We start from the raw sequence: 69148 nt of genomic DNA, 5'->3' as shown, positions 1-69148 counted from the left end.
ACAAAGCCACTGAAATATTACTCCTGTAGTGCTCTTAAATTAGTGACTTGTGTTTTGAGCTATAGAGCTCAGCATGGTCTCGAACTCACAGTAGCCTTCCTGCCAGGCATGGAAATTACAGGTCACCATACCTGGTTTATAGAAGGAGGAGAAGAAGGAGAAGAAGAGGAGGAGAGGAGGAGGGAGAAGGAGGAGAAAAAGAGGAAGAGAAGGAGGAAAAGGAGAAGAAAAAGAAAAAAAGAAGGAGGAAAAGGAGGAGGAAGAGAAGAGAAGGAGGAGGAGAAGAGGAGGAGGAGGGAGAGGAGGGAGAGGAGGAGAAAGAGAAGAAGAAGAGGAGGAGGAGAAGAAGAGGAAGAAGAGAAGGAGGAGGAGCAGGAGGAGGATGGGAGGAGAAGAAAAAGGAGGAGGAAAAGAAAAGGAGGAGGAGGAAGAAGAAAGCAGCACAAATTCAGAAAGCACAAGGAGATAAAAGCAAGGCAGTCCTATCTGAGGCTTGGCTTGAGGCCCAGGCCCCACCTGCTTGGCTCCAGCTAGCCCCACAGCCAACTAGGCCACAAGCATCTTCAAAGAACCACTTGGACCCCAGAACAGCTTGAAAATCCCTGTAGAAGGCTATTTAGAGTAGAAACAACCCTTGTCTTTTGAGATTTCTCTGTGTTTGTAAGCCAGTTTAGCTTAAATGAGAAGGTCGGGGTCAGGGCAAGCCAGTCGAGGCTAAGGCTGAGAGAATGTACCACAAGGAGGCTGTTCCTGGAAGATCAGGCAAACACTAAAATGTAAACCTCGAGGTAAAGTTGAATCAGTTAGTTTGAATTAAAGCTCACCTTAGGTTCACTTGAGAATCAGGGAGATCCTTAACTATGCCTTTATGTCCAAGCCAGGCTAGATGTACTAAAAGGGGAGGTGGGGGTGGGTGAGATGCAGAGGCAGGTGAGTCTCTGAGGGTTCCAGGCTAGCCTGGTCTACAAAGAGGATGTAAACCAGGTCTACACAGTGAGACCCTGTCTCTCTCTCACACAATCAATGAACAAACAAATAACCACCAGTGACCAATTCCAAGAGATAGCTAGAGAGCTAAAGTAGGAAGTCTAAAGAGAGGACAGAACTTGTTTGGAATATATGCCATGATTGAATACAAAGAGGGAAAAAGATGCCGAAACAATATATAAACTCCAAAACTTCAGGTGTGGTGGCAGGCCTTTCATTCCCTGGGATTAGGGGGTGGTAAACAGGAGGCTGGAGAAGTCAAATCGTCATCTTTCACTAGTTAGAAGCCTGTCTGAGGCTGTCTTAAAAACAAAAGCAAGACCAAACAAAATACTCCCTTCCCAAACTAAAACCTCCCAAGCACCAGAGTGGATATAGCTTGCTGGGAATGCCAGCACAGTAGACAAGAGGACCGCCCACAGCTTCAGGCCAGCCATGGCTACGAATCGAGATCCTGTTCAAACAAAAGTCACATTATAAATACCTTATGTAGATTACTTACAAAAAATATTTGTATAGACACTGTAAAAGACAATGTACATACTTATAAATTTAGATCAATATTTACTGATGGGAAATAGAATGTTTCTATTAGGGCTAAAGAAATCTAGTTGTTAGCAACAGTATTCCCATAATCCAGACAATGAAAGAAAACATTCTTCAATTAGTCACCAAATGGACCTGCTCAGCACAAGTAAAGGCAGCTCATATCTAATTGTGGCTTATTTAGAAACCTCCCAGATATCATTGACAGGTCAGAAACTCTGTGTTTGAATCTTCTTTTCAGGGTTGCCTCAATAAATTTCCACACACTGTCTTCCAGCGAATGAGAGAGTCAGGAAATTATTACTTTCTTAGAAATCTTGGGAAAGCCTTCATCCCTGAGCTACAGGATTCTTAAACATGTGCTACGTATTAACCCCTGGGAGAAATACCTGAAATTACTAATGATAAGCCCCAGTTAAACTGTAGGTTACTTTTTAGTTTCAATTGCTTTAATTTCTTTCTTCAATAGAATGTTAAGCTTTGCTCCCTGTACTTATGGTTAAAAAAACAAAACCAATGGTCTTGTTTGGGTATCTAAAATGCCAGATGCTGGGGCTAGAGAGATGGCTCAGCAGGTAAGATTATGGGCAGCCAAGAGATAGCTTGCTGCTCTTCTAAAGGACTTGGATTTATTTGGTTTTCAGCACCCACGTGACAGCTCACAACTATGTGTAACTCCTGTCCCAGGGCATCTGACTTTCTCTGCTGGTCTCTGAAGGATATACATAGGCATGCATACAGACAAACCCCCATAAGATAAAAATTAAATCTCAAAAAAGGTTTTTGAATGCTGGATACTGACACCATGATGTTGCTCAAACATCCCCACCAAAAAAAAAATTGCCAATAAAGACAGGAAGAAATATACATTTTAAAAAATGGTATTATTGTAAGGAACAGGAGCCAGGCAGGTATGATGGTGAAACTTGGGAGGCAGAGGCAGACAGATCTCTGAGTTCAAAGCCAGCCTAGTCTATAGAGCCAAGACAGCCAGGACTATAAAGAGAAAGCCTGTCTCAAAAAACCAATACCACACCAAACCACCCCTTCCCCCAATAATAATAAGGACCAACCAGGTGTTGGAGGGATAGCTCAGACCCAAAACATCCAGTGTAAGCAAGCTCATCCTCAGCATGGAGAGAACTGTGGGTCCTCCCAAGGGACTCATGATTGATTTCAGAATCCGTGACAAACAGGGTGACCCAAGAAAGTTCCCCAGCCAAAGCCTTTTATCAATGTATGTGATTCCAACATGAAGCACAGGACATAGGACCCAGACATTTTGTCCACAAAAATGGGGACAGCAACTGGGCACTGTGACCCAACCCTGTTAATCACATACTCATGAGACTAAGGCAAGACTTCTGTGAGTCTGAGTACATCCTGGGCTAGTACTGAGTTCCAGGCCAGCTTACAAAGGCTTTCTTAAAAGGCACAGCATTACTAAGTGGCAATATGTATTAATATATTGTATACTTGAAACATCAAACCTGATTTTCAATATGTATGTAGGAAACAGACTTTTTCAGTGATAAGTCAACTTCATGCATATTTATTTATTTTCTGCTTCCCTACATATGTTGTGCTCATTTCCCACCAATGGCCATTTTGAGGTGTACAGTCATGATTCTCGTCCAAGGCTCTGTCTACACTGCCTGCGGGACACGCTGAAGCATAGGCTGAATCCGTCTCACGGCCATAAAAGAAAGCAAACAAAAAGCGACCATATTCTGAAGAAATGGCTTACGTAGCACTTGAAAACAGGGAGTGCCGGGAACTGGAGAAAAGCACACAGAACCTTAAACTCCACTGCTGTCTCCGTGAGTCGTAAAGGCTCGGGTACTACAGTCCTGCTCCTCTTGAGTCATAAACCACTGAAAACGGCACGACAGCCAGACCCGCTCAGCCACGTGGCCCCACAGCTGCTCTGCATCGCCTCGGGCTTTCTCCTAGTCTTCCATTCCTCAGCAAGAGAAAGATGAAGTCTGTGGTGGTCTCTTTCAAATGGTGCGCAATGAACCCTGGGAAGTATATGTGGGCAAAGTATTACCATGGGATTTCCTTATCTGTCTGTCTGTCCATCTGTCCGTCTGTCCTTCCGTCCGTCCATCCATCCATCTATCTATCTAGGTTCTCCCATGTAACCAAGTCTGGCCTTGGACTTAAGGTTCTCCTGCCTCGGGATTCCCAAGTGCTGGAGTCTCAGATATGTAACACCAAGCTCAACTTGTCTCATATATTTGAAAATTGAAATTTAGAAATATGCTATTGATCACTGAATGTCAGGACGGGCTATAGAAACAGGCCTGCTGCCATTCTCCCACCAGACAGACATGAATGGTCTATACTGACATCTTTTTTCAGAATAAGTATAAAATTAATAGTTCCTCAGCAACATAGCAAGTTGAAGGCAAACCTTAGCTCTATGAGACCTCGAAAACCAAAACAAGGCTGGGGACATGCCACCTGGATGAATTCTTGCTGTACAAACAAACAAAGGTCCTATGTTTGAAACCTCAACACTCATATAAAAGGCCAGGCATGGGTCTTTGTTCCTGTAATCCCAGCAGTGCTGGGTGTGGGGACAGGATCGCTGCCTGGCAGCCTTGGTCTAGGTTTGGGGAGAGACCCTGTCTCAAGAGAATAGGCTGGAAAGTGACAGAACAGGACACGGATGCCACATGCAACAGTTGCTTACAGGCATTATGTCACACACATGTGTGCCTCACATGCACACTCGTGCACACATGCACACACATGCACACACATGTGCATGCACCGTATAAAAGGAGAAAAAGCAGCAGGCTGAGACCCAGGCTTGGCGGCCTTAAGCCCGGTGCTTGGAAGGCAGTGGTAGGCAGATCTCTGAGTTTGAGGTTAGCTTGGTCTACATAGTGAGAGGTCCAGGTCAGCCAGGAACAGCGACATAGGACAGCCTGTCTCAAAAAGAAACAAACAGAACAAACAAAAAAACCAAAAGAAAAGAAAGAGAAAAAGAACTAAAAAAAAAGGGTTGAGACTTTGACATTTGGTTTCATAAGAATTTAATAAGAAAACTGAAAATACTTCTCATTTCTTTTAGCAACTGATCTAAAATGCAATTAAAGAAGAGAGCCTCTCATTTTTCTGCAGTATATCTTCTGGAAGGAATTTAGTGATTGGATATGTATTAAACCTATGCATTAAACCAAATTATGAAATTCTTAAAGCACACATGCATTCTGATTGCAAGTTGCAAGTGTAACGTGAGGCTAAGCTGGATAGCCAAGTACAAAGTTAACGCACTGCTTCACAGGAGTCCACTGTGGGCGCTGTCCAATCACAACACACTGCTTCACACCAGTCCACTGTGGGCGCTGTCCAGTCACCTCTCTCGGTTGCACTCGTTTTTCATAGTAACTGTTCAGTTCCTAGGCTCAAAGTGAAGCCTAAATCATTACAAGAACAGGCAAGCTTGGGGTTCTCTGTCAGAAAGAGGACCCTTTCCTGGGTTCGATGAGCTGCTAAGGCACTAAGCATGCCTCAAAATCACCATTCCTCCCTCCCTTCTTCCTGATTCCACTGTTTTATGTTTTAAATATTTTTTATTGCATATTTTCTTTACTTACATTTCAAATGTTATCCCCTTTCCCGATTTCCCCTCTGGAATCTCCCTATCACATCCACTCTCTCCCTCCCTGTGAGAGTGTTCCCATCCACCCACTCCCTCCCATCTTCCCACCCTGGCATTCTCTTACACTGGGGTCTTGAGCCTTCACAGGGCCAAGGACCCTTCCTCTCACTGATGCCAGACAAGGCCATCCTCTGCTACATATGCAGCTGGAACCATGGGTCCCTCCATGTGTACTCTTTGGTTGGTGGTTTAGTCTCTGGGAGCTCTTGGGGGTCTGGTTGGCTGATATTGTTGTTCTTTCTGTGGGGTTGCAAACCCCTTCAGCTCCTTCAGTTCTTTTTCTAACTCTTCCACTGGGGACCCTGTTCTCAGTCCAATGGTTGGTTGAGAGCATCCGACTGTGTTTCTCAGGCTCTGGCAGAGCCTCTCAGGTGACAGCTATGTCAGGCACCTGTCAGCAAGTACTTCTTGGCATCCACAATATTGTCTGTGTTTGGTGGCATTATATATGATAGATCCTCACAGTCTCTGGATGGCCTTTTCTTCAGTCTCTGCTCCAAACTTTGTCTCTGTATTTTCTTCTGTCAATATCTTGTTCCCCCCTTTTAAGGACTGAAGCATCCACTCTTTGGTCATCCATCTTCTTGAGCTTCATGTGGTCTATGAATTGTATCTTGAGTAATCTGAACTTTTGGACTAATATCCACATATCAGTGAATGCATACCATGTATGTTCTTTTATGATTGAGTTACCTTACTCAAGGTGATATTTTCTAGTTCCATGTATTTGCCTTTATTTCATAAAGTTGTTGTTTTTAATAGCTGAGTAGTACTCCATTGTGTAAATGTACCACAATTTCTGTATCCATTTCTCTGTTGAAGGACATCAGGGTTCTTTCCAGCTTCTGGCTATTATAAATAAGGTTTCTATGAACATAGTGGAACATGTGTCTCTGTTATATGTTGGAGCATTTTTGGGTATATGCCCAGTAGTGGTATAACTGGGTCCTCAGGTAGTACTTTGTCCAATTTTCTGAGGAACTTCCAGACTGATTTCCAGAGTGGTTGTACCAGCCTGCAATCCCACCAACAGTGGGGGAGTGTTCCTCTTTCTCCACATCCTTGCCAGCATCTGCTGTCACCTGAGTTTTTTATCTTAGCCATTCTGACTGATGTGAGGTGGAATCTCAGGGTTGTTTTGATGTGCATTTCCCTGCTGGCTAAGGATGTTGAACATTTCTTTAGGTGTTGTTCAGTCACTCGATATTCTTCAGATGAGAATTCTTTGTCTAGATCTGTACCCCATTTTTAATAGGGTTATTTGATTTTCTTGGGTCTAATTTCTAGAGTATATATTGGATATTAGCACTCTATCAAATGTAAGATCTTTCCCCAATCTGTTGGTTGCCATTTTGTCCTATTGACAAGGGTCTTTTGCCTTGCAGAAGCATTGCAATTTTATGATTTGTTGATGCTTGATCTTAGAGCATAAGACATTGGTGTTCTGTTCAGGAAATTTTCTCCTGTGCTTATGTGTTCTAAGCTCTTCCCCACTTTCTCTTCTATTAGTTTCAGTGTATCAGGTTTTATGCGGAGGTCCTTGATTCACCTGGACTTGAGCTTTGTACAGGTGATGAAAATGGATTGATTTGCGTTCTTCTACATGCTAACCTCCAATTGAATCAGCACCATTTGTAGAAAATGCTATCATTTTTCTACTGGATGGTTTTAGCTCCTTTGTCAAAGATTAAGTGGCGATAGGTGTGTGGGTTCATTTCTGGGTCCTCTATTCTATTCCATTGGTTTATCTGCCAATCTCTGCATCAATACCTTAGTTTTTTATCACTATTGCTACAGCTTGAGGTCATGGATGGTGATTCTCCTGGGAGTTCTTTTATTGTTGGGAGTAGTTTTCACTATCCTGGGTTGTTATTCCAAATAAATTTACAAATTGCTTTTTCTAACTGTGTGAAGAATTGAGTTGGAATTTTGATAGGGATTGCATTGAATCTGTAGATTGCTTTTGGCAAGATGGCCATTTTTACAACCTCAGTTCTGCCAATCCATGAGCATGGGAGATCTTTCTATCTGAGATCTTCTTCAATTTCTTTCTTCAGAGACTTGAAGTTCTTGTCATACAGATCTTTCACTTCCTTGCTTAGAGTCACACCAAGGTATTATATTGTTTATGACTATTATGAAGGGTGTCATGTATAGGGTGTCATTTTCCTAATTTCTTTCTCAGCCTGTTTATCCTTTGAGTAGATGAAGGCTACTGATTTGTTTGAGTTAATTTTATATCCAGCCACTTTACTGAAGTTGTTTATCAAGTTTTGGATTCCTTTGTGGAATTTTTGGGGTCACTTAAGTATACTATCATATCATCTGAAAATAGTGATATTTTGACTTTTTCCTTTCCAATTTTTATCCCTTCGATCTCTTTTTGTTGTCTAATTGCTCTGGCCAGGACTTGGAGTACTATATTGAATAGGTAGGGAAAGAGTGGGCAGCCTTGTCTACTTCCTGATTTTAGTGGGATTGCTTCAAGTTTCTCCCCATTTAGTTTGATTTTGGCGACTGGTTTGCTGTATATTGATTTTACTATGTATAGGTATGGGCCTTGAATTCATGATCTTTCCAAGACCTTTAACATGAAGAGATGTTGAATTTTGTCAAGTGCTTTCTCAGCATCTAATGAGATAATTATGTGTTTTTTTTCCTTTGAGTTTGTTTATATAGTGGGGTATGTTGGTGGATTTTCATGTATTAAACCATCCCTGCATCCCTGGGATGAAGCCTACTTGATCATGATAGATGATTGTTTTGATGTGTTCTTGTATTCAGTTTACAAGAATTTTGTTGAGTATTTTTGCATCAATGTTCATAAGGGAGATTGGTCTGAAGTTCTCTTTCTTTGTTGAGTCTTTGTGTGGTTTAGGTGTGAGCGTAATTGTGGCTTTATAGAGGGAATTGTGTATTGTTCCTTTTGTTTCTATTTTGTGAAATAATTAGAAGAGTATGGTACCTGGTATTTGTCTAGAAAATTGTCTATTTCATCCAGATTTTCCAGTTTTGTTGAGTATAGGCTTTTGCAGTAGGATTTGATGATTTTTGAAATTTCCTCTGTATTTGTTGTTATATTTCCCTTTTAATTTCTGATTTTGCTAATTTGTTCCTGTTATGTTTGGTTAGTCTGGATAGGGGTTTATCTATCTTGTTGATTTTTCAAAGAACCAGCTCCTTGTTTTGTTGATTCTTTTTGTTTTCACTTGGTTGATTTCAGCCCTAAGTTTGATTATTTCCTGCCTTCTACTCCTTTTGGGTGTATTTGCTTCTTTTTGTTTTAGAGCTTTCAGGTGTGCTGTCTAGCTGCTAGTGTGTGCTCTGTCCAGTTTCTTTTTGGAGGCCCTCAGAGCTATGAGTTTTCGTCTTAGCACTGCTGTCATTGTGTCCCATAAGTTTGGGTATGTTGTACCTTCATTTTCATTAAATTTAAAAAGTCTTCAATTTCTTTATTTGACTTATCTGTTAGTCTATGTCTTTTTATTGGGGTGCTGAGTCCATTGTTATGAGATATTAAGGAATAGTGATTGTTGTTTCCTGTTATTTTTGTTGTTAGAGGTGGAATTATGCTTTTGTGGATATCTTCTTTTGAGTTTGTTGCAAGAAGATTGTTTTCTTGCATTTCCTAGGGTGTAGTTTCTCTCCTTGTGTTGGAGATTTTCATCTATTATTTTTTGTAGGGTTTGTGGAAAGATATTGTGTAAATTTATTTTTGTCATGGAATATCTTGGTTTCTCCATCAATGGTAATTGATAGTTTTGTGGGTTATAGTAACCTGAGCTGGCATTTGTGTTCTCTTAGGGTCTGAATGACATCTGCCCAGGATCTTGTAGCTTTCATGGTCTCTGTTGAGAAGTCTGGTGTAGTTCTGATAGGTCTGCCTTTGTATGTTTCTTAACCTTTCCCCCTTACTGCTTTTAATATCCTTTCTTTGTTTTGTGCATTTGGTGTTTTTACTATTCTGTGACAGGAAAAATATTTTTTTCTGGTCTATTCTATTTAGAGTTTTGTAGGCTTCTTGTATGTTCATGTTCATCTCTTTCTTTAGGTTAGAGAAGTTTTTCTTCCAGAATTTTGTAGATATTTACTGGTCCTTTAAGTTGGAAATATTCACTCTCTTCTATTCCTATTATTCTTAGGTTTGGTTGTCTCATTGTGCCCTAGATTTCCTGGTGTTTTGGCTTAGGAGCTTTTTGCATTTTCTTTGACTGTTGTATCAATGTTCTCTATGGTATCTTCTGCCTCTGAGATTCTCTCTTCTATCTCCTGTATTCTGTTTGTGATGCTTACATCTATGCTTCCTGATCTCTTTTCTTGGGTTTTTTTTTTTTTATCTCTATGGTTATTTCCCTTTGTGATTTCTTTATGGTTTCTATTTCCATTTTTAGATCCTTGATGGGTTTTTCCACTTCCTTCTCCTGTTTGGTAGTGTTCTCCTGTACTTCTTTAAAGGAGTTATTCATGTCCTTCCTCGATCCTCTATCATCATCATGAGAAATGATTTTAAGTTCAAATCTTGCTTTTCAGATGTGATGGGGTATCCAGGAATAGCTGTAGTGAGAGAACTGGGTTCTGATGATGCCATGTTGCCTTGGCTTCTGTTTCTTATGTTCTTGGTCTTGCCTATTGCCATCTGGTTGTCTCTAGTGCTACTTGCACTAGCTGTCTCTGACTGGAGCCTGTCCTTCTTGAGATCCTGATTGTGTCCTCAGAGTCCAGGTGTCTCTATGATCCTGTGATTCTGGAATCCTCTGATCCTGGGATCCTGAGTGTGTCAGAGCTCCTGGGAATCAAGCTGCCTCTGAGATACTGGAGTCTTAGTGTGATCAAGCTCCTAATGTCCTTTAGTGTGTCAGAGCTCCAGTGCTCTTAGGTGTGTCCATTCTCTTTGGAGTCTACCTTCCTCTGTGATCCTAGGCCTGTTAGCACACCTGTGTTCCTGTGATTTTGGGCTTGTTAGGGTACCTGGGTGACGAACCTCCTCTGGGTGTCGTGGGAATGAGTGTAGTGCCAACGCCCAAGGTCTTCTCAGGGCTCAGGTTCAGACTGGAAGGGCCTGATTCCACTGTTAAACAGGAGAAAACACCAGGTCCAACAGAGACTTCTGGAGATGGGAGGAAGGGTTACTGGGTGGGAGTTCCAGAAGACAGATTTCTACTTGACTTGGTTCGAGGAAGAATTACTGAGGATTCTCAGCTATAATGACATGGTGTGAGGCACTCATGAAATGTTCTTCCCATTATAGTTGTAAGAGACACACCAATTCAGCTGGGCACTGGTTGGCTTCTACCTTTCGACACAGCCCTCTGAATGCTGTAGGCCTTCCTGCCTTCAGTTTCATACTGTGCACTGATTACAATTGTGCACAATCATGCTTGGGTTTCTGGTGTTAGAAATCAAACTCAGAGCTCTGTGCAGGCTAGCCAAACATTCCAGCCTCTGAGATAGTCCCCAGACAGAAGTTGGTTTTTCTGAATGGCTTTGCCATGAAAATCATCAGTTCACTGTAATGGAGTCAAATACAAAGCTTTAAGAATGCCCAATAGAAACTAAGGAACTATTACCTAATTGAGGATTATGCCTCAGGATCCTGTGTGCACAAAATGACATTATGTCTTGTCATCTAAATATGTATGAGCTCTTTAAGAGAGGTCAGGGAGAAGTCAAAGATTAAACATCGTGGTCAATAGAACTGATAAAGAATGGTAGGAATCTGCATCTTTTATTCTTCTTTGTATTGGGTCTATGTAGCCCAGGCTGGCTTCAAACTCCTCACACTAGGTCCTTCTGCCTCAGCCTTGGACGTAGCTGGAATTCCAGGCATGTACCATTTGAACCAAGCTGGGATGACCAATTCTACGGGGCCAAATAAAGCAGTGTTAATGGATGCAGCTATTCCTAATGCTCAGTAATGCAAACTGGATGGATTAGCTTCTAGAAGCCTTTTCAAGGACAATTTCACTTAACTGATGACACCAGAATATAGGCTGTGATGTGTTGAACAGCATGTGATACCCAAAACAGCCTCTGTCATTATCCAGTGACCATGTTCCTAGCAGGATTCTAAGTCTTTTCTGATTACAGACACTCCTGCTAGAAGTCTCATCAGATGGAAGAGCACCAAAACTTTTTTTTAAAAATGTACATTAGTGTCTGGCCTGCATGTATGTCAGTGTGTCGCATGCCCTGAGATAGGGCATGTGAGCTGCCATGATGCTGGTCACTGAACCCGGCTCCTGTGGAAGAACTCAAGGTGCTAAGCAATCTCTCTAGCTCCAGCAACAGAACTGTGTGTCTTTTAGAACCAACCTCATGCAAATTTGGGGGGTGGGTTGAACCCAGGGCCTGCACATGCTAGGCAAGTAATCCTTACTGAGCTACATCCGTATCCCCTAAATTTCAAGGAGCAAAAGACCCAATCTGGAAAGAAACCAGAGTGTAGTCCTTAAGTTTAATATTAATATGAAGAGAAATCTGTGAGACAATTTGTTTAGTGTTAGTGTTCTCCCAGCAGGGTCTTGTATAACCTCATTGTATAACTCTTGTATAACTCATTACGGGTTAAATACTTGGAACTCCTGATCCTTCGGCCTCTACCCACTTGTGCCGGTTTACTGGCATGCCCCATCACAATTTTAAAACGTTTTAAATGAACATGTGGCAAGATCCTGTCTCAGCTTTAAAATATCAGCATGTATTTATTGACACCTCAACAGAATATGGGAGTCCTTGGTGTGGCCTTACAACAGGAGCAGTACATCTGGAAAGAGATTTCTGATTCATTTTGGTAATCATAAAGTAAATATCACTTCATGAGTGGATATTAAGGAGAGCCTCATATGAGTGTCAGCATACAGTACTCAATCACAGCTGGACCTTAACAAAAAGAAGAAAGGCTGCTGGCAAAGTGTTTCCAAATCCAGACCCCTAACATGCAGAGTAGCCACGTTTAGCAAGAGATGGTGTCTCAAAAGGAAAGGCCCATTTGGGGGAGGAAGGTACTTCTGGGTTCCACACCCCCCTCCCAGGTGTATTGGTTTACATTTGCAATTCTAGCATTCAGGAGGCTGAGGCAGAGGGATTGCATCCAGTTCTGAGACAGTCTGGGTATATTAGAAAGATCCCTGTCAGCAAGTAAAGATCTCGAGTTCTAAATTTATTTCTGAACTGGACACATTTGTGATTTCTTTCTTGGGAACCAGGATGTCAAGACAGGGAAACATACTGGACGTCAGGTCACAGAACCATCAGTTCCCTATTAAGGTCCCATTGCTCAGTTAATGCTGTGATAGTGAAGGTTTTATGCTTGTTAGCTGATGGTGCCGCCCTTTCCCACACAGATTTCCAGCCCTACAAAGGAGAGGAAGGGGTTACAGAGATATGGCATTTTCAGTATACAACTGTGACCCAATGGTTGGGCTGGTCAGCATTAGACTGCATCTCATGTTCACTCGTTTATTTATTTCTTTAGTCTGCTAGTTTCTACACTGATCAGAATCCCGAGTAAAAAGGAAAACACTGACTTCTAAGGATGCACACGTCAAGATAATTAGAAGTGATCGGATATTTGATGATTAAGGGTGTGAGAGTAGAGTGTGGTGGTGCACCCATGTATTCCTAGCATTATGGGAGCTATGAACTCCAGCCCAGCCTGAGCTTCACAGCCATTCTGGGCTAGCTGCAGCTGAAGACCCTGTCTCAAGAACTTCAAACAATGGCCGGAGTTGACCCAGTGAATAAAGATCTTTTTAACCCCTGGGACCTACATAAAAGCAGGAAGTTAGTCTTTCATGGCTAACTTTCATATGGACCACTGCCATCTGTGCTTGTACACACACAATTTAAAGAACATGGGGCTGACCTAACGGGTTAACTCTCACATGACAAAATATGACAAGATTTAATACCTGGTCAAATAGTTTTGCAGCAAATGGTTAATCCTTTGAAGTGTTCTAAATGTTAACAATGTGTACATGGAAATGACAAATGCTGTTTGCCGCAGGTTGTTTGGTCATTTCATCTTGAAGTATGGCTGGTCACCCGTGTTCTAGTCTTGATAGAAAAAGGAACCTCCAGGGCTCAAGTGACCACCTTTCACAGCCGGCAGCACTTCCGGCAGCACTTCCACCGTGAAGAGATATACCGAATTGAGGCTTCGGGAGTCCTGGGCCCTGAAACTGTCATGTCACTGCACTAAGCTCTCGGGTCCTGCTTGGCTCAGTTTTCTACTCTCTTCAGACTGCTTTATCCTCTCAGTAACTGCTGTGATATGTGTGCCAAGAAATCAGACTTCTGTCCCCCACTGAGATCTAGCAGATACCTAATTAAACTGAAAGTTAGTACCTTTTTTATTGCCAAATTTTAAGACTGACCATATTGTGAAGAGACAGACAGGTGGTAAGGAAGATGTAGTGTAAGGAAGACAGCTTGCTGTTAGGAGCCACTGTTGCTCTGAGAAAAACTGCCAAAGACTCAGGCATGCCTCACCTTCTGCACTATGGTTAGGGGAGGACTCCACAGAGCTAGCCTGGAGCCTCCTAGTTTGCTTTAGATTGTCTCCAGTTTGATTTAATAACTCTAGAACTTACTTTTATAGCGATGATCACACCAAAGACTAAACTCTGAAACTAAAGAATTCTCTATGCTGTGTAGTCTTGGCTGCCCTAAAGCCTAGTATTTAGACCAGGCTGGCCTCATACAGAGATCTTGTGGTTTCTGCCTCCAGGGAGGCTGGAGTTAATGTGAGCCACCATGCCTAGCTCAGTTCTAAAACCATTTTGTCATAAATCCAATAATTTTGTTGTCAGCTCCTACTATGACAGTAATTTGTAGTGAGCTTACACAGCATTTTCCTATGGCGGCCTTGATGTTTCCTGTTAGCTTTCTTAAAACATTTGCACACACAGTACACAATTTTATCAATTTTACTTCATGTACTAAGCAAGTTGGCAACTTATCATGGTCCTACTCGCTAAAAAGTATTAAGACTCAGTGAAGCAATGAGTTTTATCTGGCCAATACTGCTTTAGCAGGGTGGTTGTCAACTAGTCTTTTATTCACCTACAACAGCCAGTAGTGGAACTGCCCCCAACCCATTTCATCTTTCATCAACTTCAAAACTGCTTTTTAATCTTAAATGCTCCTAAATCATTCCCTCTTGAAACCACACTGAACACATCTTAATCCCATACCTGATGGTTCACCGTGACATATGTAACATGCCTCCCTCACCCCAACCCCATCTTTCTTTGCCCATCACTGACTTCTGTCCTACTAGTAACTAAAAAAGCTGGGAGTTGTGGATGAAATCGGTAATCCTGGAATTCAGAGGTTGAGACACAGGACCTTGAGTCTGAGTTTGGCTTATGTGCATAGCAAGTGAGGTTTATCCAAAGAGAAGTAGGCAACATAAACTGCTGTGCGCAGCACTGTAAGCAAATCTTCAGACTTTAAATTTATAATCTTAGATATTTACTTATTTACAAGTTATTTGTCTAATACACAGTATATGTGATAGTGCTTCTTCACCTGAATTCCAACCCCATTTCCAAGAGAACCCATGAATGTTATTACAAGAACTTTTGGATGTTTTTTAAATCCTATAAAACTCCTAAAAAGTATAATGAATACAAGTCACTGCTATCTATTAGTAAAGATTCCTGCAAAGAGGACTGAGAAGTAGTTTTACTCATTCTTGTACTTCCATACCAAAGACAAAACCCAAACAGAAAATCCTCATCAGAATTCAATCCAAACTTGTAAACTTCAAGTACAAAGGTATTTGGATGTCCAAGTTTACCCAATGAGTCTAAACTAGCATACCTGCAAATAAATCAGAATTAAATTCCAATAAAATTCACAAAGCCAGAAGCAGTTTAGTGCTCACAAGTTTATATTTTAAGTTTGATAAAGATTCTTGTGTATTTTCTAAATACACAGACAAACAGGTTTTGGAAGTTTACATACATGTCTCAGGACATTTAAATATTAGGTAGGTAAATTACATTTAAAAAAGAAAATTGGTCTTTGTAAAAGATCCTGGCAGAGAGCTTTCACAACAGCAGGCAGAAGAGTTCTGTTTACAGTGTTTCAGATGCTGTTTCTCCCATATCACGATGGCCTCAATCATGCCTTTCTAAAAGGCCCATTTTGTTCAACAGCTATTGTATTCCAAATCTGGTGCCCTAAGATTCAGGGCGAGAAAACATCTTTCAACGTGTGCTTATCCTTCACATGTTTTAAACTACCTTGTTCAATGTCCCTTGAAGTCTGGGATATAACGGATAGGGAAGAGACAAAATAAATACTTCTACTTTAAATCCTAAACGGACGAAGAAAACACCTGTTCTAACTGCGTAGATTAGGTACCATAGTTAAGCTTAAGGATCCGGGTGGCTGAACAGCACAAGCTGGGGCTTATATCTAGTTTTTCATATTAAAAAAACCATCCTTTTTAAAAGTGAAAATATCACAGCCCACTCACAAAAGACTAAAGTGAGGTGTGTTTAAGTCAAAGTGACAAAAGCAACTCCCAGAAGAAAACAAAATTCCTAACAGCCATTTCATAGGGAGAATAGAAATTTACCAAAAAAAAAATTGTTTTATGAGGCATCAAGAGAGCCTCCTGAAGAGCCAGGGCTTCAGAACCAGACTGATTGATCCCTGCTCTAGAAAGCTGCAGTGATTTAGGCAAGTGTCTGAGTTTCTCTGAGCCTTTCCGTATTTGTAAAAGAGAATAGCACCTACCTTATAGGTTAGATAAAATAAGGCAGACGACAAAGTGTGGGCATACCAAAAAGTGGGTGTTTCAGAGTCATAAACCAAAGAGCGAATCTCCATCTCATGTTCAGAGAATGCTCCAACCACAAAGCGCATGTGCCGAGTCCCAGAGCCTCCTGTCATGGCACCATGCACACACCCCATCCTCAGACCCTTCTCCCTGATCTCTCCCTTTCTACCAGCTCTTACCTTTTCCTCTTGGTTCATATTTATTATTAAACAACTAATACGCTCTGTGTACTCACTGTGCTTGGGTATTCTGTAAACTGCAATCAATAAACTCAATCTTAGTCAAATCTTAGGATGGCTCTACTTAAGCCAAATAGTATTTTTGCCCCAAATCCAGAGCTACTTGTTATTGTCCAGTTTCCTCTTCCAGTACTACACACACACACACACACACACACACACACACACACACACACAAAATTTAGCAACCTGTCTAACAAAAAAAAATGAGAGTCAAGAACCTTGACAAATGAGAGACCATATGTAAGAAACTGTCTGGGAGAATAGCACATGATCTGAATTTATGACAGTATCACCACTGTGGAGTATGAAAGTGTATGTTCTTCCCCTTCATTAAAATTAAAAACTCTAAAAATATTTTATTTAAAATATAAATTACATGAAAAACTTCACCAAATGTACAACATAACTCTGCCAGACTTTCAGATAAAATTCTGAGTATTCAATCCATTACCATTCTGAGACCAATCAAAAGCTCTTAGAGATTTTATCAACTTCCTGAAGTTGTATTGTCAGAAAAGGAATATACTTAAAAAAATAGAAACGTCCAGTAGTATACCTTAGTACTAAACTATCTTTAAAAAAAAGTCTAGAAGGGAAAAGGCCACCCCTCAAGACTGAAACAAAATAACTTAGGCAGTCGGCAAGTAGAAAAATCTGTCAACTCTGTTTCTGGTGAAGTGTCTTTACTTCAAAGAAACTTTTATATAGGCTGAGGCAAATATATATTCAAGAGTATAAACATTTTTTTTCCTTTGGATTACCTAAAAACAAACTTTTAAAGTATATTTCAGATGACTAAAAATATAGCCAAATCTGTCACAACACGACATAAAAGGCAATGGACATTTATAGAATATTTTAAATTAACAGTAACAAGTTATCTACATCAAACCTGTTTCCAACTAAAACCAAACAAAAGCACAACAATCCCGTAGTGTACCAAATGTGTATTTCAATTCACTGTATGCAATCTAACAAAAATTTGGTCATAATTTACCAGATATACATAAATGATTTAATAAAGGAAATTCTGTTTCAAGATAAGGTCATATCTCGAGTAAAATAAAGTACATTAAAAATGTAAAGCCAAGTCCAGTTTCTATGCAATAAGTGAACCACTGTCTAATAAAGCAGATTTAGGTGATCTTTTTTAAATATATATATTTGCTCTTTAATATATATTTATATATAGACAGATCTAGCAATTGTAAACTATGGTTTATTTTAGAGGAAGGGGACAGATGGGATGAAAGAAATCTTTATACTACACTTACATATTCACAGAGCAGAACATTTTACATTTAAAATATTTTTTCATTCATAATATCTCTGCCCAACTATGCCTACTTTGGACTTTACTAGAGTTACATTTCACTCATTTGTTTCAAACACAGAGAATAAGGTGTACTCTTCATGTCAAACAAAAATCCAATGAAACTCCCCGCCTGCCATCCCCCGAGGGAGGCAGAGTACCATACAGTTCAGAGTATTTCATCTGATCTATCCACACAGAAAGCCACTGTCCACTATCAAACCGTTATTCTGTTGAAATCAGAGGCAATGATGAGGTTTGTCTCTTTAAAAAGGAAATCAACTTTTCAACTTTGACCAGATGGAGCACCAAAAGATTTTATCTGTCAAAGCAGCTCTGTGGTCTCTTCCACACAACTGTCTTAATTTAGTTACTTGATATAAAATAGCAAAATATACTCAATTTGTATTTAAAAGAAAGCTGAAAATATGACGTCTCTCCATTTTTATATATATATAATATGCTCCTGATACATGTCACGTTAGCATGTCAAAAGCTGCTGTGCGTGCCACTGTCTGCTCAGTCCTTGGTCACCTGGCTACACAAACTAAACAATTTCAACTGCATGAATAACTCTGACTCCTGAAGAATTTAGATAATGCAACAATAAAGGCTCTCAACATTTTACTTGTATTTTGTGGACTGCTGAATCATGGAGACTATAAAGATTTCATCAAGGTGTGGTGACTTTAAGGAATGGAAAACTATATTATCAGCCACAATTTAAAACACTCAACATCCCAGTAAGTATGAAACAAAAGAGAATGCACATTTTGTGTTCATTTTAATGATAAAAAAGGGCACAGGAGAAAAAACCTGATATTTCACTTATATTGCATAACACGCTAACCAAACTGGACATGGAGGATGAATTATCAAACAAATCATTTTACGTATTTTTCTATGACTATTCATCAATTAGATTTTTGTATTTCAAATAAGGCTGAGGTATAGTACACTGGCAAAAATATAAGAGGCAAACAAGAATGGTGCCAAAGTAACCAATACCCAAAACCAAAACCCATGTCAGAAAACATCATATAGTAACCATTTATCAGATCAAAGCAGCAGGAGAAAGTTACTTCTAAGTCATAATCATTTTAGTGGTATTTGTCAGCTTCACCATGGTAACTTTGTAACATCATTCTTCATTTGTGAATGTAGTAAAATTCATGTCAAAAAAGGGAGGGGGGACGGGGAGTCAGTTAGTTTATTCCAATAAATTACCTCTCCAGTTCTTATAAACATGCCTATCAGCACGAAATTAAGAAATAATATCTAGAAGAGACTTCATAACTTAAGTCATGAAGCATAAAAATGAAAAAAAAAAAAAAAACAAAATAGAACCAATGGGGTTGAAAAAGCCCCTCACTGAAAATCTGTATTAAAAAAAAATAAAATTAATAAAATAAAAATAGAAACGTAACTCTACTAGTACAAACTAGCCTGAGTGGTTTGACTGACAGAGACTGGGTCAGCTGTCACTGCTCTTCCATAAATGGGTTTTCTTCATTTCTGTTAAAGTGGCACATAAATGTACACAAGCTCTGTAAAGGACAAGTACTCTATTTTCATACAACCCAAACAGTTAACTGTATATCCTATAAATAAAAATATTTTACTTTGATAACTGACTGAAATATGTGAGGACTCCATGTATCCAACCACATGGTTGTTTGCTGTATAGTCCTGTGCAAATATAAAAATTTTTTTTTGCTATAAGGCTTTAACCCTACAGTTTTCACAGCAACGTAACTACCATCCAGCATGTACCATATTTTGCAAGCCTTCAAGTTCAACAATCCGAATTGTCGATTCATAGTATGTCCAATGCAGCATTCTTGAGGAATATAGTAGGTCAACTAATCATCCAGAGACATATACGCCTCCTGGCTCATCCCATCGAGGTGCGTCGTTCTGATCTTGCATGTCTTCAACCAGCTCTTCATCGGGCTCACCTCCTTCATTTTCCTCATACTCTTCATCCCGAGGGAACTCTGTATCTTGTCCCTGATCTATAGCTTCTTGCCCTGCTGGCTGTGATTTATCTACACAGTCCATACATACTCCATAGCGTCGAGATCCATGTTTTATTCCAACACTGGCTGCTAACATGAAGATCTTCTTACACACCATGCATTTGTATTTCTTATCCTTTTTATGCACCTAATTCAAAGAAGAAAAATTCAATATAAGAATAGTACAGATAAAGAATGCATTTGAGCCATTCAAATTAAGCCATACAACTAGTAATGAATGGACAGTTAATTAACATTTCCAAATGAAGTACAATATCAGCTCAAGAATAAGTCTGTTTAAAGCAGCTTAGTGTTGGTCTTTAAATTTGCAAGTAAAATGCCTTAAAATGCCCTTTGCATCAGCAGGGTTTCAAGTCACTCACCAGGGAATGTCTTTTTACATGCTCTCTTCTAGTAAACATCTTTCCACAAATTTCACACTTGAATGATCTTACTCCAGAATGAATGAGCAAGTGCCTCTTTAGTGTTCGTCTGTACTTGGCTACATAGCTACAATGAGGGCATTTTAACTTGTTCATGATTAGAGATGAGTCACCTGAAAGGGAAAAAAAGGTACTGATTAAAGATAAACCACCAATCAATACTATGGCTAGCCATGAAGGAATAGCAATTATTAACACAGCTTGGAAGTGGTTAGTCATGGAACTTTAAAATTTTGTAGTTGTTTAGTTGACCAATACTTGCCATTTTCCCACGTTTCTTGTGTGGGCCAAGATTCTGGCAATAATCCATACTTGAAATCATTTGAAGCACCCGATAGCAATCTGTATTTGAAGTCATTTGAAGTACTTGGTAGCAACTCATACTTGAAATCACTTGAAGGACCAGGCATCAGACCATACTTGAAATCATGTGATGCTCCTAGTGCAATTGAAAAGTGATTTAAAAGTAATGTTGGGAAAATCTCTTAATTAGAGCCAGAGAAAATAAAATACAATTGTAAGAACAATGACAGGCTATCTTAACATATAACTAAATAAAGCTACATGTGTGCCGGCTCAACACCTGTATCCTAGCACTTGAAGGGTTGAATTAAGAGTCAGCTATGGGCCCAGTCTCAAAAAACTACCCAATTCCTTTCCACTCTCTTTCCTCCAAAACCTGAACCAAAACACGAGGCCCTAGATTCAGTTCCCATACTCAGCCACAGCAATTCCATTTTTTTCTCTGATTTGAGACATGGCCTTAAGCAGTCCAGGCTGGCTTTGAACTTGCTTTGTGGTGAAGAATGACATCACCCACCTGTACCCCATATCTCCCATAAAACAGTACGACCTCAATGCTGGGAGGCTGAGACAAAGTCAGAGTAAGAAGAGACCCTGTTTCAAAACTGGTACAAACCAAAACCAAGCTAATTAAGTCAAAGCCTGTCAGGCTGTGAGGAACAAGAGCTACCAACCTAGCAGTGACAAGTTTACACTCTAACAGACCCGATGAAACCCTTCTTTCCAACCACCCCTTTGGGCTACTCTGTTCCAATAATGACTTCTGTTTTTCCTGGTAGTAATAGTAAATAAACTCCCACTGCAAGGCACTTTAAAAGCTAACTTGCCTGCAATATAGGCATTCACAGACCTTATTCATATAGTAATACAGGTAGAATATCTCTAAAAATCCACAATCCCAAATGCTCACAGGTCAATTTTTTTTTTTTTTTAAAGAATATCATGTTGCTGCTCAAAAACTTGATGTGGGTGCATTTTAAGTTTTTAGATGAGAGATGCCAACCTCTATTGCTGCTTCTTGCTTCTATCACAAAGGCCACGCACAGTACTGTGACCTGACTCTACCCTTTATAACCCATCTAGTCCCAAGTCCTTCTGAGAAAGGGTGCTATCTGTATTTTCTTTTAAGATTTTCTTTGGTAAAAGAATATATAGAAGAAAGTTTTGAAAGAATCTTTGGGTGCTGGTATATACCTTTAACCCTACAATTCCATAGGTGGAGGCATTGTGCCCTTGAGTTCAAGGCCAGACTGGTTATCTGTAGTGAGTTCCAGAAGAGGCAGGGCTACACAGAAAAACTGTCTCAAAACAAATTTGACATTTTTTTTATTTGTAATGCACTACATTACGGAATGGGGATGGCAGCCTGTCAGTTTCCACTTTCATACTTCTTACCTAAGCTGGGGCTTTATGATTCATATTTAGCTAAGTAAAGTAACAGATCCGTTACTAGCAGGGCATTAGACAGCAGAACTTTGTGCTTCTAATGACCAAAACACACATGCCCTTTACTTATTTGTTAAATAAATTTATTTAAGAAGATAGCATGTACCTGATATTTTTGATTTGTTCAAAATACTTCAAAAATTGACCTTAGGAACCATATTAAACCTATCAATACACTCAAATGGTACTCACAACATATAGATATATTTAAAACCATGAGTAAACTGACAATGCAAGAATTATACTTAAAAAAAAAATTTAAATTCCATGCTTTTCTGCATACACCATTAATATACAAGAAGCCCGTGGGATGGCTCAATGTAAAGCCACTTGCTGCTAAGCCATATCATCTGACTGGGGTTGCTGGTACCCACAGAGTAGAGAAAACCAACTTCCAGATGTATTCTGATCAGTACTAGTATTCTCAGTACCAGAACATGTACAGACAAAATAAATAGTATTTCTTTTTTTAATCTTAAAGGTAGATACTCTTTCTTCTTGGTAAGGCAGGCATGTACACACACACACACACATGTAGTAATAAAGAACCTTTAGGGAGATTTATTTTTATAGGGTTACAAAATAGATTTCTGTTCAATTCTATCAATTTATTTATTTACAATAGTCATGTAATTTTTGACTTTATATTCAATGTTTCCCCAAAGTAAAACTGCTTTAAATATCACTATTTAAAATTTATCAACATTTTTCTTTACTTTTATGGGTTTTTTAATTTTATTTTTATGATGAACTGTACGTGTGTGCACGCATGTGTGGCATGAATGCAGGTTCTCCTAAAGGCCATGTGTCAGACACCACCCTCAAACAAAACCAAAAATACCAATTAACATTTACCAAGTCTCTAAAGTCACCTCAGACTGGTCTCTAACTGGAAGCATTCAAACTAGCCAAGAATCTATAGTAGAGTAACCTCTCAGATATATTCTTGCCAAAATATCTTTCTGTACCTACCAGCATCTCCTGCATCTTGACCAGTGCAGGCTTCAGGCAATAAATTTGTATTCAAGGTCCTATCACCATCAGGCCCTGAGAGTAGTGCACCATTCAGATCTGAAAAGGACACATTGAGTTTATTTACAAGCTGCACCAGAACCATCCACCCAAGAACAGTGCTTTCTTCCTGGATCTTCTTTCTTTATGATGCAGGCCAAATAAGAGGCCTCCTAGTATGTGTATCCACTGCACGCTGAGCATACAAACTCCAGGTGAAGTGACAATAACATATTTTACTTTGGTTTTCCTATGGTCTATAAAATCAATGCCCTAAATCTAACTATGTGCTACACAAATGTAACAATGCACACGCCCCATGTATGCAAGAGTACGAGCTTGCAGAATCCAGTCTGCCCTTCCAGTATGGGTTCTAGAACTTCAACTCAGGATGCCAGGCCTGTATAGCAGACCCTTTTGCAAGTCATCTCACCAGCCATGATATTTCTGACTTGGTGATGATTATAAAAACTGTGCTAATGTGAAAATACCTTTAATTAAAAGCTTTTATTTTAAATGTTGTGTTATCCTGTGGACTGAACCCAGAGCTTTGCATATCCTAAGCATCCTAGGTAAGTTCTAACACTGCCTATATCATTATGAGACAGTCACACAGACCTAAACAGTGAAGATTTACTTATTTTGTGTATCAGTGTCTTACCAGAATGCACGTATGTGACTTGTGGATGGTTGTGAGCAACTATGTGGGTGCTAGGAATCAACCCTGGGTCCTCTGAGGAGCCAGAGCTCTTAACTAAGCCACCTTTTTAGCAATTTGATTTTTTAATCCAAAATGCAAACAGCTTTCCACCACAAAAACATGTACAACTGGTAAGGAATGGTCTTTGAGGAATCAAGGTGTCTCAGGTACTAACCTTTGTTAACTGGCTATGTTACTGCACACCTTGCTAGCTCATTTATATTCATCATATTAAAGATCTGATATAGGAACTTTAGTTGAATAACAAATGTCATAATCATGTGCCTGACTGAGATCAACTGTTAGTGTGTGTCATAGGAACTAAAAGTGCTAAAAGCAGATTGGAGCTGTCCTCTGATTAGTTCAAAAGTAGACCTAGTTAAAATTCCAGGTGGAGATTTAATAAAAGTAGTTATTGTTGTTGTTGGCTATGTGTTGGCCCATTGGCAGTAACCTGTATTGCTATATGCCAACTAAGCCAACTAAATGATTCTAATTAAAGGTTGAAAACTGACTTTCTGTGAGGACTTTTTTTTTTGTAAAAATGTTCAAATTCAATAAATGCCACTTAATGCAAGTAATTTTATTATTCCCCTTGTTTCCAAATACAGAAATAAATAAGACTATAGATCTGGTGCTTGGGCTGAAAATAAAAATGGTCTCAGTTACCAGATGATAATACCAGGGGAGCAAAGAATAAAACCTCTTGAAAATGCCAAATATATGAAAAGACCCTAGAATTATTTATCCCATTCGCAAAGTATCTAGAATGCTGTTAGGATGATACTTGGAAGGTTAACACAGCAAGTAGAAAGAAGCTTGGCTTGTTTGTGGAATAAAATAATGGAAGAATGATGCCAGGAATCCTAACACTTGGGGAATCGAGAGTTTGTGAAGTCCCAGCACTTATGAAATGAGGAGTGTGTCCATCAATGATCCTGTAATTCTGTACTGTTCAAGAATGGAGAGAAGACCACCTGGGGTTGCTAGCCAAGGTTCAGTGACAGATCCTGTATCTCAGGGGACTAAGGTGGCACATGGTAGAGCAGCATATACAATATCCTCCTCAGGCATATGAACGTGCGCCCCACACTACAGAGATATGAAACCAGAGCTTAGGCACATTTTAAGGATGTTAATATCTGTTTTCTCTATAGGATAGTGGAACACAAGACAACTAGCTGGAGTAACAGGAAATTCAAGTATCTCACTCTTCACAAACTCCGAGAGCAGGGTCTGTAATATTTTCCCAATATTTATTATATAATGCATAACAAGTAAAAGGCTTTTAAAGTATTATTAAACACTAGGTAGAATACTTTGACCTTTACAACCCAATGGCAACATTTCTAATTAATTACATTAAAACATCCACAAACTAAAAATATTTACCCAGAATTTAGTGGTTTTAATACTTAAATTTTACTAATCATAAAAATAAATACAATTTTAAATGATACTCAAACTACAATTTTTCTTAATGTCTAGAGAAAGAAGGCTATTATCCAATTCTTCTCGTTTTGAGACATGGTCTCTTGGTGTTGCCTTGGCTGGCACGGAACACACGGCTGCCACATCAATTGCTAGGATTAAAAGCTGTACCACCATGCTCTGCTGGAAGTCATTATTCTTAAAGGTTCAGTCAACCTTTTATCATAATTCTGTCAAGATGGTTTGTAATACATGCTTGATCTGGTCCTGAATTATTCTACTACAGTGATTTGCTACATACATTCCTCAACCAGCTGGTTGTTTGGTTCTTTTTGGGGTTCCTGACTAGGCTGGCCTCCTTCATGATATAGGTATCAACTACATCTTTAAATGAGGCATTTCTACCTCCTATCCTAAAGTATTGTATATTTTATTTTGTGAGGCTGGGGATCAGTGGAGAACACCTCGCCACCATGTATGAGCATCTGGATTCAACTCCCATCACTGCAGAAAAATGAGTATCCAACTGTGACATTAAGCCTACAGATCCTAGGTACAAAATTCCTCACCCAAAATCAAATGTGTGTTTCCTTTCAATACTGTGGTATAGTTACTAAGCGATAACTCTCAAAGAAACCAAGTACTTCATTTGTTCTTCATTCCAAAACCCAATCTCACTAGGTGCGTTTTCTAGCTGGTAATAGGCTTTCACAAGTATGTTGACTTACTTAGGAATCAGTCTTGTTAGTGGGGTAACAGTAACTCTTGGGCTGGAAAGTTAAGAACATTGGCTGCTCTACCTACTAAAGGACCTACACTTGATTCCCAGCATCCACATGGTAGCTCAATACTGTCTGAACTCCAATTCTAGGGGATCTGGCATCCAAGCTTGAAGATACACCAGGCAAGCAAGTTACACAGAAATGCAAGCAGGTCACACAGGCACATGTGGAGGCAAAACACTCATATGCACTTAAAAAGCAAAAACTACCACGAACAACAAAAAGTTAACTCTAGGTCATCATTTCCTCTAAAATTAAGAGTAGAAAATAAACTCTTAACATACTTGATATTCATTCTGGATAGTCAACATAATGCTATAAATCCCCCATCCCTGGTAAAAAATTCTTTTCAATTTGGCAAAAACAAAACCAAAAATAACCTTAGCAAGACTATTTTGAAAGCCCTATTAATATTCTTTTCAGCAGGAATGGTAAGTCCATATTTATGCTTCAAATCGTTCGAGGGCTGGGGTGTTGTTTTGACAACATCTTGATTGATTTTACCAATGAAGACTCAGGAGCCAGGTGCTGGGGTGAAAGCCTGCTAGATCAGGGAGGCAGAGAAAGCACCCAGCGACATTCTTCCCAGCCACCTTGCTTTATCAGGAATGTCCCTCAAAAAAAAAAAAAAAAAAAAAAAAATCACCTCAAACTGAATGTCCTTCCCTCCACTTCCTATGGCTGTCTCCTGCTATTATGGGTTCTGTTGTTGTTAATAATCCTACGTTCACTTCCTGCCAAATGGCTCTTGATCTATGGCTGACCTTATCTACACTATTCAAGCAGAAAGCTCTTGGATTAAAGGTATGTGTAATAAGGCTGAGGCACACTACAACTAAAGACAGGCTTTTCCAGTAAATAACACAATCTCAAGGTTCACAGTGTCTAAGAATCAAGTTGAGACCAACTAAGCTACATAAGTTGCTGTCTCCTCCTTCACTGACCCCCGTCCCCAAAAGGTGGTAAAGGGGTATCCTGTAAGACAGCTTAGCAGGTAAGAGCATCTGCCTGGCACAAGTTCATAATTTCAGTTATTCAGGAAACTTGGGAAGATGGCCAAGTCCATGGCCAGTCTGGGCATTTTAGTGAAACTGTCTTAAAAATATTTACCACAAAACTGCAGTGTGAAACTGTAAGTGAAATGATATAATTAAAGGAAGTACTCAGTTATAAAACACCATGAAACAAGGTGCTGCCATCAAATCAGGGTTAATCTTAGTATCAATGTCACAGCACAAATGCCTTGGACTGGAAGAAAAGAGGCTAGGAATCATCCTGGAGCTGAGGCAAGCAGAACACTTGCCTTTGTGTGACACCCTGTATCTGCAGGAGGAAGGTCCCCCTGACATTTGCTTGGGGTCCTCAGCATTCACTATTTCTAAGTGCAGTGCAGGTCAACCCAGCATTTCTAGGATCCCAATACTCTTGAAAAGAATAAGATATGAGCTGATGGCAGAAAAAAAAAATTAAATAGCTGAAACTCTGTCATACAAAACTCTAGAGACACATGATCTACACAAATCTCATTTTCATATAAACACATCATTCGTAATTTATCATAGCATATAGAAATGTCTGCAGATAGTTGCAGAAATAAAAGCAAGTCCCCCTTCTTTATAAACAGGCACATGTATCTGTTTCTCTTTCCCACTCAGTAATTTCATTTACTACACACAAATGTAAATGCTAGTTCCTGTAGCACCCTAGAAACTTGTTTCCTTTACTCAAACTCACTGACTCAAGTGACAGACTGCAACTGCCCTGTCTTGCTTTATACTAGACTTCAGTTTCTTTTCCTCACCATTCAGAGACATTTCTGCCAACAAATAGTCCTTAACTAGTTTCCTCAGTACACTCTATAACTCAAATCTAATTAAAGAGATCAAGCCTCTACTAGAAAAAACCCTGTTATCCAAGTCATAAAATAAAGATGGCAACTTAGCCTTTGACATACAAAGACAATTACATCTAAGCCTGAGCACACCTCAGTTCTTCCACCCCTCACTCCAGTCTTTTTGCTCTGTGTCATGGCTGTTGTCCTCCTGACAAACTCTTACAACAGCACAGCAACCCGCACTGCCTTCTCTCCCAAGCTTCCTCTCCCTCTTCTAAGCAGTAAGTCTATCCCCCACTCTGTAAACTTTCTCATAATCCCTATGCACCCACTGTATCAAGTACTACTTGGGCATTAGTTTCAGGTAAGAGACCCTTAATCTTAACATCTACAAAATGTGCTTCTTGAGAGTTACAATTTTTGTTTCTAGATTTCTTATGATGTGAAAAAAAATTCCTCAGAAAAATATCATTTGTCATACTATAACTGTTTTCAAAGAGTTCAGCTCTGAGAATAAAAAATTTCAAGCTACTGTGGTTAGAGAGTGATTAACTCAGTTACCAAAGTATTTGCCTTGTAAGTACAGGATCATGATTTTGATCCCAAGAACCCAGTATTTTTGTTTTGTTTTGTTTTTTTTTTTTTTAAGCCAAACACTTATAAACCAATGCTGGGTAGAAACAGGCAGATCTCTGCTACTTCCTGGCCAGCCAGTGAAGCACACTTGGCAAAGCAAGAACCAAGCAAGTAAGACCCACCTTATTAAAAAACAAAACAAAAAGATCAATGGGCACATTGTCTAAACACTCCCATAGATATTCACAACAGGAGAGCTGGCTCAGTGGCTCAGCTCTCTGGTACTGTCTAGGAACTGAATTCAATTCCCAGTACCCTCCAGGTGGGCTCACAATCTTTCACTTCCACTCTCTTCTAGCTCCCATGGACACCAACCATGCACATAAAGAACCATAAATGCAGGCAAAACAAACAAAACAAAAATTTAAAGAGAGAAATTTAAAACAATCTGGTCAACTAACTATATTGCTGCCAGAAACAAATATTCAGTAGTATATACACTTAGGGAAGACTCAAAGGCCCCCAGTTCATGGCTAGCATTACCAAAATAGAACAAACTATCTCTTCTCCAAACTTAGAGGGCCACATTAATAGTGTTCAGACAACTTAATGCCCTCATGAACTGATCCACTTAAGGTCTTTCAGCTACTACACAGGCACCAGTACAGCTAAATAAAGCAGAAAAGAAGGAAATAAAATGTGAGCATGTGGCAAAGACTCATAGCCCAAGCTTGCACTTGGGAGGCAGAGGCAAGAACATCGGTTCAAACCCAGTTTCAACTGAGATAATTTCCAAAAATAAAAACAAACAAATAACAAATCAAGAGTAAAGGAATGAAGAAAAAAAGATGGCAGACAACTTATAAAAGTATTTAAAAATGTGTGTTCAGGTAAGATTTCCTAGCCCATTTTTGAAAGTCAGAAGTAAACCTTGCTTGTAATTAAAATGATTTAAGAAATAATAATCTGGCTTACGTTTCACAACATACTCTACAATAAATGTGTCTGGGAGGTTTACCTAAGTATCTGGAATTGAATCCAAGCCTCATAAATGGAGACTGTGCAGAGATATACCTAAAACTCACACCTCAACCAAAGTAAATTCCATGGTTCTACTTTCAACAGTACATATGCAAACTTATAAAGTCAAGTCGGTTCTCTATATTTAACAATAGAAGAAATGGCACTTAAATTAGAAAAACATGGGTTCAGACGTATTTACATTTCTAATCCAGATAGAAGAATTAAAACTATGTCCAATTCTACTATAAAATGGGAGAAGAGTTTGTGATGCAAAATGAAGGTAATTTCTAACAATGGTCACTGCATGCTCAGACTTAAGGTCATCTTTGTATCTATCATTTGGCAGAAAGTACATAGCATGGGAAAATTGTTACAAATAACCTTAATAGTCTTTTCTAACTTTAAGGGCACCAGACATAACCCTGTAACCAGTAGTAAAAAGAACAGCAGCTGATGCATGCCTTTTAGTCCCAGCACTTTGGAGACAGATGCAGGCAGATCTCTGTCTATGAGTTCCAGGACAGCTAGACAGATACATAATGAGACTGTGTCCAACCCCCCCCCCCCAAAAAAAAAAAACAAACAACCCAATAAGTTGTAGTACATGTTTCCTCATTTCCATGTACTATTTCTTTCTACTGGTGAAAACTAACTCAAAAAGTCAAAAAGCAAAAACTGTTCCCAAGGCCTGCCTTGCAGGATGGCTCAGTGGGGAAAGGTACTTTGCAACCTAACTTTTATTCCTGGAACCTTCATAAAGTGAGAACTCCACAAAGTCCTTTGACTTTTGTATGTGTCTACTATGGTTTACACACACACACACACACACACACACACACACACACACACACACACACACACACACACGGGGGGGAGGATAAATAAAAGAATTATTTAACATAAAATACTCCATCATTATTATCATCATATAGATATACAGGTATGGTTGTTTGCTACTGACAGCCTTGGTTGTAATGGAACATGCTATGTAGACCAGGCTGACCATTAAGTTACTGAGATCTACCTGCCTCTGTGTTGAAAATGTTGAAGTGTACCCAACTCAAGCATGTTGAGGTAAACAGGCATTAAATCACAAAACTAATAGAGCACTAACCGAAAATATGGACAGGAAATGTCAAACCCCTGAGATATTTCCAAGTTAGAAAAACCAGTTTAAAATAAGGTAAAGGAAAATGTCTACTCTTTAGCAGTACTCCACCCATTTACACAAAGGTCTTCACCACCAATGACAGGTTAAAATTCTTGCACACAGTATAGACACTGTCTTAGGAATGTACTGAAAATAAAGGTTTCCGTAACCTGGAGAAAAAAACTGCAATTCCACAGAAACAACCCCATCCAGAAACCAGTCCTCCCCGGCCCCAAGCTGCTCAAAGGATAATTAATGTCAGGTGACAATAAGAAAAGCATTCCTGCTTCTAGAGATATGTGATAGGCACAGTCACACCAAACAGAGCCATCTTGGAATTAGCAAAATTTTGTAGTAATAAATGTTTAAATAAAAAAGTTTATTAACTAGACCCTACAACTGAATTTCAAAAGACAAAGTGATTAACTACACACTAAAGCTAAGTGTTGTCATAAAACATAAAAAAAAGATTTTGTTTGTTGAAATGCCAAACTGTGATGTTCAATGGACTAAGTATATATTAAGAACATTTCTGACTTAAAGACAGCTTGATCTTATGGTATTTACAGAGAGATAGTCCTTCATTTACTACCCAATCTAAAACTTAAACTCACACATATACACCAAAGACCCAAAATTCAAGTATCCCTAGTTCTAGTACTTCAGCAAGTACAATTAGAATGAAAAGCTTTGAATATTTACCTGGCTCTTCCTTGATGAGTAGGGCCTTGTTTTCTTCTGGATAGGCAACAGGTGGCTGCATCACTGAGCAGTCTTCTACATTTGTCTCACTATTAGGTGGTATGTTATAAACAAATCTCTTTGCAGTTTGGTTTTTCCTCCTTGCTTTGCCAGTCTCTTGAGAGGTCATATTATTCCAAATAAACACTTTTGCTTTACCTTGAGATTCATTTTCAGCCAATTCAGGAGAACCATCCTGGACCCAGTTACTGTCATTCATCTGGTAGTTTTCTACTTGGCCCTCGTCGACATTACAAACATCATTTTCAATTTTTATATTACTTGCCAAATTGGTAAGATTCCGTGTTGCCCAGAAGCTGGCAATTTTTTGATCCCGTGACGAAGTTGGGCCATCTCTACTAACTGGTTTCCTATTATTATAGTCCACAACTACAGACTCTGGAGCTTCTGATTTAATGCTTATATTTAAGGCATCTTTGATGAAATTCCTGCAAGTTTGAACAACTTCACTCATTTGAAGGTAGCTGGCCACTGTCATCACTTCAATGGCATTTTGGCTTGTGAGCACCAGGTTCCCAGAATACAGGAAGTCCAAGATGACTGAAAAACCTTGAACTGCAGCAATATCTAAGTGGGTAGTATTGTTTTGGTTAGGGCTTTCTTTGTTTGAAACACAATATAAAGTCTTAAAGAAACGGCTGCCTGCAACCAGGATGTTCTTATGAGCTTTAAAGATTTTCCCGCTCACCACAATGCTGACATCACAAAGAATATCTTTCTTTCTCTGTTCATCTAGTTGTCGAAGAAGTTGATAGCAATAAGAGTTCTCATTTGGCCTACTATTAAAATCACAGTACCCCTCCTCTGATGGAATTTCTGACTCCTGTAATTGGAGGAAAACATTAACATTAAATTTTATTTATATTTAATGTCCACGGAAAACAAATGTAACTGTCAAAATAAATCATTAAAGACTACTCAAGTACTCTACAATTCATGAATAGTTACACATTTTGAGAAATATCCACCATGTTAAATAAATACCAAAAGAAATGAACCAAGTCTGGTGCAACTCACTATTACAGAAGGAAGCAAGGAAAAAAGTGGGAGGGACGGAGGGAGGGAAGGAAAGAGAGACACTATATATATATATATATATATATATATATATATATATATATAGGCTAAGAATATGAATTTTAAAATATAAAATAAAAATAAAATTATTCTTAGGGAATTCTCATTTATTTGAAATCAAATCAGTCTGCTCTATCAGCCAGGAAAGCAGATGCCTCTTCTCACTACGTTTAAATACCATAGTAAGTAGGTATATCACCTTATCTAACACTATTAGAAAGGTGAATTTAAGTCCAGGCAAACACTGTAACAGAACAGTTTAAATCAATAATTAAATCTAAACTGGTGGAAACTTCTTTCTACTATGAGCATATCTAGTTATTTTTCTAGTCAACTTTCAAAATGCCTTCTCTTTATTTTATGGTCACAAATACTATCAAAAGGTCCTGAATTCAAGAGGCTTTAATGTATCTAAATTTTGCTTTTCATTGGGTATTATAATTCTATTTAGCACAGCTTTAGAGAAAGTTTCTATACACCAATTAAGCTAAGCATGTGGCTCACTCACACCTGTAATCATACTACCGGTGAAGCTGAGAGAAGAGAGTCCAAGGCCATCCTCAACTACAGTGTTTGAGGCCAGCCTAAAAAGTGTGTGTGTGGGGGTTGCTGTCTGGGTTCAATCCCCCAACACTGCAAGAAAAAAATATATAACACAGGGTTCAGTTCAATTCCCAGCAGGACAGGTTTGGCTCACAACCATCAGTTAATTTTATTTCCAGGGATCTAGTACCATCTTCTGGTTGCAAAGCAACTATTCTTCCACCCCAAATAATAAAAGTTACATGCTATAAATAAGAGTATGATCTAATTTCAGAATGTGTCCTTTGGCAACTCACTCCCCCGAGGCCTTAAATGGTAGTACTATTATTAAAATTAGTTCTAATTAATAACTCATCTTCATTCAGGAACTAGACAGGCAAACCCTCTAGGCAGAGCTTTCTTTCTATTCCACCACCTTCAATACTGCTCTGCAGTATTCCTGCATTCCTTCCCCTGTTAACAGTCAAGTAAGAACAGCAACAAAACAATTAGTATTCTATCATTCATGGTGCTTTCACAGGACTAGGGCACAGCATGAGTGCCTGCAAACCTGAGGTATAAATACTCTAGACTGAAGAATGTGAAATATACAAGTCCAACTGCAGTTAGACCTTTGGCAGCCTATCTCCCACTAATCTTAGTTCCTGAGCTTCATGAAGCCATTCTACTGTAGCAAACCTCCCAGCCCATCCTATTATACCAGAATGCTTCATGCTCTTCAGCAGCCATTTTTCCTCTACTAAAATACTCAAATGATCTTCAAAAACTCTAGTAGTCAAGAATAAAATAGGTGAAACAAGCCTAAACAACATTAATGTTAACTCTTAACTTTTTGCATGGTAGAATGAAGCCTTTAATCCCAGCACTCCTAAGGCAGAGGTAACTCAGTAATACAGTGTGAAGGGAGGGAAATAAATGCTTTTGCTTCACTGTGTCTCTCCCTTCTCTCTCTCTCCCTGATAAAGAATATGCATGAGAACCACCCCAGTTCTAAGGGGCTACTTTTTGAAACAGATCTGATTGAAAATAAGCCATGTTACAAAATTTCAAAGTGTTAGGCAAATGCAGAATAGGACAACTCTAAAGTTATAACCTAACTTTCTATGAAAAGAACCAATCACACTGACCTGATAAAACCTGGCCCCATTAAAAACAAGCAGTCTGAGTAAAATTCACTTCCTAGCTAAGACTCTTCACAGACACAAACACAAAAGAGAAGTTTTCTCTGGTATAGACCCAGCTCTAAACTTTGTTGTGCATGCTGTATACCTGGCTAACAAGCAGGTTCATTTGTCTGGTTCTGAGTTCTACCTAGTAGATATTGCAGGAAAAAAAGGCACAGGCCCTTGGAAGAACATCTAACAAAATATGGCAGCACTTCTGTGAAGGGTCTGTGGAAGCAGTGAATTAGCATTTAAAAATAAACAGCTACCTAAAGTTTAAACAACAAACAGTGTGATAGAGACCTGTAATCACAGACTTTGGAAAGCCAAGGCAGGAAGTTAATTTGAGGCCAGTCTGGAATACACAACTGAGCCAATGTTAAGTGCTGGGAAGGTGAGCCCCCACCCCTGTAAGAGCAGCAAATGTTCCTAGCCATATTGAGCCATCTCTCCAGCTTGGTAAAGGACTTTCTAATAGCTATTTTACACACTTTAATCCTTCAGTAAGTTGTGAGAAAGGAATATACTGGTGGTTTTATAAAAGCAGATATTGGTGTTATTCTATAGTTGTAATAAGAAAAGCATGGCGGTTACATAGTGTTTGTTTTGTGGATAGTATGGGTTTGTTGTGGGTAGGCTTTTGACTAAGTAATTTTTAAAAATAAAAACATCTTCTGTGACAAATGCAACATTATTACATAATTTGGTAGAACCACTTCAAAAAATGTAGAACCCAGTGATGTAGCTTTAAGATGGCTGTAATAGATATAACAACCTCCAAATGGAGATTTTTATTTTCCCTTTTTTGATGGGGGTCTCACTATGTATTCCTGTCCTGGGTATTCAACATGTTATTCACATGCATACATGCAGACAAAACATGCATAGACATAAGATAAATATTTTTAAAGAAAAAAAGTCCTTCAAAATAATGTTATGAAATATATGCACTCTCTATAGAGATTTGAAGATTTTTTTTTTTTTGCAAAACAACAAGACAGCAAATAAAAAGACATTGTTTGCTGAATCAAGTAAATTAAGAAATCTCTTTTAACAAATCTTTGTATTAGAGACAAAATGTTAAATGATTCAGGTCTATGTTATCTAATAGCTGGTGTCCACTCCAATTTCCATGTGGGGACAGAGATGCTTTGAAAACAAGAGATTAATAGGTAGGAGGCTGAACATTCTAAACAAAAGATACCATTTTTAAAAAGATAACTAAGATGGTCAGTCGCATCCTTAAAAGTCTCTCGATTCATGAAAGAACTGCAAGGTGTACCCCAGTGTCCATAAAGCCAAATAAATACTTAACACATTTCCCACAAGTAAACACCCTTACTATCACATCAGATTTATAAACAAGTGGCACTTTCACACAAGCCTGTAATCCTAACAGCTAGGACATGAACAGGAGAATAACAAGGTCAAGGCCATTCTGAGCTATATATAGAAGGACCACAATAAATTCAATAAATGGAGCTGAGTGGGACGACAAAAGCTTATACTGGTGGCGGTGACTGGGGAAGCTAAGGCAGGAGAATTTCAAGTTCAAGCCCTGTCAGTTTTGGTTTCTCTGTGCAGCTCTGGCTGTCCTAGAACTCACAAAAATAAGCCTGCCTCTGCCTAAGTGCTGGGACTAAAGGCATGTGTCACTATGCCTGACAAGACCCTGCCTTTTTAAATGAAAAGGTAATTAAAAGAGCTGGGATATTTGCCTGTGATAACCCTAGGCTCAATCCCTAGTGCTACACAAATAAAAGCCTTTATCTCAAAAAGGGCAAGAGCCACTGTTATGGATGCCTTCTAGAACTTAATTTTAAGTGTGAAGGGACAAATAGAGAGACACTGTGTGTGTGTGTGTGTGTGTGTGTGTGTGTGTGTCTGTGTCTGTGTGTGTAGATTCAGGCTTAAAAGGTACAGTACACTGGGCTGGCTGACAGACTAAAGAGAATTATGGCAGCAATGTGAAGATGAATCAGTACCAGAGAATGAAGAAAAATGCTGTGGCCAACTGGAAACCTATTGTTTGTAGTGTTAGCTTAGTAGTGTTAGCACTGATACACACCTGCAACCCAATCACTAGGCTGGTAGAGAAAGAAAGAGCATTAGTTTAATGTCATCAGTGACAAGAAATTTGAGTTCAGGGGCTGGAGAGATAGCTCAGATGTGAAGAGCATTTGCTGTTCTTGCAGAGAACTAGGTTGAGTTCCTGGCATCCATATCATGTCTCACAATGGTCTCTAACTCCAGTTCCAGGACAACAAACACCCTCTTATGGACTCAGCTTATATGAAGTATAACAATGGTAATTTGATGATAGTAGCCTCATCTTTCATACTAACTTTCCTTCTTAGAAGACTTAATTTTAAGGGCTAAGGATGTACATAGGTCATTTCCTTAGCATACACCAGGCCCAGGGTTCAATTCTCTGTGAAGAATACAGCTAATGCAGTTGTGGTATTCTAAGTCTGTAAGGAGGTGGAGACAGGAGTCATCCAACCTCAGCTACACAGAACCTGACATGAGCTTGAGATACATAAGACCCTTAGGACTTTCAGGACCTGGAAGGTGCTTCAGAAGCTAAGATGACGAGCTTGGAGGAGAAAACTGTCTTCTGACCTCCATACTCATGCTGCATGACAACAGTATAGCACACCTATTCCTGCACCCATACAGACCACATATGTACACACAGAAAACAAAAAGGACTTTCAGGATTCTCTCTAAGGTGTTAAAAACTAGCCAATCAAGCAAAAGTAAACAAACACTAGCTAACCTTTGGGACTTCCTGTTTCCAAAGCAAGGGCTGGCAGGCCTGCCTCACCTTTCTCTTCTCCACCTGACATTAACGTATTCCAACTAGTAATTTCAATCACATCACTGAGTTGAATCCATGTTTAATTTCTGTAAAGGTTAACTAAACTTACAATAATAATAATTTGGGCACATGGTGTAGGCTTAGACTGCAGAGAGCTGACAGAATGAGGGATTTGGGCTGAGAATTTCACAATTGGGTAGAAAGTGGTCTGAACCAAGCTACAGTGGTAATCACTATAATTAAAGCAATTTAAAAATCTTTCTGGGCCAAATGGCCAAATTCTGAATGAGATAATTCTTGAAATTGACTCTGAGAATACTTAAAACCATAACAGGTCTCCAGTACCAAACAAGTCAATGCCTTACTTTGCCTCTTACAAGGACTCAGACTCCCCTAGAGGTGAAGAGACAGATGCAGGTCAGTAGCACTTGATTAGCTAGCATGCACAGAGCCCTAGGACTAAAAAAAGCCTCCCCAGGCACAGTGATATATGTCTATAGTCCCCACAATAGAGGGACGGTTTGAAGTAAAAGCCCCAGAGATCACCAAGCTGGTTTAGAGTACTTATCACATAAACCTGACAGCTAGTGGTGCACCTTGGAAGCCCACAACTTAAGAGAGTTACATCCACCAAGCTGCTCTCCAGCCTCCATGTGTATGTACACACACACACACACACACACACACACACACACACACACACCTTAAAATCAGAGTTTGAGGTCATGAGAAAACGTGCCTCAAACACAAAACCCAAACCCCACCATAGCACTATTTCTCCTTGGGAGCAGTCCTTAACAACTAAGGTCTAATTAAAAAGACAAGCACTGAATCCAAGTGCACTGACACACTCTGACTTCCAATTACTAGAGAGCAGAGGTAGATGACCAGAGGCTTGGGCTCTAACGAGCCTGGGAAACCTTGCAAAAACCTTTCTCCAAAAACGAAAACCAAAGTTAAGAATGTACTCATGTTTGTTGTTTGACCGAAAGGTCACCCCCAAAATGAAGAAGAGGATGAGGAGGAAAGCAAGAAAGGACTCTTATATAAAGCATAAGAAACAGGTCCTGGACAAGGAACATGTCAGGAGACTGAACCAGGACACTCACAAGTGTTAAGGCCTACTAGGGCTTGGAGGGTAGGAGTTTCAGATCAGCCTAGGCAATACCTGATAAGATCCTGTCTTAAAAGGTGGGAGTGGGGAGGAGAGGTAGCCAGGTGATGGTGGTACACAACCTTTAATTCCAGCACCAGGAGGCAGAGGAAGACCAGCCTGGGCTACATAGAGAAACTGTGCCTCTGTAAAAAGGGGGTGGGGAGCACTAAAGATACAGTTCAATAGTAAAGCTCTCACCAGCTTGCAAGAAACTTTAGCTTTTCAATTCTGGTACCTGATCTCCCATGAAAATGAGAAATGTAATGTACTAATAATAAACTAATAATTAACACCTGCTTAGACTCTCAAAAAACCAGTACATGCCTTTAATCCCCGAAACTCCTCAGGCAGAGAGGCAAGTAGATCTCTGGAAGTTCAAGGCCAGGCTCATCTACAAAGTGAGTTTCATTAGCCAGGGCTACAGAAAGAGACACTGTCTCAGAACACTAATGAACAAATAACACCCAGCATTGCTCAAGCTGGAAGTCCCATCACTTACAAGACCAGGGTACTGGGTCTTCTGTTGGATACTAATCCAGACTATAAAGCACAGTAAAATACTTCTTTAAAAGCAACACAACAGAGACTAAATAGATGGCTCAGCACTTGCTGCTCTTTCCCTAGGGTTGGCATTTCATTCTGACTGCCCACATCAAGTGACTGATTCACAAGCCCCAGGAACTAAGTTTCAGGCAAATCCCATGCCTCTGGCTTCCTCAGGCACCTGAAACTCGAGGATATAGACCCACTATATACAACACACACCTACATATAATAAAAAGGGAAATTAAAAATTTATGACGAAACAAAAAGTCTTCTAATAGAAAAAGGAGGCTTTTAGGTACAAATCAGAGTGATTGCCTAGCATAAATGAGATCTTGGATTTGATCCTTATCTCTGCGGAAAAACTAAAATGTGAGCTGGATGTGTTGACACACACCTTTAATCCCAGCATTAGGAGGCAGATCTGAGGTCAGCCTGGTGTACAGAATTCCAGGACAGCCAGGGTTACTTACATAGAGAGGCTGTGGGCGGTAGGGATAGGGAGGGAGGGGGGATATTGATAGTCTTAGAGAACTCTGAATGTAGAGTCAGGGGATCATGAATTCAAAGCCAGTCTGAGTCAAAGTGAGACCCTGTCTCAAAGGACAGGAAAGAGTGAGAAAAGGAGTAGTAAACCCTTCTAGCCTGGCTGGCTGCAACTGGTGTATGCTGTCTGAGCTCCTGCTGCCTTTACAGCATAGGGATTAAGAGAATGGGACACAATGCCTGAGTTCGATCAGGAATTCACATACAGTATTTTACTTTGACACTGTCTCAGGTTTGTGTCTGAAGATGACCTTGAACTACTGCTCTCATGTTTCCACTTTCCAGTACTGAGACCACAGGCATAAGCTAAAATGCTTTAGATGTACGAACATACACACGTGCATCACATTTGTGCTTCCGGATGCCTTGGCAATTGGAATTATGGATAACTGTGAGCTACCACGTGGTGACTGAGAATCAAGCCTCACTTTCTGAAAAGCAACAAGCGCTCTTAACCAACGAGTCATCTCTTCAGCTTCCACCTCACTTTTAAAATGAGGAAGCTAATACAGGTCACTCTATGAAATTGAATTACATTTATAGTGAGAAAAACTCAAAATGCCTAGGCTTATAAGCCTCAGTCTTGCAAAGTATATAAAAGGGAAAATAGTCAGCTCTCCATTCAAGAGGAATACCGATTACAATGTGGCTTCAAAATTGATGACACAGACACTTTCAGGTCAACCCAAGATCCTGATTCAGTAAGATAAAAAATGTAAACACTGTCATTGATGAACGAGGGGCCAGGAAATAAACAAAGCTTGGGTGTGGGGAGTGACCTTAGCACTAGCCTGTCTAGTGAAACCCCAGATCAAGCTACCCAACACTCTCCTTGCACCTTCAGCCTGGTCTGATGGGAATGCCTCTAGTCCAAACATCTGAGGAACAGGTAAGAGGACCAAAGTCATGTTTGAGGCCAACCAGGACTACAAGACACTATCTTAATTTTTTTTCTAAGAGTAATCTATCATAAAATAAGCACGATTAAAAAAAATGGTTGGAGGATTAGGACCCAAGAATGTTCTTCCAGAATGTGTTACACTGCCTCCTTTAGGAGGTAACCAAAGGTTACAGGGCAACAACCACAACACCCCCCACACCCCATCAAATCTGCTAGAAACCTGTCACTATTAACAAGGGAGATGCTTCAGGTGTTTCTTAGAAAGACAAGCCATTCCTCACACAATGAAGGTTAGTCACAAATGAAGAGAATCGGTGAGAAGTGGTAACACTTAAAACTCAAGAAAACCAATTCAAAAAACCCCTCAAGGTTAAGGATTTAACAAGTCTCTAAGTGAAGTGGGATGGCTCCTACATCACGTGAAAGACAACGTCATCAAGAATTGGGAAAGGGTAGTTGTAGAAAGTTTAGAAAATGTTTTTTACCTAGGATTGAATTCTGGAGACACAGGTACATGCCTGCAGGATACACCTATGTGAGGTGGATCACAAGACTATCTAACTAATCCCGAGTTATTTTTTAGTCCAATTTGTGTTTGCCTAAATTGTAACAACTCATTCCTATTTAAAAAAAAAAAAAAAAAAAAAAAAAAAAAAAAAAAAAAAAAAAAATACTTACATACCAATACTTAGGAAGTCAGCTTCCATTTTCTATCATTTCACTAAATACTTTCAGGTATCTATTACTTAACTCTTATTAATGACTGAAATGCCAAAAGGCCACTTCTATAAAAGGAAAACAAGTTTACTTTCTAAAATAATGTAAATGAATCTGATACACCTCAAACAAAACAACAAAATATGTCAGGCCTATCAAATCTCCAGGACAAACTCCAAAGATAGTGATGTAGAAAGCTGGGATCTGGACCTGGGTTTGCTCAAAGCTCACTTTTTCCCATCACAAAACTCTTTATAGGCACTAGCCTTGGGATCTGGGATTTGTATCTTTATAAGATGTGCTAGCACACATTTAATCCTATCACTCAGGAGGCAGAAGCAGGCAGATGTGAGTTTGAAACCAGCTTGGTCTATATAGTTAAGAGTTCCAAGACAGCCAGAGACCCTGGAGAGGAAAGAAGGGAGGGACCTTCTTTCTAAGATTTAGGCAAATTTGTGCAAATAAAAAATTCAACCCAAACAAGCTCCCTTTCCCTGCCTTCAGAAGAAAAAGAAAATCAAACAAACATAATAACCCCATGCTTTTAAACTAAAGCCTCTGCTAAGCTGGGTTACTTGTGTGACCAATAAACTATAGTGTAAGTGTGCTGAGCAGCAGGGTCACTCCCATAAACACCACAGAGTCCTAATACCTGAGTGCTGACTTTCTAAAATCAATGACTGGCCAGCAACACAAAAGAATGAATTCCACCCACCACCACAGGTAGTCTGAGTCATAAAAAGGAGGACTGACCAACATCTATTTGACTTAAAAAGGGCTATCAAAATGGTTAGGCTCCGGTCTTTGGAGTAGGATTTTTTTTAAGGAATTAAAACCTATAGGTAGGCTTGTTCTGTAGGGACAGATGACTTTCCAGTGAGCGAATTAAGCTCAAATCGCTTCACATGAAATATTTCCAAAGCTAAGATTAACACCCTTCATAAAAGCTATTCAGAACCATGTTTTTGAAAGGAATAATACAGAGATTCTCAGTAGAGAGATATCAATATGAAGTAAATAGCTAAAATGTACAATGATTTTACCAAAAAGGCGTCTGCATGAGGTTCAAGTTTAACAGAGAGGGACATCGTGAAATTATTCAACTAACTTCCTGCACATTTGCATATGCCTCTCATATTTCACATTATCTTGACCTGACCTGAGTTTAAGAGTGGACAGCCAGTATCACTGAAGTTTAAGAAAACTAATCCACTCTCCAGACTACTACTAGCACTTTAGTGTCCACGAAAACAGGGCGGTGAACTGTTCTAAAATCTCTGCTGACTTAAAAAAAAATTTTTGGACCAAAATCAATCTAAGGTAAATCTCCAACCTCTTCCCAACCACTCTCTCGGATTCAATCTCACAGGCAAACACTCATGAGAAATAAAATAAACCCCGCGCTATGATTAGAAAACTGTCGTTCCACCCCCTCCCCCAGTACATCCACAACTTTGGGAAACTTTGTTCCCAGGCTTTCCAAACCCCTGTGCATAAGCTCCCCCGAACCTCTCTCGATCGGAACGATGCCTTCCCCCACACCCGGAGGATCTTAACCCCACCCCCCTTTTTTTTTTTTTTGCTTTAGTTTTTGTCTTTCCCAGCGATAAACCTTTCCCGAAAGACCTGATGGAAAAGCAAGAGCCGGCTTTACGGTACCTGGGCGTTGGCTTCGTAGAGTTTGTGTTCGGTGGAGACGTGGTGCCTCAGGAGCAGGGTTTTCTTGTAGTTGCGGGTCCCTCTCGAAAGCTCATCATGCCCCAGCGGGGGAAGGTCCACGCTGCCCCCATCCTCGGGGGTCTTTTGGCACCAGCCGCAAAACATAAGGCCAGTTTCCTTGGAGTACCGCAGCCAAGGGAAGTCCTTGAGCCAAGAGGTCTGGAAGGAGCACTGGAGCTTCTGCATGAGGGACTTGGGCCTCGCGAGCGGGAAGTGCTGGACAGTCTCTCCTTCGCCAGCTCCCACACCGCTGCCCTCTGCTTCGTCCCCGCCATCGCCTCCCGACCGCCTGCTGCTGCTGCAGCTGCCGCCTTCCGCCCCACTGCCATCGCCCGGGCTCGCCCCCTCCTCTTCGGTGCTGTAGCTCAGGGACGCCCCGTCCTGCATCAACTCCTTCCCCTCCAGCGCGTCCAGCTCCGGATCCACGGCCGCCGGCCCTCGCCCATTGAAATGCCTGAGGGGCCACGCCGAGGTCTCCGGGCGGCCCCGGCTGCTGCCATTGTTGCCGAGACCCCCGCCGCCTCCCCCGCGGAAGGCCAGAGTCCGACGGTTCCTTTCCGCTAGCAGGGGGCCCCCCGCGCCGCCGCCCAGCGAGGCGGAGCCGCCCGTGTCCTGAGGGAACAGCAACTCCTTGGCGTCCTCGGCGGCGGCCGCCCGGGCGGAGGCCTCCGAGTCTTGGGGCTCCAGGCCCTCCGGTTCCATTTCCTCGTCGGCCCCGCGCCCATTGGGTTGCTGCGGCGCGGGCGGCGCGGGCAGTCGCGGCTGCGGCTGCGGAGGCCAGAAGGAGGCCTCCCCGCCAGTGTTATTGTTCGTGGGGCCGCCGCCGCCGCCGCCGGTGACCAACCCGCCTCCTCGGAACGCCAGCGTCCTGCGGTTCATTTCACTGAACGACATGGCGCGCGCCGCCGTCGCCGCCGCCGCCCGGTGCCTCGGCTCGCGCCCGGGCTCGGGCCGCGTCCCGCGCGCTCGCCGCGGCTCCCTCAACGCCTCACCCCCGCCCCCGCCCCCGGCGCTGCGCCGCTCGGCGCTGCGCTCCAGCCGGCCCGGCCTTACCCTCCTGCCGGCTCGCGCTCGCTCCGGGGCCGCCGCCGCTGTCCCGGCCGCGTCCTCTGCACCCCCGCACCGCCGCGCTCCGGGCAGCGTCCCGCGCCAAGAGGTGGGCGGGCAGCGGAGCGGCGAGCCGGGGCGCGTGCGGCCTTCGAAGTTGAGGAGGAGTGCGGGCGCCCCTCCGCTGCCCCGCTTCAGCGCTGCGCGCACACACCGGCCCGCCAACAGCTCTCAGTCCTCGGGGAGTCGCGCCGCCGCCGCCGGCTGCCGAGTTGCGGACGCGAGAAGTGCGCTAAGCCGACAGGCTCCGCCACATAGCGAGCCGACAATAAAGCCGGCGGAGCGTTTCCGTCCGACCAGGCCCTGGCGGAGGTCGAATGGCAAATGAACAACGGACCGTGCGCCCACAATGCACCGGGGTAGCAGTAACCGCTGGAGGGGGAGAGGGTGGGGGCCGGCCAAGGGAGGGGGTGGGCTGGGCCGGGCTGGGCTGGGCCGGGGGCGCCCGGGGACCGGGAAAGGGGCCGGCCGCTCGGGCCTGCGGGCGGGGGTGCGGCCACGGGAAGGAAGCGGGCGGGGCGCAGGGCCGGGGTCTCGGGGCGGGGCCGGCTCGGCCAGGACAAACAGCTGGCGGGTGTCAGGGGCCGCCTAGCCGCCGCGCGCCCGTGCGCACCGTGCCCGGCTCTCGCCACGACTTCACCTGGGACTCCGGGAGTAACTGCGGTGGGAGCGCGCCCCGGGCCCTGTCATCTGCTGGGGGAGGGGGGGGCGGGTGGCCGTGCCCGAGGAAGTGAACTTATTTTGTTCCTTCACAAAAGACTGGACCAGGCGGTGCCTCCCTCGCGAGGACACCTCCTTGGGCGCATTGTGTACGCCGGGCAGCACCTCTGGCCCCGGGCGACGATCGTTTCGTAGAAAATGCACCGCCCCGAGTGTCTTATTGCTGTGATGAAATGGAAATTTAAATAAAAGGTCGAACACGTGCGTTCGGTGGGAAGTATTGACATGGGTGTTACATCACCAGCAGCCAATCAGATAACTCCAGTCGTGTTTATACTTCTACAACCACCTTGTGAGTATTACAGTATGTCATAGCGTTATAAATATTAGGCAGGGTTTTCCCCACGAGCGGGGAGGAGTCAGCTGCGGCGGGCGCCGCGTGTGGCTGCGAAGGGAGTGCAGCTCCGAAGACGGGGCGTGCACATGAAAATTAATTTTTAGGACTTTTGAGAAAAGCTCTTGGCATCGCGTATGAAATTTAGAGGGATCACATCATTCTAAGCTGGAAATGAACCTCCCGAATTTATATTAGCCTAGGTTTTGTTTTTTGTTTTCTTTTTTTCAGAAAGAGGCCTTGCCAATTAAGGGCCCTTAAACTTACCCTCTCCCCTTAATTATGTTCTATTTGGAAAACAGCGCATTTAGACTCATTAATTCACAAAGTGAGGTAGATTTATCTATTCTTTATGGGGGTGGGGGACGATTTTGAAACAGGGTCCAGGCCAGCCTAGTCTGCGTCATTAATTTTAGGTCTGCCAGAGATACACACTGAGACCCTGCCTTGGTATCTCGAGTCTTGGAATTACTGGGATTACAGGTATGCACCAGAAAGTTGCACAAGATTAATTTAAAAATTCTTCAAGCCTATTTCTGGGCATTTTCTTTTTTAAACTTCCTTTCTTAATTTTCTCTTTAAAGATAGGGTCTCTCTATGTAGCCCTGGCTGTCCTGGAACTAGATCAGGGTGGCTTCGAACCCACAGACCTGCCTGAAGGTTCTCTTTTTGGGGTTGGATGGGGAAAGCAGTTGATAAACAGTGGTCTCATCTTCTAGGGGTTCCCCCCCCCATCTTTCAAGTTTTAAAATTAGGATTGATGGCTACACTTTCCGAGGACCCAGAGTTGATTTCCCAGAGCCTGTGTATGGTGGCTCACACCAGCTGTAACTGCAGCTACGGGGGACATATGTCCAGGTACCAGGCACACATGGTGTACAGACGTGCAGGAAAACACCCACGCACACAATTTTTAAAATTTAAAGGACATTTTCTCAACATGTTATAAGTTAGTATGTGCTCACACGTTTTTAGACAGCGTTGCTGTGCGGCCTGACTGGCCCTGGATTCCTTCTCCTCAGTCTTATTCTGCCCAACTCAACCTCAGTGGAACTTTTGGGTTGTTTATACGGGTCTCACTTTATACCCCTCATTGTCCTGGAAGTCATCGTATAGATCAGACTGCCTATAATTCACAGCAGCCCTGCCTCAGTCGAGGGCTAGGAGTAAGGGTGAGAGCCCCTGTGCCCAGTTACCTTAACACTTCTGATTGAACTAAACACAAGATCTTTGAGACACGTTGAGATGTGTCGATTTAGGTTTCTCAAAGCCACTTTGATTTAATTCGCCTTAATTTCAGTACCTGGTGTAGTGAAGTTTTGTACATGAAATAAAATTGATTAGTTGTAACGTGCGCTTGAGTTTACTTGTATAAACTTGTCACCTGTGACAGACAGCATAATTTGAGGGAGCAGACTAATGGCGCTGGGTGCCACACAAAGCTTTGGACTTGAGTTGTATTCTGAGCAATGTGCGTGCCATCTACCCATACTGCCACCGGGCCATTTTACACCCTCAGACTGGTACTGTTGGTGAGTTCTGCTTCTTGATTTTAAGACAGTATTGTGGCCTGCACCTTGGAGTAAGAAGAGAAACCTGCCAGCTGTGGCTGCTATAACATAGAAAAATGTAACAATGACATGCTTGGGTTTCTATGTATTTTTTAAATTCTAGGCATTTTGCAGATAAATACATTATATCTTAACCACCCATCCTCTTTCCCTTAAAAAATAAATGGTTACTGACATCAGTTATAAGATTAAAATGTTGAGAAATGTCATCTGTATTTATTCCAAAGCTAATAAACTTACCTCATCTCAAGCTTGTATCTCTAGCTAATGTATAATAGAAACTATATTAAGCTAGAGTAGAATCTGTTTTCTATACATTTCTATAGCAAGAGGGTCAAGACAGTTCAGGTTCTAGTTGTCATTCACGATGACTAAATGCCCTTCCTCACACGTACATCCTTCCTTATGTTTTATAAGTCTACACCGTTGTAAGGTATGGCACGGTCCTGTAATCACAGAATGGAGGAAGCTGAGGCAGGAGGATCAGGTCAACCTATCCTCTGTTGCATAACGGGCTTTAGACCAGCCTAAGCTACACAAGATTCTGCCTCAAAAAAAAATTAATTAATTAATGAACAAATATTTAAGTAAAATAATTTCCACATTGTCTTCTTTCTGAAATTATTTTTAACCATGAATTGATTAAGAATGAGTGATACTCTGAGGAAGGCAGATAGATACTGGGCCACTCAGGGCTGCCTGTAACCCCTTCTCCAGGGGATGCAGCTGCCTCTCCTGTTCTCCAGAGACAACCTTACCCGACACACACACACAAATACTTGGAGAGTAAATGACACTAGGGTCTGAGTGTGTTAGCATATTTGGTGTAGTGCTTATGTAATTTTAATAGCCAAAAAGTAGTGGTGAGAGGAGTAGGTGTGTCCGTGTGTGTGTGTGTGTGTGTGTGTGTGTGTGTGTGTGTGTGTGTGTGTTTGTGTGTTTCGGTTGTCTGTCTCTAAAACCTACAAGAAATCAGAAACCTTGAAGGAATCAGAAACAGTTCTCTGCCACCAAATGCCCTGTGCCAAGGGAACTGTGACCAAGAAGGGGCTCTCCTCTGTAAATGGAGTGTTTAGGAATTTCCCCACCCCTTCCAGTCCACTAACAAGCGGGGACCTGTTCTCCCCTGTAGCCCCCATACTTACTGTTAGGGTTCTGCCATATTTAAGGGAATCCCCCCTGATACTTACCAGGGGAACCCCTGAAGAATGGGGCAATCCCAACCAATCTGTCCCCTAATTTCTCTCTAAATTTTGTAAAACTTCTAGAGGTGATGCTTCATGCTATCCCTGTGGGGCTGATAGGAATTAACTCCTAGACCTGGCTCAGCTGAGCCTTGATCAGACTAAACTGTCTCTCGGTGCCTTGGCAAAGGCCTGTGCTGCGCAGCACTTTGGCTGTACTGGTTCTGTGGAACTGGCAAGGCTGTCTCTCAGAAAGATGGTGGTCACTTGACTCTTACAAGATGTCAGGCCCAGCCTGCAAAATCTGGCAAAAACCAAGACTTTGAGAAAAAGCTTATGATGCCTTTCCCCACAACCTTCTCTGACAAACGTTTCTGTTGACTCCCTTATCTTTCTTATCTAAGGAGAAGTTATTCCTTCCAAAAAAAAATTGAATTATAGCCACATAAGGTGGCTCACTTGTATAACCCTAGCCCTGAGGAGGCAGAGGTGGGAGGGTCAAACATTCAAGGTGTGCCTGACTCTAAGAGATTTTCAGCGAGGGTAGTCCCTTCCTGTCAAGGCCAAGCTTTGCACACAAAAATGTTATCTCTGTAAAATTATGATACATTGTTTTTAATTGCTACATTTAAAATTAAGTTTTATTGTTCAAATATAGCAGTGGGGGAAAAGTCTCACCCACTATTTCTAGTGCCCAGAATTAATCAATATCATGGAAACAGTATATCTGTATTTCACACTCTAGTTCTGATGGTTGGGAGTTGGGTCATATCTCGTTTTTAGCAATTCATGCATTTTAATATCACTAAATACCCTGCATCATTTGAATCACTTATCATATGTGGATATACATGTTTACTATAACCAGGGCATTGTTTTATTGTTTTTTTGCCAATTTTCCCCATTATAAAAAACTTTGTTTATTGTGACATATGTTCTCAAGTAGCCCAGGCTAGTCATGAATGACCCTCAAGTCCTGATCTCCAGACTATACCTTCCAAGTGGTAGCCTAGGCCTGTCCCCTCATGTCCAGTCAGCATTGTTAGCTTATTTATTTAGATATGTGAGTACACTGTCACTGTCTTCAGACACACCACAAAAGAGCATCAGATCCCTCTACAGATGGTCGTGAGCCTCCATGTGGCTGCTGGGAATTGAACTCAGGACCTCTGGAAGATCAGAGCTCTTAACCGCTGAGCCATCTCTCCAGCCCCCCAGTCAGCATTTGAACAACTTTTTAATGGACACCCTTGAAAGAACGACACTGTGTGTAATGTTTTATTTACTTATTTATTTCTGTGGTGCTGGGAATAGAGCCCAGGGCCTATTCTGCCTACCAAATGAGCTAGCTACATTCCTAAGCTTCTGTTCTGTTTCCTTAAGATAAATGCTAAAAATAAGCATATATATGTGTGTGTATACATATATTCATAAATATTATTTTTTTATCTAAAAAGTTACTCTTTTAAGAATATTGAATTAGACATACATTATATATACATATATGTGTACATGCGTTAGAGATATATTTTTCATATATATGTGTATATATACAAATACACACAAACATGTTGCCTCTCTACTTCCACCCTCACAGAGTGTGTGTTCATATGCACATCCTATCTTTTATTTACTATGGATATATGTGCCACAGGGAGCATGCGAAGGTCAAAGGACAGCCTGTTCAGAGTGGGTTCTCTTATGATTGAGTTCAGGCTTGGTGGTCCTGGTTTTGTTTGGGTTTTTGTTTTGTTTTACTGGCCAGGAATTCACAAAGTGGGGTAGACTGGTTGGCCAGGGATTTGCCTGCCTCAGCACAGGAGTTGCAGGCACACCCTAACACACCCTAACCACCACACTTGGCTTTTTCCTTGTGAGCTCTGGTGATCCACCACACGTGGGAGGCTGAGGCAGGAGACTTGCTGACAGCTCTCAAAGCCTGAAGAGGTTACAGAGGATGTCAATAAACAAGGAGAAGACACTCTGCCCCGTAAAAACCAGGCTATCCACACAGCCCCTACAGGAAAATGTTTTATCGGAGGCAGAGAAAGAGGAATCTTGTACGTACACACATGATAAACCCTGGCTCACTGATGTACAAAGCAGCATTGTAGCTCAGCCTTAAAAACACAAATATAACGGAAGGCATGGTGGCATGGGCGTGCAGCCTGGCACTCGGAAACTAGAGGTAGGAAGAAATCCAAAGCCAAGTGAGTTCAAAGTCAGCCTGGACTATGAGACCCTGTCTCAGACAAAAAGCACAAAACTCAGAAGTAAATAACCACAAATAGAATAAAAACATGCAAAGAATTAGAATGTTACAAAAAAAAAAATGAGTACCATGGTCTCGAGATTTGTGCCAACTCAGAATTCATATATCATATCCCAAGGTCAGGAGATGACGTCTTCCTGAGGCAGGAGTTAGTTGTCTTCCAGAAGACAAGACTTCAATCCCCAACACCCTCGGGTGCCTCACAGCTGCCTGCAATTCCAGGGGAGCCAATGGGCCAACTACACTCAGATGAGACATAAGCACATAAACAAAATTAAAATTAAATCTTAACAAAATATCTTTAAAAACAGCGGGGGTTTTTTATTTCTTCCGATGAGATTAGTTTGTGAGGAAAGAACCCTCAAAGAAGAGAATAGAGCTGGGTGGTGGTGGCACACACCTTTAATTCCAGCACCACAGAAGTAGAGGCAGGCACGTCTCTGTGAGTTCAAGGCCAGCCTGGTCTACAGAGTGAGTTCTAAGACAGCCAGGGCTGCGCAGAGAAACCCTGTCTCAAACAAAATCCCAACAACAACAAAAGAGAACAGGATCAACTTTGGAGGTTCGAACCTGTGAACCTGTACTTGGAAGTGGAGGCTCCTTGAATGCTCAAGAATTCAAGGTCAATCTCAACCATGCCAACCTGGGCTACAGAAAATCCTATCACAATGATATAGACTGGGTGTGATTGGTACACACCTTTAATCGGGGAACCCTAGAGGCAGAGGTATCAGAATCTCTGAGAGTCCAAGCTTGATCTACCTAGGGAACGCCAGGCAAGCCAGGGCTACCTAATTGTACTAGGAAAAACTCAGTTCAGGTGTGGTGGCTCAGGTCTTCGGTCCCTGCACCTGGGAGCCACAGGCAGGCGAGTCTTCCGGTTCGGAGTCAGCTCCATCTCTTGGTGAGTCCCAGGAAAGCTAGAAGGACATAGTGAGGCTCTGTCTCAAAAACCAAAACAGAATTAGGAGCCTCTGCCTCTTGAGCACTAAGTAGTAAACCAAACTGCCCTGCTTGGAAGAACATATACATAAATGCACTTAGAAAGCCAACATGAAGGGAGTTACTACATATCTTACTATATATCTCAGGCCTCAAGATAGTTTAGCCTCCTGCCTTAGGTCCCCATGTACCGGGACTACAGACACCACCATCAGATTTGGTCTTGTCTTTGATATTCTTTTGTTTTATTCATGAGGCCTTTCCTTTTAAGTCTTATCCTGTAACTTTGATTGACTTTTGAATTCTCAGCAGTCCTCCTGCCTCAGCTTCCTCAGATTAGAAGTAGAGTTTTCAAAGAAATGTGTTTTCTGTAGTCTGGTGTATGGAAGGATGGCTAGACTGACAGACAGGTATTTTGGGCAGGGACAGGTTGAACAGAGTGTCTCTTGCGCTCCACAAATGCTCTGGCATGGAACTCCATTATGGTGGACTGCGCTCGTTTTAGAAGAGGGTTAACAGTTAACACCAGGAAGCGATAATTCTCGAGAGGACTTTTTTGGGAAAAGGTACTGTTTCTTCCTTTTCTCCACTAGTTAGGAACCAGCACTACCCCGTTCCCTTCACAAGGACACACAGAAGAGTTCCAACTAGACACAATAGTGTCTCTCTTCTGGGAGAACCCTTTATCCTGAGAGTGGTACTTACCTAGCAAACGCTTTCGTTCACTTGCACATCTTCAAGGAAACATCACACGTTCTCTTCTACCCCAGGCCTTTTAAACCTCTCTCTGCAAAAGCTAGTAATCCTTCCAGAATGTAAATTTGATCCTACATCCCACCCACACAGGACCCCTCATCCCTTCATGCCTTGAACCTCACAAGATTTTCATTATTTTCCATGGCTGACATATCAAAAAATGTTTTTTTTTTTTTAAAGAGCCAGACATGGCAGCTCGTGTCCGTTAACTCCAGCCTTTGGGAACTTGATGCAGGAGGATGGCCAACTGTGAATGACCCGGCTTCAAGACAGTAGAAGACCCCCATGCATCTGTACCCACAGTCAGCGCCTTATCTGGGAGTTCGCGGTCTCAGTTTAAAGTGTTGGGATTAAAACGGAGAGAGAGATGACTCAGGAAATAAAAGCCTCAAATTGCAAGTTTGATGGCTCAAGAACTGAGTTCAGTTCCCAGAACCCATGAGAAACGGAAGGGGAGACCCAGCTCCCTAACGCTTTCCTCTCAGGTCCCATACATGTACTAGGAAACAAGTAAGCCTCCAGACACACAAGATATTTTTTAAGATGGTTTCTCTGGCTGTCCTAGAACCCACTCTATAGACCAGGCTGACCCCAAACCCCAAGAGTCACTTGTCTTGTCCCCCCGGCCCCCGAATGCTAGGGTTAAAGGTGAGCACTACTACTGCCAGGCCACTCAGTAATTTTAATTAAAAATTAAAGTAACACTGTTGGCGCTGGAGGGATGGCTTAATGGTTATAAGCACTGACCGCTTCTCGGGAGGACCTGGGTTCAAATCCCAGCACCCACATACATGTGGTTCAGAAACATGCATAACTCCAGTTCCATGAGATCTGACACTCCCTTCTGACTTCTGCGGGCAATAGACATGCACACGGCATACATACATACATCCAGACAAAAAATACACATAAATCTTCTTAAAAATTAATGCTAAGCTAAACATCCTATGATTTCGGTTTCTTTGTATTCAACCACACAGGGCTCACAGTATTTTCAGAGGGATGAAAGAAGGGTCAACTGCTTTTGTGTATATGAATTATATAAAAGTAGATTACAATGTGGATTTTTATATAAGCCAGATGAGATGAGAATGGTGACATGTTTGAGGTGGCTTGAATAGACACATATATTCGAATGTGGCACTACTGAGAAGGATTAGGAGGTGTGGCCTTATTGGAAGAGGTGTGTCACTGGGGGTGGGCTTTGAGGTTTCAAGAGCCCAAGCCAAGCCCAGTGTCTCTTACTCTCTCTGCTGCCTGTGGGGCTGATGGAGAACTCTCACCTACTTCTGCAGTCCTGTGTCTGACTGTAAGCCACCATGTTATACTGTGAGGATAGCGGATAGAACCTCTGAGCGTGTTTGATGCGTATGTCCTTGGTGGAAACGCTGACCCTCCCTACAGCTTGTGACACACTTGTGTATTGGTGGAAACGCTGACCCTCCCTACAGCTTGTGATACACTTGTGTATTGGTGGAAACGCTGATCCTCCCTACAGCTTGTGATACACTTGTGTATCTCCAGCTGCCTCAAACTCACGCCCCTCTTGCTGCAACCTTCCTAGCGCTGCAGTCACAGGACCAAACCACCATGTTTGGCTATGTTATTGGTTTGTATTCAATAAGTCCTTCTTCACGGATCGGTCGCCTGGGTAGTTAACTTGCTTCTCTTCAGTAACCACGCAGGTCACACCAATTCCCATTGCTCATAAATTCTTCAAGTGCAAAGCACTCACCTTCCTGACGCTCAGGTGAGAACACTTAGAGGAGGGGAAGACGACTCATGGTGAAGCTTACCACAAGATGCCGTGGGCCCAGGCTTCCTACCCAAGTTAATCCTGTTTCTTCAGAAGCTGAGGCACAAGTCTTGAGCTGTGTAGTAAGCTCCTGCCTTCCTAAGCAGGAAGAACTTCCCAGTTCTGCAGTCTTCTTACAGATCCATATTAAGACAAACAAACGGCCCCAGTACGGCACCCACACAAACACAGCTGTGACCATATGATTTTATTTATCAGTTTACTATTTTAGACAAGGTCTCATGTAGCCCAGGCCGGCCTTGAACTCACCATGTAACCAAGGGAGGCTCTCAATTCCTGGTTTTCCTGTCTCTGACTCTGCAGTGCCAACAAGAGGACACACCCCCGTCCTTTGCTTTTTTTTTTTTTTTTTTTTTTTTTTTTTTTTTTTTTGTTTACTGTTGTCAGCTCACAAATTCCAAACCCAGACAGAACACTGGCATTGGAACAAGGGTCTGTTGTTGTGTTTGTTTGGTTGGTTGGTTGGGTTTCCTTGCTCTGCAGACCAAGCTGGTTTCAAACTCACCAAGATCCACCTGCCTGTGCCAACTAAGTGCTGGGAATCAAAGGCCTGTGCTACTGTGTTCATCTAAGGAACACGGTTCACACAGCACAATTTAATGAGAAGTAGAATCGGCCTGCTCACCACCAAGCTGGGTCCCCAAATCTCTTAAAGGCGTCTTCCGAGGTCTAAGGACTGTGCACCAAAAGGTAGGGATCATGGCTGGGGAGACCACCCTGCCCACGAAGACACTGGGGCAAAGGCTGATGACCTGAATTCCCCAGGCCCCCTTCTGGAAGGAGAGAAGCATCTCCTACAAGCTGTCCTCTCTGCGTGTGTGTGCTCTCTTCCACAGTGAGCATCAGATGGTGCTGCTGTCCTCTAAGGATGTAATACACAAGATCATCTTAACTGTCGGGAAACTCGAGCTTTACTGAGGGAGGAGGACATCCAAGTTAGCAAGGACAGAGCTAGCTCAGTGATAAGAACACTTACCTATCCTTGAGATTCTGGGCTCCATCTCCAGCAACAAAAATAATTATGAAGGTGAAATGTTAATAGACTTATGCACAAGTTGCTATGGAAACATGGACTGCTGCTAAGGTCTTGAAAAACGAAATACTCTTTTTTTTTTCTCTCCACTAATTTGTTTATTCACTTTTCACTTTATAGTCTGATTGCAACTCCCCTCCTTCCCCTTGTCCCAGTTCTACCCCTACACACACACACACACACACACACACACACACACACATTCTGCTCCTCTTTCTCCTCAGGGCAGGTACAAACCCACCCTGGTACATTAAGTCACAGCAGGACTAAGCACAGCCACTGAGGCCAAATAAGGCAACCCAGCTATAGGAAAGGGACCCAAAGGCTCTCAACAGAGTCAGAGACAGCCCCTGCTCCAGTTGTTAGGGACCCACATGAAGACCAAGCCGCACATCTGCTCCATATGTATAGGGAACCTACAATTAGCCCATATATATATATATATAGTTTGGTTAGTGGTTCAGTCTCTGTTAGCCTCCCTCCCCTCCCCCTTTTTTGTTCTTCTTTTTGGAGACAGGTTCCCCCCCTTCTGTAAGTCAGACCAATCTGAACTTTACTATGTAGCATGCTTGAATTCAGAGCAAGCCTCCTGCCTCAGCCTGCTAAATGGTGGGATTACAGGCATGAGTTACCGCGCCGAGGTCAGAAGAAAGCCTGGAAGCTGAGTTTTTCGATACAAAAATACAGTTTATTTCAAACGTAAGCAAATGTGTCGAAGGTTGTTGTGCTTGGAGTGTAGGAGAGAAGACAAGGTGAGGCCGAGTGGTCTGTACGGAGAGACGAGGGCTTTGGGATTGGAGGCCAGTGACAGAAAGCTTGGTTCAAGTGCCCAAACCCTGGGTTCAGACAAAAACAAGACAATAAAGGCTGTGGCATTTTTTCCCCCCTGGTGAGATGAAATGGGGAAGCAGGTTTTTAAACACAGGACTGACTATACCACATCTGTCTCCTTCAACTAATCATATGGTCATCTGTCCATTGACTTTTAACTTGGCGGTAAGGTAGCTTCCCAAACAGGAAGACAGTTCCTCTGGAAACAAGGTGTGTAGCCCTGCCACGTTTGTTGATTTGAAAGTAATGAAGCTGCCATTTCCTCTGCATTTGCTTCGTTTGGGATAGCATATATGAACCTCACATATTAAAACACAACCGTCAGGCTCACTTTAGAGGGCCGTTCCCGAGCTGCAGATCTGAGACTGTAGAGAAATAAGATAGTCCACCCCCATCTCTTACAGTCCTGCCCAAGAAACTAGAGACACTATGGTACCCAGATGGCCCCCAACAACCTCCCACCTCTTGGGTCACTGAGAATTCTCTAGTCCCATCTCCTTTCTCCTCTCTATTTTTCATTTGTGTGTTGATGTGTTACTATTTAACCTAGTGATTCACACACACTAGACAAGCCCCTTCCACTGAGCTATTATCCCAGGTCAACAATCAAAACACCAATAATTGCATAAGATGTCAGTGACACTTCAGAAGCCCTTCATGTGGTACATTTAAGGAGATACAGGCAGTAAATCAAGTGTCCGAGGTCATCTTAGCTACACAGAGAATCCGAGTCCTGTCTGAAGGGGAGGTATATGAACCATATGAAAACCTGCAGTTTCATAAGCTATTTAAGTATAGTTAAACAATTTCATGCACAATACTAACTGAACAACAATAAAATCTACAGCCCCTAATCCAACTCCCAATAAACAAAGGTGGCACTCTTCATGATCCGCCAACATAAGGTTCCCCTCAAAACATCCTGAGGCCTCCTTCTTCCAGCACCACATGAAGAAGACCTTCTATGCCCTGCCCGGCACAGTGGTGCACTCTTCAATGTCAGCGCCCCGGAGACTGAGGGAGTACAATCTCAAGTTTGACAGTAGCCCAGCCTGCACAGTGAAACCCTGTCTAGAAAGGAAAATCAAAACAAAACAAGACAGCGCTGCACCTGGGCAGGCAAGAGAGTAGAAGGAGAACAGGTTCACAGGGACCTCTGAAGAAACTACTCTGAACTGCTGCAGACCTCGGAGTGAGCCAGCCTTTGACAGCTTCACTGTCGACACGCTGCTGACTCTCTTGGGTCAGTAGCAATTGCCCAGTGGGCAGGCCAACTGAAGATAGGCAGGAATGTTGTTCTGCTACTGAAACGAGAAGCAAGTCCTTCTTTTGGCTTACCAGGCTTCCATTTGCCCTGGCCAGTCATACTCAGAGGTGGCAAAGTTACCATGCCTCACCAGTCTGTGGAACGCTCAGACTCGCTGAGCAAGTACAATTCAGGTCTCGCCTTCTAGCTCCCAACAGGATGCCATTGCTGATCCTCCCATATCATGTCATGCTCTAGGTTTGCTCAAGAGACGGGTGGTGGGGTTGTGATTTGGAAATCTCATGCTTGATGTCACTTGAGTTGGCACACTAACATCTTCTAAGTCACCTCCAGCGCATAGGCACAAGTCACACCCATACACAGTTGGGTGCCTAGGGGCAGGTTACTTAGTAACTCTGGATACTGGCTTCTTCATTTTTCAAAATGAGGCTAATAATAGAATAAGAGCAAGCTCCTAAGTTCATTGTGAAGATTTAATGAGATGATTCGGGTAAAGCACTTAGCTCAGGGCCTGCTAAATAAGAAAATTCATTTAGTCCGAATATCTTCTGTCACACACAGACCAATGGTGAGTCAGAATAGACACAGTCCAGACGAGGGACAGGTCAGGTACCCTGGTCTGACATGAGACATTATGCACATTCGATGGCTCCCTGTACCCCAAAGATTTTATAATTAACATGTGTCCATTAAAATGGTCAAGATAATAAAAAGGATAATACAATCTTTGCTCTCAAAAGGAAAACAAACCCACGGTCTAATATGATGTGTTCACGATTACCAGAACAGATGTACGGAGGAGGAAGAGGTACACTGGTTGGTTGTGTGTCAACTTGACACAGCGAGAGTCATCAGAGAAGGAGCCTCATTTGAGGAAATGCCTCCATGACATCCAGTTGTAGGGCATTTTCCCAATTACTGATCAATGAGGGGAGGGCCCAGCCCATTGTGAATGGTGCCATCCTGGGCTGGTGATTCCGGGTTCTCTAAGAAAGCAGGCTGAGCAAGCCATGTGGGGCAAGTCAGTAAGCAGTACTCCTCCGTGGGCTCTGCATCAGCTCCGGCCTCCAGGATTCTGCCCTGTGTGAGATCCTGTCTTGACTTCCTCCAGTGATGGACTGTGATCTGGAAGTGTAAGCCAAATACACCCTTTCCTCCCCCACTTGCTTTGTGGTCCTGGTGTTTCATCAAAGCAGTGGAAACCCTAAGACAGGTCAGGGTTGAAGGGAGCAGAGAGCTTTGGGAGAATCAGAGTGAGGACCGACTATAGAACAGACTAGACAGCACCAGGGAAAATAATGGAGTAAAAGTCTCCGAGGTCATCAAGACGACTTCCTAGGGACACGGACCCTGAGGGGAAGAATGGTTACAGTTATTCCCGTGAAGCAGAGGAGAAAAATGTCTCTAGAGTTTTAGAGGAATGTGTTACCATGGGCTGAAGAGCAGAAAGCAGGCCCAAATGGCTACATTTGAGGGGGACACTATCTGAGATGAAGAAAGCGGGACCCATGACACAGCTCTCTGTAGCAAATATGCATATTTATCCTCTTTTACTAAACAAACAAACAAACCCAAAAATAAACAAGTGAGACAGGCTCTCACACCACAGGGAACTGCAGTCAATGTGGAGATCCTCTCTCACTTGTTTATTTCCAACAAATAATGCTGAGAAATTTGAACTCTCTCTCTCTCTCTCTCTCTCTCTCTCTTGACCACATGCATGTATGTGTGTGTGAGAGATAGAGAACATCATACAACACATACACACACACACACAGAGAGAGAGAGAGAGAGAGAGAGAGAGAGAGAGAGAGGGAGGGAGGGAGGGAGGGAGGGAGGAAGAGAAGATAATACAAGTACTGTAGCTTTAATTTTCTCCAAGTCTATTTTTAATGATGATTCTTAAAACCTCCCTTGGAGTCCAGCACCCACCAGCGGTAGTGGAAAAGAAAGGATGCAGGGCAGTGTTTAGAAAACCTGTTTAGAAAGGTTCCATGGAGCAGCTCCCGTCTGTGTTGTCTGGAAACCAGCAGTTCAGTTCCCAGGTCAGCAGCAGCTCGATCCACTCGCAAACACCTCACGGATACACCGGCAGTCCAGTGCGGCACAAGCGTTTATCTGTGTAAGCAAGCCAAGTTCAGCCTCTGTCACCGTCTGTGGAGCCTGTTTATGCTCCCTCCCAACATCCTGTGTCTGCCACAGGTCTGTCTCAGCTGACATCACTCTGGCAATTAGCCCGAGTCCTCGGAAGCAGCAAGTAACTGCAGCACACCACGAGAAGACTGTGGTGCGTTTCTCCCTGTGGAGTCCCGACAAATGGAGCTCAACAAGGAATGTAAGGTGGACCACTGCATGCGAGTTGTTAGCAGAGCATCCTTCATCACATGGTCTTTCATGTGCTTGCTCTAGCAGAGCATCCTTTCTCCTATGTCTGCTTCCATGCAACGGTCCTTCACGAGTCGGCCTGAGCCTTTCACCTGTGCCCACTTAAGGAAAACACTCCTTCACCTCTGTCCCAGCAAAACACCACCCAGCACAGCTGACTTACATTTCCACTTCTAAGGACCAAAAGGCTATGGACCAGTGGTTCTCAACCTTCCTAATGCTGCAACCCTTTAATGCACTTCCTCATGTTACAGTGACCCCCCCAGCCATAAAATTATTTTTGTTGCTACTTCATAAGTATAATTTTGCTACTGTCACGAATCATAATGTAAGTATCTGATGCAGGGTATACGATATTAGACCCCTGTGAAAGGATCATCTAACCCCGAAGGGGTCATGAGTTGTGACCCACAGGTTGAGAACTGTTGAGGTTGTTAGAAAAGTGATGAGCACTTAGTTTGAGAAAGATAAAAATGGAGAGAACTGACAAATCTGGATGTTGATATTGAAGAAGAAAATGACATGGCACATAACTCTCAGGTCTCTGAAACAGGTAGCGCCCGAAGACAAAATGTTGGGGATGTGTAAAATTTTCGACTCATGTTTGGCAATCTGACTCTGAAGTCATTGCAAGACGTTTAAAAAGATACATAGACTACAGACAACTCATAGGAAATATGTACGTGAACTACATACATACATAGGAAATATATATATATATACATATATATATACATGTCTATACAATACATAATATACTACATGTGTTGGGCTCAGTATATATACATGTAAATAGGTTGTCTACATACAAAGGGTGAGATTACTAAGTGCTCAGATGAGAATACTGACCCTGCTTCATAGAGATGCATAAGACGGAGTGGGAAATTAGGTGCATGTAGGTAGCTGTAACAGAAAGAGATGTTATGGGAGGTACTGGGATGGCCGGAGAAGGGTGGAAGGAAATGCCTGAGCTGCTATGAAGGTGAAAGATGAGCAGAAAGCTTAACCGAGTGTCATAAACACCGTCTGATTTACCACTTTTTAAACTTCTATTTTCTCTTTGCTTTTTCTTACAGGGTTTCTTTGTATAGTCTTGGCTATCTTAGATCTGGCTCTGTAGACCAGGCTGGCCTTGAACTCAGAGACCTACCTGCCTCTGCCCCCTGAATGGCGGGCCTAAAGGAGTGTGATGCCACTGCCTGGCATTTTTCTGTTCGTTTATTTACTTGTTTTTTTGTTAAAAACTTTTAATCTTTGAATGGATTCTCTCACCATTTGGTTTAAATGCACTTTGATCATATTCCCTGACCCTGTTTTCTTCTCTTACTCTCCTCCTCACTAAGGCATTCTTCTTTCCAACAGGCCTCCATCTTAGCTTCAGTGCTCTTGCGTGTGCGAACCCCTACCACATCTAATTAGCATTGTTTGCATAGGCATGTGTCAGCGAGTTAGTCATATGAGCAAGAGCAAGAGGAATATAATTCCTTTTGTCCCATTAACTGCTGATAGCTCCTCAGTGAAGGAAGAGGCCCAGGAACTCCTCCCTGACCCATAATAGAATGTTGTTGGTCTTTTGTAGGTAACCACTGATGCTCAGAGTTCATGAGGGCAAGGACTGTGTCTTCTCCAGAGGACAGTCTTTCATGGCATCCTTTCTGCCCTTTCTTCTATGATATTCCCTGGGCTTTGTATGGAGTTGAGGGTAGCAATGATGTCCTTTGTCAGGATAAACACTCAAAGGTCACTTACTCACAGCACTTTGAATACTTATGAGTCTCTGCAATTAACGTTTGCTCACTACAAGGAGAAGTTTCTTTGGTCACGGCTGAGAGCAGCCCCAATCTATGAATAAACACAAAGCTGTAGAGGCAGCAAAACAGTAGGAGTAGATTCCTGCCTAGGGCCTCGGGCCTCCCCAGTCATGGGCTTCTGACCACTTTAATGGTACCAAGCGTGGGTTCCGCCTGTGAGTGGGTCTACAATCCAATCACAGAGCCATTGGTTACCCCATGACGACCACGCCACTAGTACATCTCGCCTTGCAGATTGGCGTTGCCGTCACAGGTTCACAGATGGGTAAGACTGTCAATGACTTTCTCCCCCAGCAGCAGGTACAGCTCATTCTAGCACAATGAAAGCCAGCCAGCAGGAAGGACGTTTCTACTGAACCCCAGCCTGATGAGTCTCTGCAACCAGTACGTAGTGCCTTCGGTAAAAGGGTCTTATCATGTCGTTCTAGTGAGGAACCAAGAACAAAGCCAATAGCGCACAATATTTGCTGTGCCTCTGGGCCTCCCCGACCAACAACTCATAAAGAGGTATCCCACACCAGGCACTGAGGTTTTTGCTGTATAAGTTATGGCTTCTGGGAGCGGTGTTGTTCACCTGTGCAAGGAATCTGTCTTCAAACTCTCTTTTGAAAAGTAATATTTTCGAAAGCTTACAAAATAGTAGGTCTCCATGTGGCTCTTCCATACATTATCTGTTAGCTCCGCCTCCTACCCTCTTGCCTCTCGTGGCCCCTACCACTATTTCACTTAAACATTTCTACCCATGGTGATATAACCTTTTTGAAGCCGCATCTCTTATGTAGACCAGGATAGCCCTCAAATTCACAGGAATACTCTTGTCTCTGTTGGGATTAAGGTCAGAGAAAGTGCTGAATTAATCACAGATGGAAAAAATGAAAAAGGAAGAAAGGAAGGGGAGAGGGAGAGTGGGGGGGGGGAGAAGGAGAGAGAGAGAGAGAGAGAGAGAGAGAGAGAGAGAGAGAGAGAGAGAGAGAGGAGGCAAGAGCCATAAGGTCCCGAGGGTGAGCAAGTAGGTGAAAGTATTCTGGAATGAGCCACAGGGTAATTCAGAGGCTGGATGTTTAAGAGAAGTAAGAATAGGGACATGTGCAGAGATTTTAAGCAAGGAATAAACATAACAGCTGGGAAACTCCAGACCATCACATAAAATGGGGGATGACATTGAAGACCGGAGAGTGTCACCTATGATGTCATCATAGTGGAACAAGTAAGAAGCAAAAGCCAGATGCTCTGTGAGTTTTCTTTTCGACACATTTTGGAAATTACTAACTTATAGCAAGTCATTAAAATCAGAGATGAATAAACAAAGGGAAACACACGAGGTGGAAAGACACAGAGACCTTGATCCCTCTGCAGTACTAGAGCTTAAACACTGGACCTTGTGCATGTTAGGCCAGAAATCTACAGTTGAAGCACCACCCAACCCCCCTCCATGAAGAATGGCTAGGATCAGTCACCTTGTGGCCCCAGTCCTCCTCCAATGGCTGGTGGATGAGGAAGGTAAAAGTCTGCTCTGAGAAGCAGACAACCAGACATACACATACATAGAAGGAAGCCATCAAGAGGTGAAGAGCGGCTCATGCAGAGAATGGTGTCTGTCCTTTGCTCTGTGTGCTCACAGATGGATGAGGTCACACTGGGAACTCCCTCTGCAGGATCTGACCCGACTGACATGCAGTTCTATAAATGTACATGTTTGTCTCCTTATCTGTTTTGTACAGTTTACTAGAGTATTGATACAGATTTAAGAAGGAAATATTTTTAGGTTGCAAAACTTGATTCTTCATCTTTATAGAATTATATCCAAATCTTTGATCTGGAAGAAATAAGGGCCATGCATTTAATCCTGAAAAAAAAAAATAGAGAATTTAAACATCTGAGAGAGTTGCATAAGGAAGAGGTGAGACAGGAATCCCTGGGGTAATCACACATCTGATAATCATGTCAACGGCCCCTTTCTATATCTGAGTCCTGCCTTCCACACTTCGGAGCCTGCTCCTCCTCTTCTGCCTTGAAGAAAAGACAGCTGTTCTTTTTCTTGCGTGTAACAGCCCTTCCTGTGCTCCAGTACTGTCATTAAGAACCCTAGCAGTCTTCTAACTTGGGCTAAATCATCTCTAGCTCCTATTCCTCTAACCCTTTAATCATCTCCATGACTCCCTGTGAATCCCTTCCACTTTCTCCACACCCCTCTGTAAGCCACACCCCTCTGCAAACCACACCCCTCTTCAAACCACACCCCCCTGCAAGCCACACCCCTCTGCAAGCCACACCCCTCTGTAAACTGGAGTCTGGCTAGCTTGATGTTCTTTCTTACTTTTTTTTTTTTTTTTGATTCTTTGTATTGTTCTCTTTATTTCTTTTTTTAAACCCTCTCTTACAACTTTATTTTAAAAACAGAGGGATACATATACAGATTTTGAAAGGCATTTTGGCATAACACTATATGAATATTTTTTGTCAGTACTTAATTCTTTTAGAGGTTTGATAGCATGCATTAAAATCCCACTAGTTACCATAAGCAGCTTACTTTGAGAATGTGGTAAATCTCTCTCTCTCTCTCTCTCTCTCTCTCTCTCTCTCTCTCTCTCTCCCTCCCTCCCTCCCTCCCTCCCTCCCTCCCTCTCTCTCTCTCTCTCCCTCTCTCTCTGTCTCTCTCTGTTTCTGTCTCTCTCCCCTTCCTCCCCCTCCCTCCCTTGATCCCTCCCTCCCTTCCTCCACCCTTCTGTCTTCTTGTTTTAAAGACAGAGTCTTGTTCTATAGCCCTGACTAGCCTAGAACTCATTCTGTGAACCAGGGTACCATCAAACTTGCAGTACCCACCATCTTTGCCTCTGCCTCTCTGCCTTCCAAGTATGAGGAGTACATGTATTTACCACTATGATTAACTTGGACTTTTTTTCTTTTAAAGACACGGTCTCATCTGAGTACTTTAAACTACCAATCTGCCAGACAAGATATGCTCGCTGGTACAACAATGGTGTGAACTGTTCTAGCTCTGAACTCATAGAGCTCTGCCTGCCTCTACTTTCCAAGTGCTAGCCCTAAATTTTTCATATAATTAATCTGTATATATTTCTTTACTATACTTGAATTCTATGTTAATAGGCAGATTTTTGGGGCAAAAAGGCGCTTTACCTTAGTTAATCATATCTAACATCCTAAAGTAAAAATTTCCATTTTTTTATCCTAAATCCCTGTTGTGAACTTCAAACAATAACCATGAATCAATGCCGCTTTCAAAGAGTGACTCATTGTTATTTTCTGTGTGTGAGTTTTGCACATACATATGTGCACCATTTATATGCCTTAGGCCCATGGAGGCCAGAAGAGTATGAGACTCTAGACCAGAGTTACAGGTGTTTGTGAGCCAGCATGTAGGCACTGGGGACTGATCTAAGCAGTATCTCCAGTCTCTCAAGCAATACTTCTCATTTAGCTAGTTAGTTAGTGCAGTGGTATGAAGGTGCTGGAAACTGAACCCAGGTCCTCTTCCTTGTAACCAGTGAGCCATCTCCCCTAGCAATACTTCTTAATACCATTATATGATCTAAGTGTCCCTGCTTCTGATGTGTGCCTAGAGAGAAGAACTCTGTGCTTTGTGCATGGGTTTATTTCCTCTTTCCCACATATAAATGATTTTAATGGTTATATAAATGATTGTATAAATTATTATAATGTACATGTATTATAATTACTAGTGTACACTAATTATACTGATTCATGGGCTCCATTGTGACATTTCCATACATGTACATAATCATGATTTATTCATGCCCATTCATGACCTTTGTCTGCATATATGTCTGGATCCCCTGGAACTGGACTTAAGAGTCAGTTGTGAACTGCTTTGTGGGTGCTGGGAATCAAACCTGGGTCCTCTGGAAGGGCAGCATGTGCTCTACACTGCTGAGCCATCTTTTGTCTTCTGTTCTCTACTCCAACACCCACCATTCCCTTGTGTTTCCCTATTGGCTATTTTTTTCATACGTGCCATACACAGTACACATATGTCAGAGGGCACTTAGGAGTCAGTTCTCACCTTTTACCATGTAGGCCTGGGAGAGCAAATGAAATCACTAGGTCTGCTTGGCAAGCTTCTTTCTGTAAGCTGTCTTAGCAGCCCTTGCTGTTGTTTTAGTGTGTGTGTGTGTGTGTGTGTGTGAGCACGCCGTGGTGCTTATGTGAACATCAGAGGACAAACGTGGGTGCCTATCTTTGCCTGTCTTTCTGTTCAAGATCTCTTCAGCATTCTCCATGGCATTAGTTAGGCCAAGAGCTTCTGGGCATTCTCCTGTCTCTGTCTCCCAAGTAGTATCGCTGGGACTGCAGAAGCCCACAATCATGTCTGGCTTTCTGAGCCCTGGGGACTTGAACTCGCATCTCTATAGTTGTGTGTAGAACACATTACTCATGGAGCTGTCTCCTCAGCCCTAACTCAGCTCATAGCTACACATAATGAACTCATGACATTGTCATGCGAGTCTATACTGGGTCTGGATCATCTTCACCTCCCATCACCCTTTGTGTTCCCCAACACACCTGGCCTCTCAGCTCTTTATCTCAGTGAGCACAGGGCAAGTGAGTTAACCGTCGGATGCTGTGTCGGTAAGACTTCTGGCTTATCAAACAATGCTGTGGTGGGTTGAAACTGTTTGACATGTAAGTTGTCAGGGCAAAAGGCAGCACAAGTAGCCCATGTTTACCACTAAGAGAAGATAGCAACCACATATGGGGACACACACCTCCGTCTGGGGGATGGAGGCAGGAGGGTCAGAAGTTCAAGGTCAGCCTGGGCTACATAGTACATATCAAGTTTGAGGCAAGCCTGGGCTATCCGGGACCTTTCAAAAACCAAATCAACTTAAAAAAAAATTTGAGGCAGGAATAAAAGAAAAGAAAAAGTGAAAATCAGGTGTTGCATCTTAATTCTGTGAAAGGCTTTGTCCCCATTCTGTATCAGTCCTCGTGAGAGAACACTGCCCAGTTTATAGGTCACAGGAAAGACAACAGAACATCTTGGAGGTCACAGCCCTGTTGACATGCTTACTCACTCATTTGGCCCAATTACCCATGCTCTATTTTTAGCTCCTGGAAGTTGGGTGATTGTTAATCTGCATGGTTGCATGTCGTCCCAAAATGTCACCGCAAGAGTTCTTATCTGTGATCCTTCCCTTGCCGTGCCTCAGAAAACACTTAATTCGGCTTAGCAGTCAACAACCGCAGCAAAAATAACAGTGTTTGGAAACTAATTAAAGAGTCTGGCTGCCTTTTAAGAAGTTCCAGGAGAGGGCTGGGAACACAGCTCAGTGGTCCCTCACCTGCATGAAGCCTAGATTCTCAGCACCATGTAGTATGGGTTCTGTAGAGTTTACCTGTCAGCCTGGCACAGGAGAGGTGGAGGCAGGAGGATCAAGATTTTAAGGCTGTCTGAGACCACACAGCTACTTCAAGGCCAGTCCGAGAGACCCAGATAGCCTCTAGAAAAAAATAGAAATAAATAAAAATAAAAACAAGACAAAGCAGCACACAGTCAGCTGTTGTGCTGATAAACAAAATGCTTGTACAACAAATTACAGAATTATTATGTTGGGGTTGTTGAACCCTGGAATGTAAGCCCAAAGAGCTGACGAAGGCTCTGTTTTAGATACTTCGGCTTAGCTGGTTTGTTCGACCTTCCCTTCCCTTGGCACAGAGACAGATTCTAGCATTCTCCACACCTAACTGTAGGAGGTTTGTGGGTTTGTTTGTTTGTTTGTTTTGTTTTGTGAGATAGGATTTGGGGAGTAGGGGGCAGGCCGGCCTTGAACTCCCAGACCTCCTGTCTTCAGGAATGTGACCACACCTGGCTAAGCCTTGAGTGTTAGTTTAGCTATGACTAAACCATGGGTGTTTTTGGTTTTTGAGCCAGGTCTCATGTAGGCCAGGGTCTCACGTAGGCCAGACTAGCCTGGAACTCACTCTGTTACCAAGGATGACCCTGAGGTTCTGATCTTCCAGCCTCAACCTTGAGTTACTGGTTACAGGTGTCACACCGCCATAACTAATTTATGCAGTGCTGGGGACTGAACCCAGGGCTTTACGTCTGACAGGCAACTATTCTCCAAATTGTACCATGCCCCCAGCCTGATTACAGAAGGTTTTAAAAGGTCACCCTCTGTTTGACTAAGGAAAAAGAAATCATTAAGAATTTCAGACACACTTATACTTCTTTTAATTAATGTATATGATCAGAATGATAGTCCTTATGAACATATGTTATATAATCCTGAAAAGTGTGTGTTGAATGGATAACCAATCAATGTCCTGAGAAGAATAATATATTGTTAACTTCTGTTGTGTACTATTTAAAAAATGTTAGCCGGTGGTAGCGCTGGTGGTGTATGCCTTTAACCCCAGCACTCAGCAGGCAGAGGCAGGTGAATTTTTGTGAGTCTGAGGCCAGTCTGATTCGAGTAGCAAGTTCAAGGACGGCCATAACATGTGGAGAGATCATGTCTCAAACAAACCATGTTATGGCTCCAGGCTGTCCCGGAGTTCTGGGCAGACCTTATGCCTCCGTTTTCTGAGATTACAGGGGTGAGGCCCCACTTCCAAAATCTTTCCATTTAAAGAATCTTCTACTATGGTAGAGATAACATTCTTAAGATTGACAATCACAGCTGGGTGCAGGGCACAGTTTATAATCTTAGCCACTGGGAAACAGGAGCAGGCAGATCTCTGGGAGTTCAAAGTCAGCCAGACCTACATAGTAAGACCGTGGCTTAAAAGGCAATCTGAATAAACAGGTCAGTGAGAGGGCTCAGCAGACAGAGGTGCTTGCTGCCAAGCCTGAGGATCTGAGTTCAATCTTTGGGACCTGCCTTTGGTAAAAAAAAAGAACTGACTCCTACACTGTTCTCTGAGCTCTCTGTGCCTCAGACTTGCTCCCTAGAATGTGATAAACAAAGTTTAAACGTAGAACACATAAATAAACAACAAATACATAACATTTAAGTCATTTATAGTGATTATAATAATTACTGCGCAGGCGACACACACCTGTAATCACCGTGCTTGTGAGGCCAAGGTAGGAGGAACAGGAGTTCAATGCCAGCCTGGGCTACTTAGCAGGATCCAAGCCAGCCTCATTGTACTGTGTGACAATGTCTCAATAATAAATGAATGAGTTTCGGAACCACACATCTGAAATGACTTTACCGGAGTGCTGCAGACGCGCCATCTCCAAGGTATCGTGACTGATCGGGAACCGGGAAGAACTGGGCTGCAGGTTTGTTTTGCCTTTGTAGCGTAACAATTACTAATATTTAATAGAGATACTGACGATATACATGATTAATAATAAATGCAGTTTAGGGAGCTGGACCATCATAACTGCTCAGCATTTGTTACATTCGGGGACAAATGCCTTTAGCCAAGCTCCTCCGTTCTTTAACCTGCTCATGTTCCCCCAATATTACTTTAGGTGTAACTTATCCTATTGTTCTCAGTCATTTATTCTGCACACATTTTTTCCAGTACTATGATTGATTGATTGGTTGATTGATTGATTGATTGATTGACGATTCCCTCCACAGTTCCCCCAACTCAGCCTTTCAGGCACACCTGGCTGTGGACTGTCTTTTTCAACTCCTCTGTGGTTCTTGTTACTTTTCTTGGGGTGGACTTGGGAGAGCTAGTCACACCCCTACCACTTACTAACTGTGGGCTTCAAAGAAGTCAGCGAGTTAGGCCAGGTGTGGAATGTGCCCTTAATCTCAGCACTCAGGAGGCAGAGGCAGGCAGATCTCTGTGAGTTCGAGACCAGCCCGGTTAATAAGAGTTCCAAGTGGGTCAGGACTGTTTAGAGAGGCCCTGATTTAAAAACCAAACAAACAAATATAAGAAGTTAATGAGTTCCAGCCCTTGTTTTGTCTTGTTCTGCTTGAGAAAGGGTCTCACTGTGCAACCCAAGACTGCTGGTAAGGCACCACATCCAACTTTTCGTTCAGGTTTAACCCTGATGTTCTTTGTTGAGGTTCTGAATTTTAAACAGATCTAATCACCCATGAATAATGACATGTTCTATCCTACTGGAAAACTGACAGTCTTGCCTACCTTTCTTTGAAGTAACTAGACTTGTATTTTCACTGCTGGGATCTCCACCAGCCCTGGTTTGATAGACTTATCACAATTAAAAAAAAAAACCCTCCCCCACCTGACAAGAACCCCACTTTGCCGCCACAGGACCCGGTGACTCAGGTCTTAGAAATGCAGTGGTCTAAAACCTGCCTCGCACTATGTAGTCACAAATACATTTTCTGGTTTTGGACAGACCAGGTTTTGATACACATTTGCTCAATGATACTTTAAAAAAAAAATTCCCAGGGAAATAACAAACAGTTTGGCTCTGTCCCTTCAGAGCTGGGGCGTGGGGGGTGTCTGCTTTATTTTTTGAGGCCCTCTTGTAGCCTGCAGATGACAATCTGCAGGAAGAAGACTCATGGTTTAGACTCTCTGGTGTGTAGAGGTCTCTCCTCAGCACTTCCTTCGCAAACATGAGTCTAGCCTTGAGCATCAAGTTTCTGCCCTTAGCAGGAAGGCCTTAGAGAAGAGTCACTCAGCAAGTTTGGCCTGTCCATGCCTGACACCAGGAAGCAGGGAGGTCACTGAGCCAGGCTCAGAGTGGCCACAAAAGGTTTGCCTTCACAGACACACTTGGATAATGTCTCCTCTGAGCCCAGCCAAGGTAGTAAACCATAGCTTCTTGAATCACACCTTCCTTTAGCCTTCCTCTCTGGTGCTACGGATGGAAGTAACCCCTTGACTGTTAGCAGGAGCCGGACCTTCATCCTGATGCTTCATTCTTCGCCGTGACATCAGTGCTGGTGTCTGCCTGTGTGCACCCCGAGTCGCACCCCGA

The 69148-nt window shown here is 42.3% G+C and overlaps 1 protein-coding gene across 1 annotated transcript; it reads right to left on the bottom strand.

Annotated features, from left to right (window-relative positions):
- Window positions 1–16739: 16739 nt before the first annotated feature.
- Window positions 16740–43111, bottom strand: ZBTB10 (zinc finger and BTB domain containing 10; the record flags this gene model as incomplete). Its single annotated transcript, XM_080929224.1, has 6 exons — window positions 16740–19718; window positions 19954–20126; window positions 20276–20452; window positions 22735–22833; window positions 30972–31854; window positions 42158–43111. 6 exons carry the CDS (start codon window positions 43109–43111, stop codon window positions 19419–19421), a joined length of 2586 nt encoding a protein of 861 aa, XP_080785350.1. The 3' UTR covers window positions 16740–19418.
- Window positions 43112–69148: the final 26037 nt, after the last annotated feature.

The sequence above is a fragment of the Micromys minutus genome (genome assembly GCF_963924665.1).
Source record: "Micromys minutus genome assembly, chromosome: 15".
NCBI lineage: Eukaryota > Metazoa > Chordata > Mammalia > Rodentia > Muridae > Micromys > Micromys minutus.
This window is presented reverse-complemented; position numbering and strand designations above follow the sequence as displayed.